This window comes from Lactuca virosa, chromosome 4 (genome assembly GCF_052849685.1).
Source record: "Lactuca virosa cultivar CGN04683 chromosome 4, Lactuca_virosa_CGN04683_v6, whole genome shotgun sequence".
NCBI lineage: Eukaryota > Viridiplantae > Streptophyta > Magnoliopsida > Asterales > Asteraceae > Lactuca > Lactuca virosa.
In genome coordinates, this window is record NC_136429.1 from 89,568,891 (window position 1) to 89,640,979 (window position 72,089).

The 72,089-nt window shown below is 40.0% G+C and overlaps 2 protein-coding genes across 2 annotated transcripts; both read left to right on the plus strand.

Annotated features, from left to right (window-relative positions):
- Positions 1-30,725: 30,725 nt before the first annotated feature.
- LOC145104756 (uncharacterized) lies at positions 30,726-31,642 on the plus strand. The gene is made up of 2 exons (XM_079041944.1): positions 30,726-31,083; positions 31,173-31,642. Exons 1-2 carry the CDS (start codon positions 30,726-30,728, stop codon positions 31,640-31,642), a joined length of 828 nt encoding a protein of 275 aa, XP_078898070.1.
- A 7,507-nt stretch (positions 31,643-39,149) lies between these two features.
- On the plus strand, positions 39,150-39,554 carry LOC145104757 (uncharacterized). Its single transcript, XM_079041945.1, has one exon. It carries the CDS (start codon positions 39,150-39,152, stop codon positions 39,552-39,554), a length of 405 nt encoding a protein of 134 aa, XP_078898071.1.
- The last annotated feature ends 32,535 nt before the right edge of the window (positions 39,555-72,089 follow it).

Genomic DNA, 72,089 nt, shown 5'->3' on the forward strand with positions numbered 1-72,089 from the left:
ATACAAAACATGAAACTTTTGACAATTATCTTTTGAATTGGATTAGAATGATCATTACCACATCAAAAACAGGTTTATAAGTTCAAAAACAGCATAGGGTAATGATTCTAGTCCAATTCCAGCCTTAAAAGTCGAAAATCTACACTCTGGACCTCCTAATCGTCGAGTGTATGAACCTACTCGATGAGTAGGATGAATTTCCTCTTGGATTCGACGAGTCCCCTAGTGGACTCGGCGAGTCCAATGTCCAGAAAGCCAGATTTTCGATTTTTTCAGCAATTGTATCAAGTATAACTGAAAACCAAGCCTAGGCTCTGATACCACATATGGGTTTTGAGCATTCTAACACTCCTATGGTGTGCATGCAACCCTATGTGCTTTGGATATATGTTTTCAATATTATACATGCAAATATACAAAATTCCAAAGCATCATCCTAACTAGCATATTATAGAGCAACTATACTACAAGAGTTTAGTTAGATGACATACCTTTTGATGGAGCTTGAAGTCTTGAACCTTTAAGATCTTAGCCCCAATAGTGTGGAAGCCTCAAATGGAATCACAAATCACCAAAACAACTTGGAAAGCTTGAGAGAATAGTATACACTTGTTCAAAATCGGCTATGCCCTCTTTCTTCACACACTAATGCCAAGGACCTCTTTATATAGTATGGTGGATTAGGGTTACATTCATGTAAACCCTAATACCCATGACCTTTCATTTACATAGGATCCATGGGTTAAAAGCTCCATGGACTATCCATGCAAGCTTAGCCCATCCTACATAATTATTGGCCCATTCTATATATATAAGAGTCCATATTTAATTAGTCTCATTTTGATCACAGAATTAATTCCAAATTAATTCTTGATCAATAATAATTAAATAATATGATTTCATATTAATATATTATAACTTATAATATATTAATAAACCATAGACATACTATTCTCAAAAGACTATCCATACAAATTGTTCCGGTGAAGTGCAACCCAAATGGACCTTGCTACTCTCGGGTCGAGTACATACCAATAATAGTTATGGGCTTAGACATCTAATCCAACAGTTACGAGGCGCTTCGTGACTGGATCAGGATTAGGAGAGGGCAGTCAGGAGGGACCGACAGAGCCCGAGGTTGTTGGTCAGATGAGGGCGGATGAGCTAGATGCCAGGATTCGAGAGATCCTGCATGGTGAGGTTGCCACTTGTTTCCGGGCACAGTTGCCAGAGATGTTTGGGTCTATTAAGACCACCATGGTTGAGTACTTTGACGAGCGCTACGCAGCCCTTGCAGAGACGGTTGCCGCAGTAGCTGCATCAGCTGTTTCAGCGGCAGGGGGAGGAGCCAGTCAGGCTTTTCAGTACAGGGACTTCGATAACACGAAGCCCCTTACGTTTGATGGGACTCAGGACCCCATCAAAGCCATGATGTGGATTTCTGACGTGGAGGGGTGCTTCTTCACGTGCTCTTGTCCTACTGACCAAAAGATTAGATGTGCCCTGAACCTGCTGAGGTCCGGGGCCAAGGACTGGTGGAGGTTGACAACTGGGTCGTACTCGGATGATCAGAGAGTTGCAGTTACTTGGGAGCAGTTCAGGGATATGACGAGCGAGAACGGTTAGCTCAGGAGTTTCTGGGGTTGATACAGGATGGTGAGTCGGTGACGGAGATCACCCGCATGTTCACGGAGAGGGCGATGTTCTGCCCGGAGTTTGCTTCCGAGTAGTCTCAGATGACACGTTATCTGAGCATGCTCAAGACTGACATTCGTCAATTTGTTTCCACCCAACGATGTGATACCTTACTGCATCTTCAGGAGACTACTAGGCGGCGTGAGTTGGAGATCGAGCTGCAGTGGAGGGAGCAGCGGCAGGCCCCGACACAGTCTTAGCCGGCGCCGAAGCGGTCTAAGACCACTGCTTCTAGGACTGGAGGTCAGCAGGGCCGCACTTGTGGAAAGTGTAGCAAGGTTCATTCTGGGGTTTTTCGTGCAGGTAGTGGATGCCACAAGTGTGGCAAGGAGGGGCATTATGTGAAAGACTATCGTCAGTTCGCCCCGGTTTCGAGTATGAGATTATGTTATCACTGTGATCAGGTTGGCCACTTGAAGGCCAACTGTCCATTGCTCGCCGCCAAGCCGACTTAGGTTCCCGCGCCAGCTACACTGAGGATTACGGATGGGAGACAGGGTGGAGCAGAGCCCCCGAAGGCTCAGGGACGTGCTTTTCAGCTTACAGCTGAGGAGGCCAGAGCAGCACCAGATGTGGTTGCTGGTATGTTTCTATCCTTTATCTTTTGATTATGTTTATCTTATGTTTATATGTTGTACCTATGATTAGGTACGTTTTTAGTGAACTCCTTACCTGCTTTGGTACTATTTGACTCGGGGGCGAGTCGGTCGTTTGTTTCTCAGACTTTTAGTAGGGAGTTTGGCTTGCCAGTAGGAGAGCTAGAGTGTCCGTTGCGAGTTTCTATCGCCAACGAACACAGGGTTTCAGCTTCATCAGTGTATCGGGGTTGCACTGGAGATCTTCGGGGTATCCTTTCCGACAGACTTGATTTTGATTCCCATGGGGGACGTGTGCGTGATAGTGGGTATGGACTGGCTTAGTCATTTCGGTTCCATGATTGACTGCGAGGGTCAGCGGGTAGTAGTTCAAACCCAAGTGGGGGAGAACTGATTGTTTATGGCGAGGGCACCAGATTGGGATCAGGATTTTGTTTTACTACCAGGGCTCGTCAGTACATTCAGCACGGGTGTGCGGGTTACCTAACGTATGTGGTAGATACGCGGGTCAGGGAAGAAATTTCAGTCTCAGTGGTTCCAGTGGTCAGGGAGTTTGCCGACGTGTTCCCGGAGGAGTTTCCGGGAGTGCCTCCGGAGAGGCAAGTCGAGTTTAGGATCGACCTGGTGCCAGGTGCGGCCCCTATCGCCAAGGCGTCGTACTGATTGGCACCACCAGAGATGCAGGAGCTGTCATCTCAGTTACAGGAGTTGCTAGGGAAGCAATTCATTTGACCGAGTAGCTCTCCATGGGGAGCGCCGATCCTCTTCATCAGGAAGAAGGATGGTTCGCACCGGATGTGCATTGATTACCTGGAGTTGAACAAGTTAACGGTGAAGAACCGTTATCCACTCCCAAGGATAGATGATTTATTTGAGCAGTTACAGGGTGTATCTTGGTTTTCCAATATAGATTTAAGGCCTGGGTATCATCAGGTCAGGGTTAGAGAGGAGGACGTGGTGAAGACCGTGTTCCGGACTCGTTACGGACATTAGAAGTTCGTGGTGATTCCATTTGGGCTCACCAACGCGCCAACAGTATTTATAGACCTGATAAATTGAGTCTGCAGACCGATCTCGGTCATCGTGTTTATAGATGATATTTTGGTGTACTCCAAGACCCGAGAGCAGCATGAGGAGCATCTACGGGAGTTGCTGGGAGTTTTGAGGCAAGAACGGATTTATGCCAAGTTCTCGAAGTGTGAGTTTTGGCTACGAGAGGTTCAGTTCCTTGGACACCTCGTGAACCAGGAGGCGATTTTGGTCGATCCAGCCAAAATCGAGGCGGTTATGCAGTGGGAGGTTCCAAAATCTCCCTCAGACATCAGGAGCTTTATGGGATTGGCAGGTTACTACCGGAGATTCATACATGATTTCTACAAGATTGCAGTTCCCCTCACTTGTCTGATGAGGAAGGGGGTAGATTTCTGGTGGGGCCCTGAGCAACAGAGGGCGTTTGAGACTGTGACAATCCGGAAATTTTATTTTATACACTTATTCAAATCAATGAAGGTTAGACTCGTTTTTGCTATTTTCTAGCACTATTTAGAGTCAATTAGAGTGTTTAAAACCTAGTATAATCAAGGTATGAGTCGTGGGATGAGTTTTGAGAGTGTAAAACCTTGAAAATGAGCCAAACATTCCAACATATGGAGTGTACGGCCACACACAAGAGTGTGCGGCCACACACCCATCCCAACCGCACACTCTCCCATATATATTCAACACTTGTCATTTTGAACACTTTTTCCACTTCTTCAAAGCTAGAACTCGTTTTCTCTCAAGTATCATCCAAAGTTTCACTTCAATCTTCAATCAAGTGAGTGATTCCTTCTTTGTTTAGCTAATACATGACCTTAACTAGCCTTTTCCCTTGATTTGATCCATGAAAACACCTATTTGGTGTTAGAACACCAAGAACACACACTACTTTTGGGGCTTTTAGCTACACTTTTAAGCCTCTAAATCGGGTATACACTTGCAATAGCTTGTTATAAGCTAAAGACCCTTGAATTTACACATGAAAAAAACCATTTCATATGATCTTCAAGTGTGTACGGCAGCACACATCATATGTACGGCCGCACACACCAAGTATAGCCGCACACACCCTTTTAAGGGTCTAAAATGGCAACAAACTTCCAATCCGGCTAGCCAATGGTCAAAACACCTTCCCTAGAACATTCCTAAGGCTTGGAAACACGTTTTGGCACATTCCATAGGGAGAGTGCGGCCGCACACACACCCTGGCCGCACACCCTGGCTGCACACACACAAATAGTGTGTAATTTGACCATACACTCCCTTGTATAGCCATATACCCCTTATATACAATCATATATGGTTGTAACACTTCAAAATAAGTGTTTACTAGTCCCTAAGGTGGTTCAAATTCAATAATTAGTTGTTATAAGCACTAATTTTATTCATATATGTATCATTATATGTTAAATAGGATCCGCATGTGAGTTCAAGTCTTCACTTGACACTTAGCATCCTATACCATCCGTTCATCCAAACCATTCACTACAGGTGAGTTCATACCCCTTAATTAACCTTTTAAATGTTTTTAAATGCTTTTATGGGGGGGGGGGGGAATACAAGTTGAACAATTTTAGTTATTATATCAATCACATGTGATTAATAACTACCAAACAAGTGGATTTCTTACTTTCAAACTGTGTTACCAAACTGTTTTACTTCAAACTGTTTTATAAACTCTTTTTCATATCAAATACTTTTATTAAACTCTTTTAACTTATATTATGTGTATCTATGTAGATATAGTTATATAAGTAGGATTGAAAGGACTTAGGACTGATAGCTCACCTTACTTCCTGTTCCTTGTTTGGTTGTGGACTTAGGGTATTCAGGTTATTTGTCCGAAGGTCGTTTGAATCCTAGTTATATATCATGTATATGTGTATAGATATAAAAGGTTACTTCATTCAGTTCAATACCTTTGGGTAGCAAAGGTACACAAACATGTTCATACATTCAAACAACATTACTAGTAAACTATAATAGGTATAGTTTAGGGAGATACTAGTACTATTACTAGAACAGGGAAACATACAATGAGTCAGTTCATACATGAGTCAAAAACAAACAATAGATACTATGATGAGAAACAAACAATAGATACTATGATGAGAAACAAACAATAGAATACTATGATGAGAAACAAACAATACATGCTAGACAGGGAGAGAACACACAATACAGCTAGCACATACATATACTAGAACATTATTACATTTATGTGAGCCACGTAACGGGGCATGACACTACCTGTCATGACCGTTTTGTATCCAGAATCTCCTTAATTGGGGAGCGTATAAGTTTGTGTATAGATCTATACTGGATTGACTATCCTACACCTTGCTGCTCGCTACAGTGGGACTTGCAAGTCTACGGGTGCCAAACGTCATTTCTTACGACGTCTTACATCGTCGTTTTTCTATGAGTCGGTAGCAGGATACATGCCGATCACATGGTACTTTAAATAACAATTGGTTTAATTTAGATAGTACAGCAGTAGTTACTTAATACAACACTACAGTACTATTTCATTTTCCCATTACATTTACTTTGTGATCTTCACACAATAAACAATAATGTAAAAACTATATTTTTGGTTAATGATAGTCGGATTTGGGAAAATACAAACTCTTACAAGAGACACACACACAGACACTAGATGCCTTGGTAGAAGGCTACTTTTAGTAGGAAACATAGGGTTTTCTAGGGGAGTTCAAACAATTACAAACTTTTACAAACTTATACAATTACAGACTTACAAACACTTTCATGTAAATACAGACATTAATATACTTATGATCTCACCGGCTTTAAAGCTGATAAACTCTTTCAAAATAACTTGTATTCTCAGGTCACCAGTAGACAGGTACCGGTGCCAGGTTTTGAGAAGATGGAGCTCGTTCAAGACTCATCTTTTATTTTGATGTATATTGTTGGTGTCTATATAACTTGACAGAACACACTTGTATGAAATTATATTATTAATGCAATGGATGATGATGTTGCTTGTTTACTACTTTGCATTGTTGTGATACTGAACATGACGTCCTCCACCCCTGAACGTTTCCGCCGTTCCGGTTTTGGGGTGTGACAGATTGGTATCAGAGCGTTGTTTATAGTGAATCGAGTGTATCAACCCATAAAAGATATACGAACTATAAACACAGCGGGATTAAAATACTCTGATAAAGAGTTTATACTTTTAAATAATAAAATATTTAACCAAGTATACATACCTGCATTCATACTAAAATCAGTGTCACTAGGACATAACAAAAGTATTACGATTGTTGGACAGCACAAGTAGAGTTAGAGACATATAGTCAAAGCTGGGAAGATATAGCCTGATCAACTATGTTATCCGAGGGTTGACTAGCATGTTCCTAAGTGTGGTTGTGAGGTTGCAACAAGTCTAAAAACTTACCAACACTACTACAAAGAGAACAGTAGAACATAACATAAACTTAAAATACTATAGGAGTATTTTGTGTTACTATAATTACTTATCTGAGAACTAAAGATCTTTATTAGTATATCAATAGTTTCTGAGTGGATACGCTAAAGTTATATGTATCTAGGATATCATAGACTTAGAATCTGTGATCTTTGCTTTACTTCCTGTTCCTTGTTTGGTTGTGGGCTTAGAGTTAGGGTCACTTATTCGAAGGTCTATCCTGTCTCGGTTACATATGACTGGTATGCACTATGCAAATGTTGAAGTAACTGATAAAGATCATCTTATAAATATCTAATTAGTTCGTCTATTTAGTTATTTCTTATATCCCTTTTCTCGTGTAGATCATGGCTGGATTCCATATCCCCGGAGACCCGTACTATCCCAACCACGGCAATGCTGGATGGCTGGGAGGAGAGCCAGAAGATGATCACCCAATTCCATTGGATGATCACGAAGCTGAAGGTTTTTCTGATGGTTCTGACTCAGAGCCGGAAGTCAACAACCTACCCCCAGCTGCTCAAGACCCAAACCTGAATCCTCGTCCAACATTTCAAGGACCCACACCTCTGTGGGCCACAAACTTGAATAGATGGAGTCAGGATCAGGGTCAACCCATTCCCTACAATGGAGATAGAAGCTTCTACAACCTCACCGAGGGAGGTTCAGCTGATAGGGTCCTACCCATCATGGTTCGTAGGATTTCTCGGAACACCGAACAGGGTCGAGCGACTATCGACCGAGTTGTGGAGATTGACGCCAACTATGGCGTTAACACAGTCCGCATTCGCCAGCTAGAGTCTGCTAATGAAAGGACTCAGGTCCGCAATGCAGCTCTGCAGAGGGAACTTGCTGAAACCCAAGCTGAAGTCAGGGAACTTCAAGCTCAGCAAGCAAGATCTGATAGGCGCGTGAGGGACATAGAACGCCTTCTGTCGGATTCAAGAACTCACTCTAGTAGTTCTCGTCGCCGCTAGAGTCTCCCCGACTTCTCTTTTGGATATAACCTAGTTTATGAAAAAACTCTAGTCTAATTTCCTATCTTTGTAAATCTTAGACCTGTTAGGTCTTGATTAGGTCGTAGTTCTGTCAAAATTTTCCCATCTTGGTTTGATGTAAGGCCTACTTCTAGGTCATTTTTCCCGAACTTGTTACATCTGTAATACCAGTATTATTGACAGATATCTAATCTCGCGGAAATTATTATCCAAATGCTATCATCTGTTAGTACTAGACCTACATTCAATCGTGCTATTCAGTTGTGCTGTTGGGCTATGGAGAGTTAGTCCATGAGTCATTCTCATCAATTTTCCTATTAAATTCTTAACAATATCCACATCTTTCTAAACTTATAGTTAAAAGATGCCTCCACGTCGATCAATAAGACACGATCCTCCATCAACTGTAACACCACCTGCTCCTCAAATCGATACGGCAACACTGAATGCTGCTGTAGCTGCGGCTGTGGCTACAGCCATGGCTCAATACCATTCTTCTGGTTCCATTGGAGGAGGAACCCCTATTCAATCTACTCATGGTGAAGCTCCTGTGCGCTTGAGAGAGTGATCCTTTAAGGACTTCACTAACTGCAAGCCCAAGTCCTTTAGAGGAACTGGCGGAGTCATTGACCTCTCGCAATGGTTCGAGAAGACCGAATCGGTTTTCGAAATCTACTCTTGTCCAGAAGGGAGCAAGGTCAAGTTCGCTGCTTTCACCTTTGAAGACAAAGCCCTGACATGGTGGAATAGCCATGTAAAGTCACTATCTCTTATGGTGGATAATGCTATGGGCTGGGAAACTTTGAGAGACCTCATGATTGAGGAGTACTGCCCGAGGGGCGAAATCCAAAAACTAGAGGAGGAACTGTGGAGCCTAACCATGAAGGGCTCCGACATAGTCTCCTACACCGCCAGGTTCTGTGAATTGGTGGCCCTCTGTCTCAACATGGTTCATACATAGGGGAAGAAGATAGAGAGATTCATATGGGGGCTGGTGCCTCCATTCCAGGGAAATGTTTTGGCTTCAAACCCCACTACATTTGATAGTGCCAAGCGATTGGCACATCGGCTTATAGACCATGGGGTTCGTACCCCGGCCGCAACAACAACTCTAGCCATCTCGGAACCTTCCAAAACCGCTGATTCCAAGCGGAAGTTCTGGGATGACAAAAAGAAGAAGAAGGCTGCTAAAAAGCAGCAGATCGTGGCAGTACATGCTGCGATAGCACCTGCCACTGCTGCTGCTTCGGTAAAGCAGTACGCCGGAAGTTTGCCCAAGTGCAACAAGTGCAACTTCCATCACTCAGGAGTCTGCCGGGAAATGCAGTGTTTGAACTGTAACAGGAAGGGGCACACTGCCCGTTTCTTCAAAGCTCCGGCGAGGCCAATCAACCAAGTCCCCGGCGCAGGAGTGGGCCAAGCTTGCTACGGTTGTGGCGAGGTGGGCCACTACAAGAGGGACTGCCCAAAGGCAGGGAATGCCGGTAGAGTTGGAAGAGTTCTGGCCATAGGCCACGAGGAAGCGGTTGCCGACCCCACAGTGGTCACTGGTACGTTTCTCCTCGATAACTCTTATGCATGCATACTATTTGATAGCGGAGCGGAGAGGAGTTTCGTGAACCAAAAATTTGCTCATTTACTTAAGCAAAAATCACGAGCACTTAAAGAACCGTTCACTATAGAAATGGCTAATGGAAAGACAGAGAGCACTAGCAGTATATTCATAGGATGTACCCTAACACTAGATAGCCATTCATTTTCGATCGACCTCATGCCGGTCTCAATTAAAAGTTTCGACGTCATTATCGGCATAGATTGGTTGAGTCTTCGTCATGCCGACATCATGTGTTATGAAAAGGCTGTTCGCCTTAATCTGTCGTCTGGCGAAACTCTAGTAGTTTATGGCGACAAACCCGGCACGAACCTTCGTATCATCTCGAGCATTCAAGCTCAGAAATTCTTGCGAAAGGAATGTCGCGCATTTCTTGCTCATGTGGTCGATGTGAGCCAAGAAACGAAAGACATTAAGAACATTCCAGTAGTACGCGACTTTCCTGATATCTTTCCAGAGGAACTCCCAGGATTACCTCCGCAACGTCAAGTCGAGTTCAGAATCGACTTAGTTCCAGGGGCTACCCCCGTAGCCAAATCGCCCTATCGTTTAGCACCTGCAGAGATGAAAGAACTATCCGATCAACTTAACGAACTGCTCAGCAAGGGCTTTATAAGACAAAGCTTCTCACCCTGGGGAGCTCCAGTCTTGTTCGTCAAGAAGAAAGACGGATCGTTTCGTATGTGCATCGACTACAGGGAGCTCAACAAACTGACCATCAAAAATCGTTACCCTCTGCCTCGCATTGACGATTTATTTGATCAACTGCAAGGGGCGAGCTTCTTTTCAAAAATCGATCTAAGATCCGGATATCACCAACTACGAGTGCTAGGGGAGGATGTCCCGAAGACATCCTTCCGAACTCGTTATGGGCACTACGAATTCGTAGTGATGCCGTTCGGATTAACCAACGCGCCCGCAGTATTCATGGATTTAATGAATAGGGTGTGTCGTCCTTACTTGGATCCGTTTGTCATCGTCTTCATCGATGACATACTTATCTACTCTCGTAGTAAGGAGGAGCATGGTCAACATCTGCGACTAGTCTTAGAAACGCTGCGTTCGGAGAAGCTCTATGCGAAGTTCTCGAAATGCGAATTTTGGATCCGAAGAGTCGAATTCTTAGGGCACGTGGTTTGCGAAGAGGGAATACACGTGGACCCTTCCAAAATCAAGGCCATTGAGAGCTGGTCAGCACCGAAGACGCCTACAGAAATTCGTCAATTTCTAGGCCTCGCTGGCTACTATCGCAGGTTCATTCAGAACTTCTCCCGCATCGCGAAACCTCTTACAACACTGACCCAGAAGGGCGTGGCCTTTGACTGGGAAGAGAAGCAGGAGAGAGCGTTCCAAACGCTTAAGCGAGCCTTGTGCACCGCACCAATACTATCCCTCCCCGAAGGGATAGAAGACTTCGTCGTCTATTGCGATGCGTCAAATCAAGGACTCGGATGTGTTCTGATGCAACGAGGTTAGGTCATCACCTACGCCTCGAGACAGCTGAAGACACACAAGGTCAACTACACTACTCACGATCTTGAGCTAGGAGCAGTTGTGTTTGCTCTGAAGATCTGGAGACACTACCTGTATGGAACAAAAAGCACTATCTTTACAGACCACAAAAGCCTACAACACATATTCGACCAGAAAGAGCTCAACATAAGACAACGACGGTGGGTCGAGCTACTCAGTGATTACGAATGCGAAATTCGTTATCATCCGGGTAAAGCCAACGTAGTAGCGGACGCCTAAGTCGAAAAGAATATTCTGGTCGTAGAGTCAAATCATTGACTATGACTATCCATTCACACTTGTCCACACAAATTAAGGAGGCTCAACTCGACGCTTTGAAACCTGAAAATGTGGCGGGTGAATCCCTGAGAGGGATGGATAAGAACTTGGAGGTCAAGGGTGGCGGAGCTTATTATCTCATGGATCGGATCTGGACCCCGAAACTCGGTGGTTTCATAGAATTGGTCATGAACGAGGCGCACAACACTCGTTATTCCGTCCACCCAGGTTCAGATAAGATGTATCTGGATCTTAAAAAGCTATACTGGTGGCCTAACATGAAAGCATAGATTGCTACCTTTGTGAGTAAATGCCTTACTTGCGCCAAGGTCAAGGTCGAATACCAGAAACCGTCAGGATTGCTCCAGCAACCGGAGATACCTGAATGGAAGTGGGAGCGGATCACTATGGACTTCATAACCAAGTTGCCCAAGACAATGGGTGGACTTGATACCATATGGGTCATCGTCGACAGATTGACCAAGTCCGCACACTTCCTGCCTATCAAGGAAACAGAGAAGATGGAGAAGCTTACAAGAACTTACATTCGGGAGATTGTACGACTGCACGGTGTTCCCATATCCATTATCTCGGACAGAGATAGTAGATTCACTTCGAGGTTCTGGCAGTCGCTACAAAGTTCCCTACAAACTAGGCTGGACATGAGTACAGCCTACCACCCACAGACCAACGGACAAAGTGAGAGGACTATCCAAACCTTGGAAGATATGTTGTGAGCCTGTGTGATCGACTTTGGGAAAGCATGGGATACTCATTTACCCCTTGTAGAATTTTCCTACAACAACAGTTATCACACGAGCATAAAGGCTGCTCCATTCGAGGCCCTCTATGGCCGAAAGTGCAGATCCCCTCTGTGCTGGGCTGAGGTGGGTGATACCCAGTTAGCTAAAGGACGAGTTCCTGAAAGCACCCTCACGGGTCCGGAGATCATTCGGGAAACGACAGAGAAGATCGTTCAGATTCGTGAACGATTGAAAGCCTCTAGAGACCGACAGAAAAGCCTCTAGCGTACATTCTACTTTCCACGTCTCGAACTTGAAAAAGTGTCTGTCCGACGAGACTCTTGGAATCTCACTCGACGAGATCGAGATCAACGAGAGCCTCAACTTTGTGGAAGAACCTGTAGAGATCATGGACCGAGAGGTCAAGCAAACAAAGCAAAGCCGTATCCCGATAGTGAAGGTTCGCTGGAACGCCAAGCGAGGACCTGAATTCACTTGGGAGCGAGAGGATCAGATGAAACTGAAATATCCTCATCTTTTTGCTTAGTTATATGTAACTACCTAATGGCTTAAACTCTAATTTCGGGACGAAATTCTCTCTAACGGGGGGATGATGTGACAATCCGAAAATTTTATTTTATACACTTATTCAAATCAATGAAGGTTAGACTCGTTTTTGCTATTTTCTAACAATACTTAGAGTCAATTAGAGTGTTTAAAACCTAGTATAATCAAGGTATGAGTCGTGGGATGAGTTTTGAGAGTGTAAAACCTTGAAAATGAGCCAAACATTCCAACATATGGAGTGTACGGCCACACACAAGAGTGTGCGGCCACACACCCATCCCAACCGCACACTCTCCCATATATATTCAACACTTGTCATTTTGAACACTTTTTCCACTTCTTCAAAGCTAGAACTCGTTTTCTCTCAAGTATCATCCAAAGTTTCACTTCAATCTTCAATCAAGTGAGTGATTCCTTCTTTGTTTAGCTAATACATGACCTTAACTAGCCTTTTCCCTTGATTTGATCCATGAAAACACCTATTTGGTGTTATAACACCAAGAACACCAAGAACACACACTACTTTTGGGGCTTTTAACTACACTTTTAAGCCTCTAAATCGGGTATACACTTGCAATAGCTTGTTATAAGCTAAAGACCCTTGAATTTACACATGAAAAATGCCATTTCATATGATCTTCAAGTGTGTACGGCCGCACACACCAAGTATAGCCGCACACACCCTTTTAAGGGTCTAAAATGGCAACAAACTTCCAATCCGTCTAGCCAATGGTCAAAACACCTTCCCTAGAACATTCCTAAGGCTTGGAAACACGTTTTGGCACATTCCATAGGGAGAGTGCGGCCGCACACACACCCTGGCCGCACACCCTGGCTGCACACACACAAATAGTGTGTAATTTGACCATACACTCCCTTGTATAGCCATATACCCCTTATATACAATCATATATGGTTGTAACACTTCAAAATAAGTGTTTACTAGTCCCTAAGGTGGTTCAAATTCAATAATTAGTTGTTATAAGCACTAATTGTATTCATATATGTATCATTATATGTTAAATAGGATCTGCATGTGAGTTCAAGTCTTCACTTGACACTTAGCATCCTATACCATCCGTTCATCCAAACCACTCACTACAGGTGAGTTCATACCCCTTAATTAACATTTTAAATGTTTTTAAATGCTTTTATTGGGGGGGGGGGGAATACAAGTTGAACAATTTTACTTATTATATCAATCACATGTGATTAATAACTACCAAACAAGTGGATTTCTTACTTTCAAACTGTGTTACCAAACTATTTTACTTCAAACTGTTTTATAAACTCTTTTTCATATCAAATACTTTTATTAAACTCTTTTAACTTATATTATGTGTATCTATGTAGATATAGTTATATAAGTAGGATTGAAAGGACTTAGGACTGATAGCTCACCTTACTTCCTGTTCCTTGTTTGGTTGTGGACTTAGGGTATTCAGGTTATTTGTCCTAAGGTCATTTGAATCCTAGTTATATATCATGTATATGTGTATAGATATAAAAGGTTACTTCATTCAGTTCAATACCTTTGGGTAGCAAAGGTACACAAACATGTTCATACATTCAAACAACATTACTAGTAAACTATAATAGGTATAGTTTAGGGAGATACTAATACTATTACTAGAACAGGGAAACATACAATGAGTCAGTTCATACATGAGTCAAAAACAAACAATAGATACTATGATGAGAAACAAACAATAGATACTATGATGAGAAACAAACAATAGAATACTATGATGAGAAACAAACAATACATGCTAGACAGGGAGAGAACACACAATACAGCTAGCACATACATATACTAGAACATTATTACATTTATGTGAGCCACGTAACGGGGCATGACACTACCTGTCATGACCGTTTTGTATCCAGAATCTCCTTAAGTGGGGAGTGTATGAGTTTGTGTATAGATCTATACTGGATTGACTATCCTACACCTTGCTGCTCGCTACAGTGGGACTTACAAGTCTACGGGTGCCAAACGTCATTTCTTACGACGTCTTACATCGTCGTTTTTATATGAGTCGGTAGCAAGATACAGGCCGATCACATGGTACTTTAAATAACAATTGGTTTAAGGTAGATAGTACAGCAGTAGTTACTTAATACAACACTACAGTACTATTTCATTTTCCCATTACATTTACTTTGTGATCTTCACACAATAAACAATAATGTAAAAACTATATTTTTGGTTAATGATAGTCGGATTTGGGAAAATACACACTCTTACAAGAGACACACACACAGACACTAGATGCCTTAGTAGAAGGCTACTTTTAGTAGGAAACATAGGGTTTTCTAGGGGAGTTCAAACAATTACAAACTTTTACAAACTTATACAATTACAGACTTACAAACACTTTCATGTAAATACAGACATTAATATACTTATGATCTCACCAGCTTTAAAGCTGATAAACTCTTTCAAAATAACTTGTATTCTCAGGTCACCAGTAGACAGGTACCGGTGCCAGGTTTTGAGAAGATGGAGCTCGTTCAAGACTCATCTTTTATTTTGATGTATATTGTTGGTGTCTATATAACTTGACAGAACACACTTGTATGAAATTATATTATTAATGCAATGTATGATGTTGTTGCTTGTTTACTACTTTGCATTGTTGTGATACTGAACATGACGTCCTCCACCCCCGAACGTTTCCGCCGTTCCGGTTTTGGGGTGTGACAGAGACCCTCCTACAACGTTTGTGCGAGGCTCCACTATTGACTCTTCCGGAGGGAGTCAAGGATTTTGTGGTGTTTTGTGATGCATCCATCACAGGACTGGGAGCGGTCCTCATGCAGAGAGGACGGGTGATAGCGTATGCATTGCGGCAGTTGAACCATCTACATGGACATGGCGTTTGCTCTCAAGATTTGGAGGCATTATCTCTATGGGGTCCGTTGTACCATCTACATGGACGACAAGAGCCTGAGACACATCATGGATCAGCCGAACCTGAACATGAGGCAGCGCAGGTGACTAGATGTAGTCAAGGACTACGATTGTGAGATCCTTTACCACCCAGGTAAAGCAAACGTGGTTGCGGACGGTCTGAGTCGCAAGTCAGCTGGGTCTTCCACTCCGACAATATATATGAGGATATCAGTGGATTCTCCACTTGTGGGCTTGATCAGGGAAGCCCAGGCAGAGGGTTTGCATCAGGAGAATTGGAAGCTGGAGAGGATTAGGGGTGAGAACACCTGGTTTGTGCAGGATAGCCGGGGATTATTGACCCGATGCGGTCGGGTGTGGGTTCCAATATATGGTGGGGTCAGACAGATGGTTATGGAGGAGGCTCATAAGTCTCATTTCTCTATTCACCCAGGAGCCACCAAGATGTACCGGGATTTGAGCTTGAGCTACTGGTGGCCGTGCATGAAGCGAGAAATCACTTGGTACATCGAGAAATGCTTGACCTGCAGGATGGTCAAGGCCGAGCATCAGAGGCCGCATGGCAAGCTGCAGCTTCTAGAGATTCCCATGTGGAAATGGAAACAAATCATGATGAATTTCATTCCCAAGTTACCGAGGACGGCGGGGGGATTTGATGCTATATGGGTCATCGTGGATCGAATGACCAAGAGTGCCCATTTCCTGACCATACGGGAGAGCTCATCGGCCGACATGTATGTCCGCGAGATCGTTGCTCGTAATTGCGAAATTGCATTCTGGATGAGCAGGTGGGGGTGTCATTGGATGACATTCAGGTTGACGAGCGCCTGGATTATGTGGAGATGCCCGTGGCCATTCTGGAGAGGAAAGTGAAGATTCTGCAGAATAAGAAGATATCTTTCGTGAAGGTACAGTGGGAGCACCGTAGAGGGTCTGAGTGGACATGGGAGCCAGAGGATAAGATGCGGGAGCACTATCCGGAGATGTTCACTGCAGCGGACTTCGAGGACAAAGTCTAGTTCAAGTGGGGGAGAATTGTAACGCCCTGACTCTCGGGTATTAATTTTCAGCTTTACTCTTTCATATTGAAAAGTCTACTCGATGAGTTGGAGGCCCTGACTCGTCGAGTAGGAACACATTTGGACCGCAAACTTAAGTGACCAACTCGCCACGACTCGACGAGTTGGAGCTAGAGGATGAAACCCTAATTTCTGGGGTTTTGCACCCTATTTAAAGGGTCATTAGACTCCCTTAGCCTCCCATATAGCCCCTTATGAGTCCAGAAACCCTAAATCACCATTTTCTCCCCATACTTGTGTGTTTTAAGCATTGGAAGGTGGATCTTGGTGAGAGCAACTTGAAGATCAAGAAGTTTGAGGCAAGGAACGTGTGTGGATCTGAAGTCTACCCCAGTTTAGCATCATTTGAAGGTATCAAGTCGTTACCTTGATCTTCTTCTAGCTAGATCCTTTTATATTTGAGTTTTGGGGCCATTTTGGCATATTGGTGCTTCATTTCGAGTGATGAACCAGGATCTGAAGTTGCAACTTCAGATCTAGGCTCATCTTGGCCCTTACAATAATAAAGTCTCAGTCTTTAGCAACATGGTGCATTCCCCTTAACTAGAACCTCTTCTTTAGCTTGATTTGGGCCATTATCACCTTGCATGTACGTAAAGTTTGCAACTTTTCGTAAGAAGTAGGCCTTAGGAGCTTAGATCTGCATTATGGAGCTTTAGAGTGGCTTAAAAATCATCTGGATAAGGAAAAAGACTGAAGGGACTCGACGAGTTGTATGGCCAACTCGGCAAGTCCGATGAAGATTGTCACGCAAGGAATTCTACATGAAATCGATGAGTCAGAGGGACGACTTGACGAGTCAGATGGGATTTCCCGACTTTTGGACATGCTTGTACTCGACGAGTTTCCTGGAAGCTCGACGAGTCGACTAGGGTTTTAAGACTCTGTGAGTTCTGAAGGAACTCGACGAGTCAGCATACTGTACTCGACGAGTTGGGTCAACATGGACTGTTGACCTTGACCGTTGACTTTGACTTTGATCGGGGGTTGACTAGTTTGACTTTCGGGGGTATTTTGATAAATTGGGAATTTATAGAATGATTACATGGTTAATATAGGTGGTGGAGCACGTAGTTATGATTCGAGAGTCTGAGCTTATCACTTCAGTACGACATTTGTGAGGTGAGTTATCCTCACTATACCAAGGGGTCTAAGGCACCAAGACCGGCCCATAGGATTTGATATCCCAACTGTTATTGACATGTTGAGTATGTGTTAGCTATGCATGCTAGTTCGTTATGCTAGAGGGTAGACCTGTAGGACTACATGTGTTACTATCTGATTATGTTATATGTGCTTTAGTTATGTTATATGTCGACATATTATGTGGGATGGGTTGAGGTTGTACTGCTCTGTGCGGTAGCCAACAAACCCTAGGAGCATTCCAGATATGAGCTGAGGGCCGGGTAGGGCATGCCAGACTCGTTCAATGGGCTCGGTGGCAATCCAGATGTGAGCTGTGGGCCCGGAAGGCAATCCAGACTCACACTGTGGGCCCATGGGTAATCCAGTATGTAAAGTTGTGGACCCGTTACATGTTGTTATCTGTATATATGTTATTTGCAGGCTGTATGTGTATCGGTATTTTGGGGGTAACTCACTAAGCCTTCGAGCTTACATTTATCGATTATTGTTTGAGGTACCTCAGATGTTCGCGGGAAGGCGAAGGCATGATCGTATTGCTCCTCACTTTTATGAATTGGTTCTGGGAGACTCTGATGTAAAACTATTTTGAAAAGAAATTTGTAATAACAGTTGTGTTTTAAATGTTTTTAAAAGTTTAAATTTGGCATGATTTTTATGGGTGTTACATAAAAACCATACATAACCCATGGAAGGTTTTGGAACCTCTTTTGTTCAAATATTGAACAATTACAACTTATGTTCATGCACTTTTAATTAATACAATTAATCCAAAATTAATTCCAATTAATTTATGATTAATTATTAATTAAATAATACTATTTGTAATTAATATATTAATCTCATACTATGTTAATAAATTATTTATTGCTATTTATTAATCATATAATAAACCAATAAATCAACCTCTCTCTCCAAAAATCATTCCAGTCAATTGCCAGTTTTGAGGGCAACCCAAAATGACTTTGCTTTTAATTCAAGTATATATCAATTTAGTTATTGGGTCGACACCTAATCCAACAATAATATCTAATCATGCGTTTATCCAATAATTTAATCCTTATTTCCAGGTACTCATGAATATTGTAGCAATCTGTATGCAATGTCCAATCCCTATGGAAAAATTACAAATAGATTCATGACACTCTTAATTCACTACTTACTTCTAAAAGTATGAACGACTGTGGAACTTTAAATAATATTAAAATTACTCAGGGAATTAAAATATGCAAAGTGAAATACAATAATAAATTAATTAACTATGGTATCATACCCATTGAAACATGATATCATATCGAATCTCCTATGTTGAAGCATTTCAACATGATATTCATATATATCTTTGATTAAGTTCAATTAAACCATACGATCTAACACTTTAGACTTGAAATAAAGTATGAGTACCCTCTCCCTTAAGTTCATTATAACGAAACAATTCCTAAACTTTGCGATTTGAAAATTGGAGACATTGTTCCCTATGAATAGTATTGTCAACATGCAATACCAACATAACACTTATGCTCCCACTAGCTTTGACATGTACCCAGAAATCAAATGGACTCCTAGAAATCAATACCCTTTGACTTTCTTACAGAAGTGTAGATTTCTGTTACACGATGCTTCGATAAGTCTCCACCTAGACTTCTTAATCTTTTACACCTTAGCTAGATAGTGTTTGTGTGTGTATGTATGTATGTGTTTAAACTCTTCAGGAGTTGATAGATATATCTCACGGAAGTTTAAACAATTGCTTGTTATTCCTCATAATTTAAAATATGAAGAAGGAGGACGTAATCATATTATGAATTTGAGAATGCAACTAACACAACTAATATCCACATAAATCTTTATCGGATCTTTAAAATCTATCAAAGAAAGTATTTCCTCATAATGATTTTCATGAGTTAGAGCGAAACCTTTTTCACTTAGATTCAAAAGTGCATACGTTCCTATCCATATGAATCTATCATTTCCAACCCATAGTCAAAAGACAAGGTTTAGAACAAACCAAATTCAAATTCAATTTTCCTTCATGGATTGAACGTCGCAATTTTTAATTTCTTGCCTTCTGGAAATTCAAGGGCCTACCAGTGCTTCCATGTTCTTAGCAGCTCACCCATATTGATCGATGTCCTTCACTGACCAATGTGCTTTACTTTTTTTATTAAATGAAAATAATAAAACTCATAAGCATAACCAACTCAACTGGTGTAACACCCCGACCAACGACAGAAACGTCGGGGTTGCGACTTAATTGTTTGGATCATAGACAACAACATATAATGAAATGATAGTAGAATTTATATGATATTACATTCTTCTGAAGTCTGAATATGACAAAATACACCGTTTAATAATCCATAAGCGTTATACGCAGATTTCGATTTCTTACAACAAAAAAGAGACAAAAGGCTACTATAGAGCCGACAATTTATTTTCAACGTCAAATCCTTCATCCTTACACTGGATGAGAGTTCTTCCGACCACCTTGAACACCTAGAGATACATACATTTTGAAAATACGTCAACAATAATGTTGGTGAGCTTAATAGGTTTTCTTTTGACTCCGAAAATTCTATAATTCAAAGTAATTTTTCCAAAAACCAGTAAATTATGACGCATATTTTATTATTCAAACACTTTTTAATGATAAGGATTAGTCATCCTCATAACAATTTTTATTATTTGGATCTTGTCCGTTTACGAAGAGTTATGTCGCAAGGAGAGGTAGATAACACCCTATACACTCGACACTCTCGACCCCAAATTGGGAGAATTGACTCAATCTAGATCTATACTTCTTCGAATAAAAGTCTTCAATATATCAATATTCCTATAACCGACACTATATGTCGCTCCTCCACAGGCACAATATAATATAAAAATGGAGGAATCGAGATCATTACTAACGTTTAAAAGCAGTCGTATAGTAACAAAGAAAGAAACACTAGACGCATGTTGCCTCGTCAGACGAAGTTGTAGCTAGCAACCACAGACGGAAAATAACGATTCACATAAATCTCTCCATAAGAAATAGATCTACACCAAAGTTCTTTATTATAAATCTATGTCGTGTACATAGACCTACAGTATATGATCTCTCCTGGATTAACAGTTATAGAGCTAGGTGTTAATTTCAGTATTTGATCCTTACGAAGGAAAAACACACCATCATAAAACTCGCTTTCACCCCTTTCGATACATTCCTCCCACAAGCACACACGGGACACACAATCCCGCACAATCCATGACGACAATTCCTTAATTCATAGAATCTGTCGCTTCCGATGATCACTAACACGAATCTTAAATTATTAAGATCTTATTTTTAGCTAGTGCATTTAGTTAAATATTAAATTTAACTTAGTGTTCGAATAATGAGACGGTAGTAACTCAAGTAGTTTCAAACTACCATCTGATACGAAGGACGTTCCGTTAGCGTAGTCGAGTACTTCATACGTGTCGATGTTACATCGATTGACCGGTTGTCGCTTTAATCGAATAGTTTTGTATTTTTAATATTTACTTAATGTTGAAAATGTATTATTTTCGTTTGTAAGTAAACTTTAGTCTTAAAAATACATACACATTATTTATCGACGAGATTTCGTATTATACCATAGTATATAACTACTTGTGGTTTCTTCTCATTCTCTTGATATTGTTTTATAATTCATTTGTATATTTTTATTTTAACACCTCGTTTAACTTTTTCATATTAATACTTGATGAAAAATAAGCTTAATGCCCTAACACAAGTCATATGGTTATACCTATCATGACAAGTGAAAAATGTTCATCTATCAAAATTTCGACGTAAGTTCTTAACGATACTTTTATTTGTTCCGACAAACGTTATAACACTAGAATACTCTTATCTAACATTTTTGTTTACACAAGTGCTTGTAAATAAGTCTAACATTTTATAAAATTCTTGTGTATATCAATTACTAATCACCACCTTTTTAACAAACTTTATTTGTAAAAATAGTATTTATAATAAACGTAGACTTTAATAGTTTTTGTATGTAGTATTAACTTTGCATGCATGTAACATATAAACTTCTTACCCATCATATTATATCAAAATACTCAAGTATTTATCTCCCCCCAAACAAGTAAAAATGTAAAAATGGGGTCATAAAGAGTCACATTTGGTGCGTGATTCTCGAGTTTAGACGGGAGGATTCGGTGAGGTTTTTGCTTCGTTCAAGACCCGGTATCTTCACCAAACAATAAACGAATCTAGTTTTAGATTATTGAACTTCACAGAGGTGTTCAAAACAGCAAGTTTTTCAGATTTTTAAGGTGAAATAAACTCACCCAAAACAGCCACGAAAGCTGTCGACAGAAATGGGGTTGTCGGGGGTGTTTCCGGCAGCTTTCTCGCCCCTTTTCTTCGTATTTTCGCAGCGGCACTTGAGGGTGATAATTTGGGCATAAAAACAAACGACTTCAGGGGTATAATTGGTACGTTTTTTGGCTGTAACATGTGGCAAAACTCGGTGGTGGCTGCTCCTTTTTGCCTCCCAAAATCACAGCAGAAAACACCTCTGATGGAGGTGTTCTTGATGAACTTCGAACACGAGAGAGGAAGTAGAGAGGAAAGAGGTTTGAGGCTGAACTTTTATGGGTTAAAGGTCTCTAATAGTTCCCTTTTTATACTCTCTTGAAAGCTATCAACTTTCCTCTAGGGTGTACCTTTGGCCATTTTTAGAAGCAACTCTATTCTCGAATAAAGGCTTGGGATTGCATGGATGAGAGAGTTGTGTGAGAGAGAGAGAGAGAGATAGCACGTGAGTTAGATGGAGAAAGAGTGTGCAACCTTCTTAAAGTACTCTCTTGTCCTTCCTTCCATAATTTATGGTACTTCTTTGTTTACTCATAAATGTTAATTAACTTCACCTTACCTACATTTGTACAATGAAGCATGATTATTGTGGGGGAAATTAATTCATGGATAGCCCATATCGAGTAAGGGGTGAGGAAGGGTACTCATAGGTTTTGACTTTAGCTTTAGTCCCTAGTTCTAGTAATATTATAAGTACTAGTCTTTAAATGGAGTGTTGTTCTAGTAGTATTATAAGTACTAGTCTTTAAATGGAGTGTTATATGTGAAAGACTAGGATTTGTGTATTCATGATGTCTAAATTTCGAGACTATACCTATTCATATACACACATGTTTCCTATACTTCATTTTAATTTGTTATACACTTTTCATATAATATGATAATGTTCATTTGTAGTTTATTATTACATATAACACTTGTAAGGACTTGGATACCTTTAAAAAAAACTTTCACTACATACACATAATTGTATGCATCTTGTTGAATTTATTCGCATATAACTAGTCGTATACGAATAATAATCTATATTAAACGATTCTTATTGTTAAATATATATTTATATTTATAAGAACATCGTACATTAAGTCCTCCGTCAAAATTAGTTACGGTCGTTGATCGATGGACATCGACCTAATTTTTACGATTGTTACATTCTCCCCCCTTAAAAGAATTTCGTCCCGAAATTCAATTGATAGGTATAACATTTTCAAACAATTGATGGTATTTCTTCTTCAATTGTTCCTCTCGTTCCCATGTGAACTCTGGTCCCCTTTTTGAGTTCCAACGCACTTTCACGATAGGAATGCGACTTTGTCTCAATTTCTTGATCTCACAGTCCATAATCTCAACTGGTTCTTCAATAAAGTGTAGATCAGTGTTTAACTCGATTTCGTCGAGAGGGATGACAAGAGTGTCATCGGCCAAACACTTTTTCAAATTTGAGACATGAAAGACATCGTGTACTTTTTCCAGTTGTTGAGGCAATTTGAGACGATAAGCAACGGGCCCAATTCTTTCAACAATGTCGAAAGGCCCTATGTATCTTGGCTTTAGCTTACCCCTTTTTCCGAATCTAATCATCCCTTTCCAAGGTGATACTTTTAACATAACTCTATCTCCTACTTGGAATTCCAAAGGTTTACGTCTCACGTCCGCATAATTTTTCTGACGACTACGTGTAGTTTTCAATCGCTCTTTGATTTGTACGATTTTCTCGGTCATCTCGTTGATTATTTAAGGTCCGGTCCGTAGGGTATTTCCGGAATGTTTTCTGGCCAGTTGTGTATCCCCAACTTCTGCCCAACATAACGGTGAACGACATTTCCTCCCGTAAAGAGCCTTAAATGGTGCGGCTTTTATGCTGGAGTGGTAGCTGTTGTTATATGAAAACTCAATTAAGGGTAAATGAATATCCCACGAGTTTTCGAAATCTAATACGCAGGATCAGAGCATATCCTCTAAGATTTGGATGGTTCGTTCACTCTGACCATCTGTTTGTGGGTGATAAGCCATACTCATGTGCAAACGTGTACCTAAGGACTTTTGCAGGGATTGCCAAAATCGTGAGGTGAATCTATTGTCTCTGTCATAAATGATAGAGATTGGCACCCGGTGAAGTTTGAGGATTTCCCTAAGGTAAGTTCGGGTCAGCTTTTCCATCTTGTATGTCTCTTTGATCGGTAGAAAATGAGCGAACTTGGTCAATCTATGAACTACTACCCAAATAGTGTCAAAACCATTTGGTGATCGGGGTAGCTTAGTGATAAAGTCCATAGTGATCATTTCCCATTTCCACTCTGGGATCTCCGGTTGTTGGAGTAATCCCGAGGGCTTTTGATGTTCGGCTTTAACTTTTGAGCAGGTCAAGCATTTGCTTACGTATGTAGCAATTTCTGCTTTCATATTCGGCCACCAATATAACCCCTTCAGGTCCTGGTACATCTTGTCAGAGCCGGGATGGACAGAATATCTCGTTTTGTGAACTTTGTCCATGACTAGACTCCTAATTTCTCCGAATTTGGGCGTCCAGATTCGGTCCATGAAATATCGTGTCCCGTCATCCCTAAGCTCGAATTGCTTTTACATTCCTCGCAGGGCTTCTTTCGCAATATTCTCTTCTTTTATAGCTTCGAGTTGGGCTTCCCGTATCTGCGTACTTAGATTAGAATGAATGGTCATGGTCAGTGCACGCACACGTCTAGGTTTTACATGCTCTTTCCGACTCAGAGCATCTGCCACTACATTAGCCTTGCCAGGGTGATAATGAATTTCACAGTCGTAATCATTTAGCAGTTCGACCCATCTTCGTTGTCTCATGTTGAGTTCTTTTGGGCGAAGATATGTTTGAGACTCTTGTGATCTGTAAAGATTGTGCATTTAGTACCATACAAGTAGTGCCTCCAAATCTTTAGGGTGAAAACTACTGCTCCCAGCTCAAGATCATGAGTAGTGTAGTTGACCTCGTGCACTTTTAGTTGTCGCGAAGCATAAGCAATCACCTTGCCTCTCTGCATTAATACACAACCCAGTCCTTGATGAGACGCATCGCAGTAAACGACAAAATCTTCTGTTCCATCAGGGAGTGATAGGATCGGTGCACTGCACAACATGTGTTTTAATTTCTGGAACACAACTTCCTGCTTATCTTCCCAGTTGAATTTCTCATCTTTCTGTGTTAGTGCAGTGAGAGGCTTGGCCGTTTTGGAGAAATTTTCGATAAACCTTCGATAGTAAATAGCAAGTCCTAAAAATTGGCGCACTTCTGTCGGCGTTCTCGGTGCCTCCCAATCTTGATTGCTTCAATTGTTGGGGATCCACGTGTATCCCTCTATTGCTAACAACATGCCCTAGGAAATGCACTTCTCTTATCCAAAATTCACATTTGGAAAATTTTGCATATAATTTTTCCTTTCTCAACAGTTCCAATATCAATCGTAGATGTTGGCCGTGATCCTCCTTTGTTTGTGAGCATATCAAGATGTCGTCAATGAATACAATCACAAACTTATCCAGGTAAGGTTTACAAACACAGTTCATTAGATCCAAGAACACTGCTGGGGCATTCGTTAGGCCGAAAGGCATGACAAGAAATTTGTAATGAACATACCGAGTTCTGAATGCGGTGTTTAGTATGTCTGCTTCCAATACCTTGAGTTGGTGATATCCAGACCTCAAGTCAATCTTGGAGTACTAGCTAGACCCTTGCAGTTGATCGAACAAATCATCGATTCTAGGGAGTGGGTATCGGTTCTTTATCGTCAACTTATTTAGTTCTCGGTAGTCGATACACATTCGAAATGATCCGTCCTTCTTCTTGACGAATAGGACCGGGGCTCCCCAAGGTAAGAAACTTGGTCTTATGAAACACTTGTCCAGAAGTTCCTGCAATTGGCTTGAAAGTTCTTGCATCTCGGAGGGAGCCAATATATAGGGTGACTTAGCTACTGGTGCAACGCCTGGGATTAGGTTGATTCTAAACTCGACTTGTCGGTTCGAGGGTAATGCAGGTAGATCCTCAGGAAAGACATCATGAAAATCACATACCTGAGGTATGTCCTTCAATTCCTTTGTTTCACTCTTCTTATCTACTATGTGAGCCAAAAAGACGTAACATTTCTTATGTAGATATTTCTGCGCCTTCGTGCAAGATATGAGTTTAAGGTTTTTTCCCGATTTATTCCCATAGATGGTTAGGATCTCTCTGTTGGTTAGGGTTAATCGTACGGCGTTCTCATAACACAAAATCTCGGCGTGGTGAGGAGCAAGCCAATCCATTCCTATGATAATGTCGAAACTTCTTATAGGAATAATCCAGAGATCTATGTGGAAAGTGTGGTTGTTTAGAGTTAACAAGCAATCTCTTAGGATTTCAGTAGTGCTTTCTATCTGGCAATTCGCTACTTCTACTTCATATGCTGCTTCTAATTTATTAGACTCGTGATTTAAAAGTTGTTGAAAAGACGGAGTTATAAAAATTTTATCGGCACCGAAGTCAAAAAGTATTGTAGCATACAAGTTATTAATAAGGAACGTACCAGTGACCACAGACGGATCCTGAATGGCGTCCCTGTTTCCTATCACAAAAGCTCTCCCACGGGCGTTCCCATCTTTATTCTTCCCTTTTGGGCAGTTTCATGAGATATGACCTTTCTCTCTACAGTTGTAACATGTTCTTTCTTCCCCATTTCCGGCCGTGGTATCGAAATTTCGATTTCCTCATGTGCTCATAACTTCCTTACAGTAATTTGCAGTATGTCCTTTCTTGTTGCACCGGGTGCAATTGTAACACTCTCCAGTATGGTTTTTATAGCAGACGTTACACTTTAGGTAATTGTTTGTGTAGTTCCCTTGCGGTGCAGGTGTTGTTGTTGCGTATGGAGTTGCCGCATAGACCTTCTTAGTTTCTTGCTTCTTTGGTGGGTTTGATTTTCCTCCAGGAAATTTCCTTTTCTTTTTTGATTCAGACTTAGGGGTTTCTACTCTAGCCTCCATGTTTCCCTGACTAACCTCATTGTTGTTCAGTCGTTTAGCCATATTCTTGGCGCTTTCAAAGGTTGTAGGTCTCGAAGACATGACCATACCCTTGATCTTGGGAGACAGACCCCAAATATAACGTTCCACCTTCACATGCTCAGGGATTACTAGAGTTGGACACAGCAAGGAGAGGTCGTTAAATCTGGTTGTATAGGCTTTAATGTCTGAACCTTTCATCTTAAGGTTCCACAGCTCGTTTTCCAGATTCTAAACTTCGTCTCTGGGACAATAATCTTCTATCAGCATGGTTTTCAGTTCACTCCAGGTCAAAGAGTTGGCAGGGATAATGCCTAGTGACTTAACTTGGTCGTCCCACCAAGTTAGTGCCGCATCCATGAAAGTATAGGCAGCAAAGTGCACCTTGCTATCTTCAGCACAGTAACTGATCTGAAATACATACTCTATCCTTTCAAACCACCAGGTGAGACCGATCACACCTTCGTTTCCATAGAAGTGCTTGGGCTAATAGTTCATAAAGTCCTTATAGGTGCAAACCCTTCGAGTCTTGGTAGGGTTAATGTTTGAACTACTTCCGCGCCTAGCCTCGAGTTCTTCAATTTCAATGATGGGGTTTCTTGCATTTGCGCTTCCCGTGTTTGTCATAACGATCGCAAGATGGTCTGCAATTATTTGTTCCAGCTCTGCTGTTGTCTGTGGGAGTCCTGTCTCAGGGGGTGGTGCAACAACAGTCGGCGTATCCACAACCGGAATTTCTGTTGGCCGTGAGTTGGGTTGACCCCTCCTGGGTCGAGATGTTGTGGGTCGAACTGCCGTTTCCAATCTTTCGGATTGGGGTCGATTTCTCAGTCGTTCACTCCTCTTTCTTGGCGGCATGATGTTGATCTATTTAGTCATTTTAATTGTAAGTGTTTAATCAACTATGTTTTTAATAATATATAATGTTTTGCAAGTATTTCTGAATGAATTCTACCAACTAACACAACAATCATCACGTAGTAACACATAATAATATATGCTTCATATATTTCACATAATCATTCCAAGGTTTTACATTCGCTTACATTACCATAAAACTATTACACGCTAGGATCGATAAATTTACATGTTTACAAAAAGAATCGACCGCATCAAAATTTGCAAGACCACAACGAGTTCCTGCATCCCTTCCCCTTACACTATAATTATATTATCTGAGGGTGACTAGCGACCCATATCCTATTACATATCTGAAATTTTATACCAAAATTGGCAATCACCTATGACTTGCCGTAAAACCTTCACCAATCAACATTCACTTGACCCCAAACTAACCTAATCCAAAGTTTCGAGATAGTGCATCCAAGATCTCTTGGATCTGTTCCTCCACACTCCCAATTCGCTCTGACACTCCTCTAGCTACAACATCTGCCTCGACGGCCCGCTGCAATGCCTCCCGGATCTGCCATTCAGTCTCTAGCCTGCGAATCTCCTCTGCATAGCCGGTGGTAAGGGGGGGCAACCAGGGCCTCTGCACAGGGCTTGGTTTTTTAAGGGGCCCATTTTTTTTTAATATATTCAATTGCAGCCCATTTTTAATATTAGCCCAAATACTTTCTTAATTCACAAATGGTAGACAGCCGGCAGCAAAGGTTTCAGCGATTATTCTTCAATTAGCAATTAATATTGATTAATTGATTATTATTAGCGGCTTAGGCTCTTATCGCATGTGACTATCAATTCACTGCGGCAGAAGAGAAGGAGAAACATTGAAGATTGATTGTTCATAACTTCATATCAGGTAATTGTCTAATTGATTATTCACTTATTTAGATAATCAGATTAATAGTTTTATTAGTTTATAATTGAATGATGATTGATGAGCAATTAAACTTGAATCATTAGAGAATAATTGAACTTGAATCATAATCAGAATTCACTAATTCAATTAAGATTGAATGTCTTTCATGTGATTATTGATCGAATTTTGAAATTAAGTTGAAATCAAAAATCTGATTATATGATTGAATGTTGAAATTATGTTGAATGTTGAAATTGTGATTATTATGATATTATCTAAAATCTTAAATTGTTTATTTGATTGAATGTTGAAATTTATCAGATGCTAAAATCAAATTATCAGATTATGTTTTTTGTATTTAGTTGAATATTGAAAGTTGAAAGTAATGAACTTGTAGTGATGAAGTCTAAACAACCATCCGGTAGTCAAAAATGTAAAAAGAGAAAACTAGAAGAAGAAAAGAGAAAGGCCGACGCCGGTGCTCTAGATAAGTTTATTCATAGACAACCTGTTGAAGAGCCTGTTGAAGAGGTTGTTGAAGAACCTGTTGAAGAGCATGTTGAACACCAAGAAAATGTAGAAGTAGAAGTAGAAGAGCAAGAGACCGTTAAAGAGCTTGTTGATATATGTGATCCAAGAAGGTGGGAAAAACTTAATTATGAAGAGCTTAAACTTTTGGTTGAGAAAGGTCCTAAAAGAGATACTAGTATTATGTATGGTCCCTACGATAAATCTGGTAGACGATTTTCTGCAGCTTTATATACAAGAACTTTACCAAATTTGGAGAAGTGTGATAGAGAATGGCTAGTATATTCGAAAGAGCTCGACAAGGTATTTTGTTTTTGTTGTAAAGTGTTTAGAAAAGGGATTTCTAAAGGTAAATTAGGTGACGAAGGTTATTCGGATTGGCACCATGTTACCAGTAGAGTTAAAGAACACGAAATTTCCTTGGATCATCTCACAAATAGGAATAAGTGGTTTGATATGCGTAAAAGATTGAACTTGAATGAAACAATTGATAAAGTTCAATACGAGCAATTCAAGAAAGAAAGAGATTACTGGAAACAAGTCCTTTTGCGAATCATTGCAGTAGTGAAGTTTCTTGCTAAACATAATTTAGCATTCCGAGGATCAAATGAAAAGTTGTATCAAAAAGGTAACTATAGATTGTATATTTTTTTTCCAATTCCAACAAATACCTTTTTGTTAATTATTATTATTGATTCCACTTCTTATTTGTTAAATATATTTAACAGGTAATGGAAATTTTTTGGGTGTCATTGAAATGTTGGAAGAGTTTGACCCAGTTATCAAAGAGCATGTGCGGCGGATCACAAATGACGAGCTTCATGTGCATTATCTTGGGCACACGATCCAAAACGAACTAATACTTTTGATTGCTCTAGAAATTAAAAAAGAACTTATCAAGACGATAAAGGAAGCAAAGTACTACTCAATCATACTTTATTGTACTGCCGATTCAAGTCACCAGGAACATATTACTATAATAGTGAGGTATTTAAAGTTATCTTATAATTCTGTTACTGTCGAGGAGTCATTTTTAGGTTTTTTGAATGTTGATGATACCTCCGGAAAAGGACTATTTGATATTACACTTGAGGAGTTAAAGTCTTTTGGTCTTGAAATTGATGATATGTGTGGTCAAGGCTATGATAATGGAGCAAACATGAAAGGAAAACACCTAGGAGTGCAAAAGAGATTTTTAGATATAAATCCTAGAGCATTTTACACTCCTTGTGGTTGCCATTCTCTTAATTTAACATTATGTGATATGGCTAACAAGTGTGTTTAAGGAAAGAACTTTTTTGGATTCATCCAACGCATTTATACTATCTTTGCAAATTCTACTAAGAGGTGGGAAATCCTAAAAGATAATGTAAAAGCTTGGAGTCTTAAGTCATTGTGTCAAACTCGTTGGGAAAGCCGAGTTGAGAGTGTAAAGGCTATTAAAATGCAACTTGTTGACGTACGAGAAGCTTTACTTCAAGTTGGAGAAAAAGATAATGATGCTGCAATTGCAAGTGAAGCAACTTCACTAGCAAAAAAAGAACTTAGTGACTTTGAATTTTTGGTATCAACTGTTATCTGGCATGAAGTGCTAAACCATGTGAATATGGTGAGTAAACAGTTACAGTCAAAGGATATGCATCTTGATAATGCTATTACAGAAATAAACAAATTGATTGGGTACTTCAAGGATTATAGAGAAACTGGTTTTTTAAAAGCGATTGATGAAGCTAAGGACATTGCTATTGAAATGGGTATTGATCCAATATTTCCACAAAAACGTTTGATTGAAAGGAAAAAAGGTTTGATGAGATTTCAAGTAGAGAAGAAGTTTCATTTACACCTGAAGAGAATTTCAGAGTCAACTATTTCTTATACATTGTTGATCAAGCCATTTCTTCTCTTGAGACAAGATTTGAACAATTCAAAGAGTATGACAAAGTATTTGGTTTTTTATTTCCACATAATTTGAAGGGAATTGAAGATAAAGATCTTAAGTCATCTTGTCATCGTCTTGAAAAAGCACTCAAGTTTGAAGAAAGATCGGATATTGATGCTGAGGGACTTTATACGGAGTTGAAATTATTTGAGACATTGGAAACCACTGAATTTAGCAACCCTATAGATGTTTTGAAGTTTTTGAAAGAACTTGATTATTTCCCAAATGCAAGCATTGCATATAGAATATTGTTGACTATTCCCGTAACGGTGGCATCTGCAGAAAGGAGTTTTTCTAAGTTGAAGTTATTGAAGTCTTACTTACGCTCCACAATGTCCCAAGAAAGACTTAGTGGTTTGGCGATGATATCTATCGAGAACGAAATCTTAGAGAGTATAGAATACGAAGAGTTGCTCAACTAATTTGCCATTAAGAATGCTAGGAGAGCTTCACGGATCGTCGGTTAACTGTTACGATATGTAATTATTCATTAAAATACTATGATTTTGCTATGTTTATTGCTATAAAGTTTATCTTCGTTTTAAAAAAATATTAGTTTATGTAATTTTAATTCGTTACACTTTGGGCCTAAGGCCCTTTTTTTCCGGCTCGTCCTGGGCATTTGAATTCTCGGGACCGGCCCTGCTCCTCTGTGACCATAAAATTATACATGAACTGAGTCATGTTCCGATCTCTCTTCATGTCCTCCTGATCCCTTCCCCTTTGGGCCCTCATCTCCTCAATCTGTCTTGCCCGCAGATCATCGTTGGCACCCAAAGTATGTACCTCACCACCTATGGCCTCAAATTTATGGCCAAGTTTCAGGGTGCGGTCAAATAAGTACGACAATCTATCCTCCTCAGTAGTGGTTGGGGGTTTCGCCTTCGAGCATTGCCTTACTTCGAACCGATGGGTTCCTCCCTGGTCTCGTACCCATTCATTCACAACATCGTTTATCCAGACAGGATCATGCATTCTCATCACCTGAATCGCACGAGGGGTTTCAGATACAGGGTTCGGTGTAGGCTCAATAGGGGCAGCATCGTACGAGTGAAGGTTCCCTGTGAGACCTGGAAATCCATGGACTCGCATCCTAGGCTTCTTCTTCTTAACACCTCCGCATGTGGGAATTGTCTTCTATGCGTGTTTCCGATTGCGAGGTATACCCGCGCCTAGGTAATAAGAGGTAGGAGGTGGCGATGCAACAGGTCGTTCCTCCTCTATAGGGGTCACTTCTCCCATGGACTCGTATGCCTCGATCTCCATTTCCTCTTCGGGTTCCTGTTCCATCTCCTCTGGATCCTCGGTAGGATCCTCCTCGGGTTCTTGTTCCATTTCTTTCGGATCCTCGGTAGGATCCTACTCGGGCTCGCTATCCTCGATCAGTATCAGCATTCCCATGGCCGATGGAGCAGGGAAATAAGGATCCCCTGGCAGGTGGTAACGCGAGTCCACCTCTTGATCGTTCTCGTCCCACTCTTGGCGATTTTTCCTATAAATCAATTTAGTTGTCGTCAGTGTTTATTTATTCACAGTTTTACACACTTTTAAATTTTATTCTCATTTTTTTTATCGTTTAAATAGATCAACTGATTCACTTATTTTCAATAGTGCGTAGAATCTTACCATAATAAAACTTAGGCGTGCAACTAGGTTTAGTTGTGGTACGACCTATGTACTAGAGAACCTAATTGATTATTTGACTTTTAAACTCATGCTTATTTAATTTATGTATAATTTATGGATGTCGCTTGTATGATTATATTCCTTAGGTTTTTATTTTATTTTATTTTATCACGCGTAGTTTATAGGAACAATTTTTGGATCATAGGATCGTCGACCTAAGGGGGAAACCTACGCGTACTAAACATTAGACTTATAGGAATAAGTCTATTAGTGGTATGATATAGGTATTAGGAATACTTGAACCTATTAGAGTAAGCCCGTAGACTATAATTGTTCTGTTTTGAGGGGAGTACTAATTCGCTATAGTCGTTAGCTCTGATACCAATCTGGCATGCCCCGACCAACGGCGGACACGCCGGGGTTGCGACTTAAATGTTTGGATCATAGACAACAACATATAATGAAATGATAGTAGAATTTATATGATATTACATTTTTACGAAGTCTGAATATGACAAAATACACCGTTTAATAATCCATAAGAGTTATACGCGAATTTCAATTTCTTACAACATAAAAGAGACAAAAGGCTACTATAGAGTCGACAGTTTATTTTCAACGTCAAATCCTTCATCCTCACACGGGATGAGAGTTCTTCTGGCCACCTTGAACACCTAGAGATACATACATTTTGAAAATACGTCAACAATAATGTTGGTGAGCTTTATAGGTTTTCTTTTGACTCCAAAAATTTTATAATTCAAAATAATTTTTCCAAAAAACGGTAAATTATGACGCATATTTTATTATTCAAACACTTTTTAATGATAAGGAATAGTCATCCTCATAACAATTTTTATTATTTGGATCTTGTCCATTTACGAAAAGTTATGTCGCAAGGAGAGGTAGTAAGACCCTATAAACTCGACACTCTCGGCCCCAAATTGGGAGAATTGACTCAATTTAGATCTATACTTCTTCGAATAAAAGTCTTCAATATATCAATATGCCAATAACCGACACTATATGTCGCTCCTCCACAAGCGACACAAGCACAATATAATATAAAAATGGAGGAATCGAGATCATTACTAACGTTTAAAAGCAGTCGTATAGTAACGAAGAAAGAAACACTTGACGCATGTTGCCTCGTCAGACGAAGTTATAGCTAGCAACCACAGACGGAAAATAACGATTCGCATAAATCTCTCAATAAGAAATAGATCTACACCAAAGTTCTTTATTATAAATCTATGACGTGTATATAGACCTACAGTATATGATCCCTCCTGGATTAACAGTTATAGAGCTAGGTGTTATTTTCAGTATTTGATCCTTACGAAGGAAAAACACACCATCATAAAACTCTCTTTCACCCCTTTCGATACATTCCTCACATTTGGTGCGTGATTCTCGAGTTTAGACGGGAGGATTCGGTGAGGTTTTTGCTTCGTTCAAGACCCGATATCTTCACCAAACAATAAACGAATCTAGTTTTAGATTATTGAACTTCACAAAGGTGTTCAAAACAGCAAGTTTTTCAGATTTTTAAGGTGAAATAAACTCACCCAAAACAGCCACGAAAGATGTCGACAAAAATGGGGTTGTCGGGGGTGTTTCCGGCAGCTTTCTCGCCCCTTTTCTTCCTCTTTTCACAGCGGAACTTGAGGGTGATAATTTGGGAATAAAAACAAACGACTTCAGGGGTATAATTGGTACGTTTTTTTGCTGTAACAGGTGGCAAGACTCGGTGGTGGCTGCTCCTTTTTGCCTCCCGAAATCACAGCAGAAAACACCTCCGATGGAGGTGTTCTTGATGAACTTCAAACATGAGAGAGGAAGTAGAGAGGAAAGAGGTTTGAGGCTGAACTTTTATGGGTTAAAGGTCTCTAATAGTTCCCTTTTTATACTCTCTTGAAAGCTATCAACTTTCCTCTAGGGTGTACCTTTGGCCATTTTTAAAAGCAACTCTATTCTCAAATAAATGCTTGGGTTTCCATGGATGAGAGAGTTGTGAGAGAAAGAGAGAGAGAGAGAGAGAGAGAGAGAGAGAGAGAGAGAGAGATTGCACGTGAGTTAGATGGAGAAAGAGTGTGCAACCTTCTTAAAGTACTATCTTGTCCTTCCTTCCATAATTTATGGTACTTCTTTGTTTACTCATAAATGTTAATTAACTTCACCTTACCTACATTTGTACTATGAAGCATGATTATTGTGGGGGAAATTAATTCATGGATAGCCCATATCGAGTAAGGGGTGAGGAAGGGTACTCATAGGTGTTGACTTTAGCTTTAGTCCCTAGTTCTAGTAGTATTATAAGTACTAGTCTTTAAATGGAGTGTTGTTCTAGTAGTATTATAAGTACTAGTCTTTGAATGGAGTGTTATATGTCAAAGAGTAGGATTTGTGTATTCATGATGTCTAAATTTCGAGACTATACCCATTCATATACACACATGTATCCTATACTTCATTTTAATTTGTTATACACTTGTCATATAATGTGATAAGGTTCATTTGTAGTTTATTATTACATATAACACTTGTAAGGACTTGGATACCTTTTAAAAAAAAACTTTCACTACATACACATAATTGTATGTATCTTATTGATTTTATTAGCATATAACTAGTCGTATACGAATAATAATCTAGATTAAACGATTCTTATTGTTAAAATATATATTTATATTTATAAGAACATGGTACATTAAGTCCTCCGTCAAAATTAGTTACGGTCGTTGATCGACGGACATCAACCTAATTTTTACGATTGTTACAACTGGAAGTGCATAAAAATTAGAATATGTCATTTAAACACAAAAAGTTATCAACATCAAGTCACGTGCTAGTAATAACTAAAAGGTTCATTTTCAGTCGACTCTTGTAACTCAAGATCAAAATGACTCCATTGACTTCTTGACATATGAGTTTTCTCTCAAGGGACATTCCTTGACTAGCTAAAACAAATATCCGTTCAGATTTTCAACAAGAAAACACTTCATAGAATAGGACTCAATTTATCTTTTGTTTCTCGATCAACGAAAACATCACAAATCCAATTCTAAATGTGATAGAGTAAGAAAACATTATTACTCCACATATTACAAGGTGTTATCATCCTTCGTAGTTTGAAATGAGTTTCCAGATACGACTATAGTTACTAGAGCATGGATCTGAAACTTGATTGAAACAAAATATGACTCATCTATGATCGAATAATTTCCAACAATGTTCCACTCCTATTCTTAGTCAAACAATTGCACTAAGATGTTCTTTGAGGATTAATTGTGACACAATCCAAAAATTACCAAGATGATCATAAAACATGATACTAAAGTATTCTCCTTTCTTTTCGGATTAGAGAATCTTTTATCTTTCTGCCTAATAGATTCTTTTTGTTCTGCTACTTTTTGAATTTTGCAAAAGTATGAGAATTATGCTTAATCTTATAAATAGAACTATATTTGCTGAAGCATTAGTAAATCATGACATATAGGATATCGTCAGATGATCATAAAACATGATACTAAAGTATTCTCCTTTCTTTTCGGATTAGAGAATATTTTATCTTTCTGCCTAATAAATTCTTTTTGTTCTGCTACTTTTTGAATTTTGCAAAAGTATGAGAATTATGCTTAATCTTATAAATAGAACTATATTCACTGAAGCATTAGTAAATCATGACATATAGGATATCGTCCCTTGTGGTAGATCTGAAGAGTCCATATCAACATGTACCAGATCCATCAATCATTGACTTGCATCACATAAACATGTGAACAATGAATTTGTCATAATTTTCCAATGAACATGATTCTCATGCATCATGAAAATCGAATTGTATGACTCCAAGTTTCTGTGTAATTGAAACCTGGTAATGAGATTTCTTTTCAGTTGGTTAAAAAATGATAATGCCACAAGCACGTTCTACAAGCAACAGTATCCACTATTAATATTTTATATTATTATAACAATAACCAACACTTTCATTAATGCCATTGCAAGGAAATATGTAACACCCGTGTTCCAGGTACCTTTCATTTTTGGCTCTAAGTTAAAAAAAATTCAAAATCAGTCCTTACACGGGGCGTACCTCCTAGTATGTCGGGCGTAGTTCATTAATGGGTGGTGGGATTTCTTTTGCGTACACTGGGCATACGCAAGAGTACGCAAGGTGTACTGAAAAAGATTCCAAACCCTAATTTTTAGGGTTTGGACCCTATTGAGATTCTTTGTATTGTAGAGGCGGTCAAATTGACAATTCCTAGGAGAGCCTAGTTAATGCCATAGTAGATTTTGTATGAGTTATAGAATTGGATTGGTATATGGATTTAGTGTGGTGACCGAGAGGATTCATCATGGTTCTTGAGGTGGGTACATATAGGTGTGGAAGGTAGTATTGGGCCCGTACTACTAGAAGCATAGGATCTATACTCATGACAATGACGAACTTGGAGATTCTAAGGAGACCTATATAGTGAGAGTTCCCTCAAGTTTTATGTTGATCGTTTAGATGTTTACATTTAAATTTGAGTATGGTGGTGATCAATCGAGGAGGAGGTTCTGGCTTAGGCACAGAAGCGATTGATGAGAGGCTATGCGAGTTTATTGCGGCCGAGGTCACTCGTGGTATCATGGATGCTACTCATGTGATGTTTGGTACCATCAAGGGGGGATTATGGACCTTATGGATGAGCGGCTTAGGGCCTTTTGAGTCGAGATTGTTGCGGGTCAGTTAGGAGCGTAAATCCTTCATTTTGGGAGTTCAAAGCTTGTGGAGCTCCAAATTTATTTGGGGCCAAGGAACCCATCGCTAGACGACGCTGGATCACTGGCATTAAGAATGCTCAACGGACGAGTTTTGCCCAGAGGGGGAAAAGGTAGGTTTTGCATCCTGCGTGCTGAGAGACCGAGCACGTGACTGGTAGGATGAGGTCAACCGAGCATTGAAATCTGTAGCATTGGCGATCATGACTTGGCAGAGTTTGTTAGGAGATTCAGGAGGAGTTTTCACTGGCGATCAAGGTGCATCAGCTGGCGAGGGAGTTTCAAGACCTTCGACAGACTACTGAGACTGTGGCGGAGATCACCGCAAACTTCCGTGAGATGGCTCTTTTGGTTACGCAGTATGCTGTAAATAAGGAGATGAAGAAGGTGAGATATCATGACATGTTGAGGGATGAAATCAAGGAGTTTGTGAGATTTTCGGGATGCAAGACCCTGAATGATATAATTGATAGGGCCCGTGAGCGGGAGATTGAGCTGGATCTTCAGACGAAGCGTAAGACAGAGTAGGTACATGTAGCTATAGACCGGGCTAAGAGGCCTAAGACTTCTGATTCGCTATCTAGGGGCCAGCAGGGTCGGAGTCGTTGCAGCAAGTGCAACAAGCCGCACAGTGGGGAATGTCGATCAACGGGTTTGGGTTGTTATAGATGTGTTTAAACCGGTCATGTGAGTAGGGCTTGCCCCCAGAGTGCATTGATCTGTTTTCACTACACCCAGACAAGCCATAAAAAGGCCGATTGTCCGAGGTTATCAGGAGGGGCAGTGGTTGCTCCTGCACCAACCACCTTGAGGATTACCGATGGGCGCCAAGGCAATGCGGAGACAACGGTGGTGAATAACAGTGCATTTCAGCTGACTACAAATGACGCTCGAGCAGTACCAGATGTGGTTACCTATATGTAACTTTATTATATCTTTCATTTCTTTCCTTATTTATGCTTATTTTGTATCTGATTATGTATAAGGACTTTCTTAGTTAATGGTATGACTGCTCATCTTCTGTTTGATTCGGGTGTTACCTGATCCTTTGTATCTCTTGCACATAGCAAGAAGTTTAGTGATGCTCCTGGGACTCTGGATTATCCGTTAGAGGTTGAGATTGCTGATGATCGTTCCGTGAGTGCCTCGAGGGTTCATCGTGGTTGTGTCCTGAATATGTTCAGCAAGAGATATTCTATTCACATGGTACCAAATTCTCTGTGAGAGTCGAAGGATATCATCGGGATGGATTGACCGGGTTCCAATGGGGACATGATTGATTGTGAGCACCAACTAGTGAGAGGTCGAACCCCTGTGGGAGGAGGTGCAGGACCCCAGTTTGTTGGGGCGAGGTCGTTTGCATCAGGTCATGGGGAGTACCGAAGTAGTGCTCAAGACCACTGAGTTGATTCAGCAAGTGTGTGACAGATTGCAAGTCGCGTAAAGCCGACAGAAGAGTTACACATACCGCCATCGTTCAGACCTTGAGTTTCAGGTGGGGGACTTTGTGCTTCTGAAGGTGTCACCTTGGAAATGAGTCATCCGGTTTCAGAAGGAGGGCAATCTGGCCCCCGTTTTATTGGTTCCTTCAGGATTTCCGCCCGGGTGGGCAAGGTTGCATACCGATTGGATTTTCCTGATGAGCTTAGTGAGATCCACAACACTTTCCATGTTTCTCAATTGAGGAAGTGTGTGGCCAATGATTCCACAGTGATCCCCTTAGATGACATGCAGGTCGATGAGCGCCTGAACTATGTGGAGAGGCCAATTGTGATTCTTGATAGGAAGACCAAGGCTCTGCGTAACAAATTGGTGAACCTGGTGAAGGTGCAATGGCAGCACTGGAAGGTCTTTGAGTGCACATGGGAGCCTGAGGATGAAATGAGGGAGCACTACCCAGATTTGTTTGCAGCAGCGAACTTCGAGGACGAAGTCTGATTCAAGTGGAGGAGAGTTGTAACACTCGTGTTCTAGGTACCTTTCATTTTTGGCTCAAAGTTTAAAACTTTATATATATATATATATATATATATATATATATATATATATATATATATATATATATAATGGTGTATTTTAAAACTTTTTAAAACACAAGGTTTAAATATTAATTATCTAAATTAATCATATAATTAATTAATCAATTTAAACCTATCATATATTTATAATTAATCTTATAATTAAATTTATTATTAAATCCATAAGGATAATTCGTTTAATTAAGATGATAATTAAATATTATCTATTCAGGATTTCTTTTAGTATTTCAACTTTTTATTTTAATTATCTAAGGCATTATAAAATTGGGATTTTGATAGATTGAAAACCAGATAATTACCAAAATTAACCACAAAATTAGATTAGGCAGAAAATCCCGAATTTCCGTTTTGAGCTGGTTTCACGTCGTGACAGGCAGTGTGTCTCGACGTGAAAACAGATTTTTCAAAAAATCGATTTTGTCAGTTCATCTCATGTACAATAAATGTTAGACGCATCTAGGCTCTGATACCACTGATGAGTTTAATAGGTTACAAAAATTATGTGCTTGCAGAATTTCACTTAAATACTTAGAGCACTTGCAACCTAAAAGATCTATGTCAGACACTTTGAATGCAACATACTATGAACAAAAAAAACGAGATGAACCCTAATATAATCAAAACACTATACAAAAATTAGGTTTACATACATTTGATTTGTTATATCAAAAAATCACAATAATCCTTCCTTTGAAGAGCTTAGAAAGATAATACCAAAAGGATGATGCATCTAATGGCTCACACCCAAACCCTAGAACTAGGAGACAAGTAAGGAGAGAGGAGGATACGTATAATTTTCGTTCATATGCCTCTAGGAAAGAGTATGCATGAAATTTGCAAGCCAAAGTGTCCTAATTATAGTTTAGGTAACTTGCAGACAAAACAAGATTTGAATAATTAAATAATAGATTTAATTCTAATTCAAATCATTTCTTTTTATGTAACCAAGAGGCTTCTAGAAACCCTAAAAGAGCTCCCAAACCCATCCATGCTTGGTTGGTTCTAGAATTGTATCTTTTGTTCAACTATTAAACAATTACAATTCGCTCGTTGCACCTTAAATTAATTCCAATTAATCCTAAATTAATTACAGATTAATTCTGATTAATAATTAATCAATTCTAATTGATTTTACATTAATTTATTAATCATATAAATTAACAAATCAATTATTTGAACAAATGATCTAATATTAATTTATTAATCAAACATAATAAATTAACAAATCAACTATCTATTTCCAATTAATATATTAATCATATAATATATTAACAAATCATTAATTACTACTTATTAATCGTATAAAAACTAATAAATTTATCCTCTCTTTATAAATTTCATTCTAATCAAGTTCTAGCTATGAGGACAACCCAGGAAGGACTTTGCTTCTAATTACAAGAGTATACCAATTTAGTTATGGGCTTACACACCATAATCCAACATTGTAATTGTTCAATAGTTGATCAAAAGAGGAAATTCTAGAAGGGTCCATGGCATGGATGATTTTATGGAGATATATAGGATTTCTAGAAGCCTCCTAGTAGAAGATAAGGAAAGGATATGAATTGGGAATTAAATTTATTATTTAATTATTCAAATTTGGCTTTGTCTGCAAGTTACCTAAACTATAAATAGGACCCATTGGCTTGTTATTTTCGTGCACAACTTTTCTAAAAGGCTTATGATCGAAAATCCCTGATCTCTCATATCTCCTCAGTAGTGGCTGGGGGTTACGCCTTCGAGCATCGCCTTACTTCAAATGGATGGGTTCCTCCCTGGTCTCGGACCCATTCATTCACAACTTCGGTTATCCAGGCAGGATCATGCATTCTCATCTCCTGAATCGCACGAGGGGCTTCAGATACAGGGTTCGATGTAGGCTCAATAGGGGCAGCATCGTACGAGTGAAGGTTCCCTGTGAGACCTGGAAATCCATGGACTCGCATCCTAGGCTTCTTCTTCTTAACACCTCCGCATGTGGGAATTGTCTTCTATGCGTGTTTCCGATTGCGAGGTATACCCGAGCCTAGGTAATAAGAGGTAGGAGGTGGCGATGCAACATGTCGTTCCTCCTCTATAGGGGTCACTTCTCCCATGGACTCGTATGCCTCGATCTCCATTTCCTCTTCGGGTTCTTGTTCCATCTCCTCTGGATCCTCGGTACGATCCTCCTCGGGTTCTTGTTCCATTTCTTTCGGATCCTCGGTAGGATCCTACTCGGGCTCGCTATCCTCGATCAGTATCAGCATTCCCATGGCCGGTGGAGCAGGGAAATAAGGATCCCCTGGCAGGTGGTAACGCGAGTCCACCTCTTGATCGTTCTCGTCCCACTCTTGGCGATTTTTCCTATAAATCAATTTAGTTGTCGTCAGTGTTTATTTATTCACAGTTTTACACACTTTTAAATTTTATTCTCATTTTTTTTATCGTTTAAATAGATCAACTGATTCACTTATTTTCAATAGTGCGTAGAATCTTACCATAATAAAACTTAGGCGTGCAACTAGGTTTAGTTGTGGTACGACCTATGTACTAGAGAACCTAATTGATTATTTGACTTTTAAACTCATGCTTATTTAATTTATGTATAATTTATGGATGTCGCTTGTATGATTATATTCCTTAGGTTTTTATTTTATTTTATTTTATCACGCGTAGTTTATAGGAACAATTTTTGGATCATAGGATCGTCGACCTAAGGGGGAAACCTACGCGTACTAAATCTTAGACTTATAGGAATAAGTCTATTAGTGGTATGATATAGGTATTAGGAATACTTGAACCTATTAGAGTAAGCCCGTAGACTATAATTGTTTTGTTTTGAGGGGAGTACTAATTCGCTATAGTCGTTAGCTCTGATACCAATCTGTCATGCCCCGACCAACGGCGGACACGCCGGGGTTGCGACTTAAACGTTTGGATCATAGACAACAACATATAATGAAATGATAGAAGAATTTATATGATATTACATTCTTCCGAAGTCTGAATATGACAAAATACACCGTTTAATAATCCATAAGCGTTATACGCGAATTTCGATTTCTTACAACATAAAAGAGACAAAAGGCTACTATAGAGCCGACAGTTTATTTTCAACGTCAAATCCTTCATCCTCACACGGGATGAGAGTTCTTCCGGCCACCTTGAACACCTAGAGATACATACATTTTGAAAATACGTCAACAATAATGTTGGTGAGCTTTATAGGTTTTCTTTTGACTCCGAAAATTCTATAATTCAAAATAATTTTTCCAAAAACCGGTAAATTATGACACATATTTTATTATTCAAACACTTTTTAATGATAAGGAACAGTCATCCTCATAACAATTTTTGTTATTTGGATCTTGTCCGTTTACGAAGAGTTATGTCGCAAGGAGAGGTAGATAAGACCCTATACACTCGACACTCTCGGCCCCAAATTGGGAGAATTGACTCAATCTAGATCTATACTTCTTCGAATAAAAGTCTTCAATATATCAATATGCTAATAACCGACACTATATGTCGCTCCTCCACAAGCCACACAGGCACAATATAATATAAAAATGGAGGAATCGAGATCATTACTAACGTTTAAAAGCAGTCGTATAGTAACGAAGAAAGAAACACTTGACGCATGTTGCCTCGTCAGACGAAGTTGTAGCTAGCAACAACAGACGGAAAATAATGATTCGCATAAATCTCTCAATAAGAAATAGATCTACACCAAAGTTCTTTATTATAAATCTATGACGTGTATATAGACCTACAGTATATGATCCCTCCTGGATTAACAGTTATAGAGCTAGGTGTTAATTTCAGTATTTGATCCTTACGAAGGAAAAACACACCATCATAAAACTCTCTTTCACCCCTTTCGATACATTCCTCACATTTGGTGCGTGATTCTCGAGTTTAGACGGGAGGATTCGGTGAGGTTTTTGCTTCGTTCAAGACCCGGTATCTTCACCAAACAATAAACGAATCTAGTTTTAGATTATTGAACTTCACAAAGGTGTTCAAAACAGCAAGTTTTTCAGATTTTTAAGGTGAAATAAACTCACCCAAAATAGCCACGAAAGATGTCGACAAAAATGGGGTTGTCGGGGGTGTTTCCGGCAGCTTTCTCGCCCCTTTTCTTCCTCTTTTCACAGCGGAACTTGAGGGTGATAATTTGGGAATAAAAACAAACGACTTCAGGGATATAATTGGTATGTTTTTTTGGCTGTAACAGGTGGCAAAACTCGGTGGTGGCTGCTCCTTTTTGCCTCCCGAAATCACAACAGAAAACACCTCCGATGGAGGTGTTCATGATGAACTTCGAACACGAGAGAGGAAGTAGAGAGGAAAGAGGTTTGAGGCTAAACTTTTATGGGTTAAAGGTCTCTAATAGTTCGTATTTTATACTCTCTTGAAAGCTATCAACTTTCCTCTAGGGTGTACCTTTGGCCATTTTTAGAAGCAACTCTATTCTCAAATAAATGCTTGGGTTTGCATGGATGAGAGAGTTGTGAGAGAGAGAGAGAGAGAGAGAGAGAGAGAGAGAGATTGCACGTGAGTTAGATGGAGAAAGAGTGTGCAACCTTCTTAAAGTACTATCTTGTCCTTCCTTCCATAATTTATGGTACTTCTTTGCTTACTCATAAAAGTTAATTAACTTCACCTTACCTACATTTGTACTATGAAGCATGATTATTGTGGGGGAAATTAATTCATGGATAGCCCATATCGAGTAAGGGGTGAGGAAGGGTACTCATAGGTGTTGACTTTAGCTTTAGTCCCTAGTTCTAGTAGTATTATAAGTACTAGTCTTTAAATGGAGTGTTGTTCTAGTAGTATTATAAGTACTAGTCTTTGAACGGAGTGTTATATGTCAAAGAGTAGGATTTGTGTATTCATGTTGTCTAAATTTCGAGACTATACCCATTCATATACACACATGTATCCTATACTTCATTTTAATTTGTTATACACTTGTCATATAATGTGATAAGGTTCATTTGTAGTTTATTATTACATATAACACTTGTAAGGACGTGGATACCTTTTAAAAAAAACTTTCACTACATACACATAATTGTATGTATCTTATTGATTTTATTAGCATATAACTAGTCGTATACGAATAATCATCTAGATTAAACGATTCTTATTGTTAAAATATATATTTATATTTATAAGAACATCGTACATTAAGTCCTCCGTCAAAATTAGTTACGGTCGTTGATCGACGGACATCAACCTAATTTTTACGATTGTTACAACTGGAAGTGCATAAAAATAAGAAAATGTCATTTAAATACAAAAAGTTATCAACATCAGGTCACGTGCTAGTAATAACTAAAAGGTTCATTTTTAGTCGACTCTTGTAACTCAAGATCAAAATGACTCCATTGACTTCTTGACATATGAGTTTTCTCTCAAGGGACATTCCTTGACTAGCTAAAACAAATATCCGTTCAGATTTTCTACAAGAAAACACTTCATAGAATAGGACTCAATTTATCTTTTGTTTCTCGATCAACGAAAACATCACAAATCCAATTCTAAATGTGATAGAGTAAGAAAACATTATTACTCCACATATTACAAGGTGTTATCATCCTTCGTAGTTTGAAATGAGTTTCCAGATACGACTATAGTTACTAGAGCATGGATCTAAAACTTGATTGAAACAAAATATGACTCATATATGATCGAATAATTTCCAACAATGTTCCACTCCTATTCTTAGTCAAACAATTGCACTAAGATGTTCTTTGAGGATTAATTGTGACACAATCCAAAAATTACCAAGATGATCATAAAACATGATACTAAAGTATTCTCCTTTCTTTTCGGATTAGAGAATCTTTTATCTTTCTGCCTAATCGATTCTTTTTGTCCTGCTACTTTTTGAATTTTGCAAAAGTATGAGAATTATGCTTAATCTTATAAATAGAACTATATTTACTGAAGCATTAGTAAATCATGACATATAGGATATCGTCAGATGATCATAAAACATGATACTAAAGTATTCTCCTTTATTTTCGGATTAGAGAATATTTTATCGTTTTGCCTAATAAATTCTTTTTGTTCTGCTACTTTTTGAACTTTGCAAAAGTATGAGAATTATGCTTAATCTTATAAATAGAACTATATTTACTGAAGCATTAGTAAATCATGACATATAGGATATCGTCCCTTGTGGTAGATCTAAAGAGTCCATATCAACATATACCAGATCCATCAGTCATTCACTTGCATCACATAAACATGTGAACAATGAATTTGTCATAATTTTCCAATGAACAAGATTCTCATGCATCATGAAAATCGAATTGTATGACTCCAAGTTTTTGTGTAATTGAAACCTGGTAATGAGATTTCTTTTCAGTTGGTTAATAAATGATAATGCCACAAGCACGTTCTACAAGCAACAGTATCCACTATTAATATTGCTATTATTAGAAACATAACCAACACTTTCATTAATGCCATTGCAAGGAAATATGTAACACCCGTGTTCCAGGTACCTTTCATTTTTGGCTCTAAGTTAAAAAAATTTCAAAATCAGTCCTTACACGGGGCGTACCTCCTAGTACGCCGGGCGTAGTTCATTAATTGTGACATCCCCTAATTTCTCGGCCAGAAAAGACCGATTTAATTTATGCTTTTTAAAATAAAATCAGAGAAATCTTTTTAAAAGATGTTGCGGAATTGGTCGCCAAAACAAAATATGATAAAAGTTTGTCAAAACCTTTCTTAAAGAAATATATAATTTCATTTCATATCAAAACCTCGGGATGTCATGTTCCGATACAGATCAAAAGCATAAACAAGACATTATAAGCCTTTCAACAGTTATTTACAACTACTGGCCTATAATCCAAAAATCTCTCATCGTCCACCGACTATGCTCGGGGTCCACTACCTGTAACATAAAAATGTGAGTGGGTCAGGCTTGGGAGCCTGGTGAGCATATAGGGTTTTCAACCCACAGTAATAATAAACTTATTAAGTTCACCAATCAACAATAACCCTGATTACCCGTTCCCGTTATCCTCACTTTACGTCCCTAAACACTTATCACAAGGGACCTAGCCTAAAGAATATCATCGGGATGGACACTACTGCTAAGGGGTTTCCTTAGCCATACTTGTCCTAAAGGCAACCATGAGGGGGATGGAGTACAGCGAATGAACACTCTAGTTCATTACACCTACAGGTTGCGGGCCTGCCATTGTTCCACTGGACTGTCTAGAAAGTCCGTGGTCGTCATCCAAACTCCGCTAGATGACTGGATCTCAAATCACATCGAGGCCTCTCATCACTTTTATTTTATCACACATCACTATCTACCCATGTTTTACCCAACATATATGTAGATAAAAATACATATACAGTTTAAAACTTGTATAAAACATCAATTCAACAGTCACCTCAGTTAAACAATTAATATAATTACACGTAGCAGATATTTCATATAAAATACTTCATATCTAGGTGTAAGATGAAGGTGACTATACACTCACTTGATTTGATGAAAATCGGGCAGCAATTCGTTTCCTAAAACGTTCGTTTCTAATAAAACCGGGAGTTTTATTCAGAAACCGGGCTCTGCGAGGGTCGGGCTTCGAAACCGAAAAGATAAATTTACCGGGCTTCTCGGGCACTTCGTGGCGTATTCCGGGGGTTATAATCGATACAGGGGCTTTGGGGAATGTTTAGATGCAGAAAATATGAAGAAAGGGGCTAAAAGTGGCAAAATTCTAAAACTAACCGAGAAGGCTCGCATACCCCTTCTATTTATAGGGTCTGAAGTCGGTTCAGGAGGTGGGGTCCGCAGGCGAGGGTGCGCAGGTAATCGCACATGGGCTGGGCGTGCGAAGGCCTCGCTGTCCTCTCCTAATTGGACCGACGTCTAGGGTCCGAAGTAGGGGCTTCATGGCTTCTTGCGAGGGCTTCGGACATGTGATAGTAGACACGCGTCGGACAGGCATTGGACCGCTTCAGCAGCTCGGATGACTCAGCCTCATTTCGGACACGTGGCACATGCGAGGCGAGGACACGTGGCCGAAGTCCACGTGTGCGAAAATTCCCGGTTTTGGCATTATTTCTCGATTTTCGCGCCAAAACTTCTAAAATCCATAACTTTCGCATACGAGCTCCGTTTTTGACGTTCTTTATATGCACGCGTAGGTAAAATTACGCTCTACAACTTTCGTTTGGACTTCGTCGGCTAATTTTGACTTTAATTTTTATATTATTATTTTTAACAGACCGGGACAGGAAATCCGTTAAAAATTCATAACTTCTTCATCCGACGTCCGTTTTCGTCTGTCTTTTTACCGTTGTGCTAAAATTGACGATACATTCGATTCTCGTTTAGGTCGTGTCGGCTAAAAATCACTCGATCAAAAATTCAAGTTTTTAGCTGTCTACTGCTAAGCTGAAACTTCGAAAAATCATAACTTCCTCATACGAAGTCAGATTTGGGTGTTCTTTTTATACCTACTCTCGGTTTAACGAACACTACGAGTTTCGTTTAGATCACTAAGGCCAAAAAGTAGTTTATCGAAAACTCACTTTTTACGACATTCGGCACCGTGCCGGTTTGTCGCGAAACTTCGACAGGTCATAACTTCTTCGTTATAACTCGGATTTTGGTATTCTTTATATATCCGTAATCCTTGTCACGCCCACTACAAGTTTCTTAATAGATATCGGCTTTATCTAATATTTAATTTTGACGCTCATTTTTATTCTTAATTAATTAAACCCTAATAATTAAGCATAAAACACATAATTCACATAATATTCACATAATTCCTTTTCATTTCTTCAAAATGAGTTACAAAGGTTAACCTAGACTATAATGTCAATATTAATGCCTTGCCTAGAAACACGGGCATTACAATTCTCTACCCCTTAGGATGATTCCGTCCCCGGAATCACACATCAGCAAACAAATGCGGGTAGCGACTCATCATGTCACTCTCCGTTTCCCAGGTGAGATTTGGCCCATTCGTATGTTTCCAACGCACCAGCACTAAATCGACCATCTTGCATCTCACCTTCTTAGTCTTACGGTCAACGATTGCCTCAGGTTCTTCAATCAACCTCTTGTTTTCATCCAACCTTAATTCAGAAATAGGAATTATGTCGGGCACATCTCCCGTGAACTTTCTCAAATAACACACATTAAATGTGTTATGAATACCCTCCAGTTCTTCCGGTAATTCTAGCTTGTAAGCTTGATTCACGATCCTCTGAAGAACTTTAAATGGTCCAATAAACCTTGGACTCAACTTTCCCTTTTTACCAAATCTTATAAGTCCCTTCCACGGCGAGACTTTAAGTAAAACCGAATCTCCAACTTCGAAGGATATCGGTTGTCTTTTCTTGTCAGCATAACTCTTTTGTCGATCTTGAGCAGCTAATATCCTTTCCCTTATCACTTTCAACTTTTCAGCAGTCTGATGGACTATTTCAGGTCCCATAAACTGCTTCTCCCCAGCTTTCAGCCAACATGACGGCGTTCGACACTTTTCTCCATACAAAGCGTGATAAGGTGCCATCTTGATGCTTGAGTGGAAACTATTATTATAGGAAAATTCTACTAGAGGTAAATGTCCATCCCAATTACCTTGGAATTCTAGGGTACATGCTCTCATCATATCCTCCAATGTTTGAATCGTTCGTTCCCTTTGGCCATCGGTTTGAGGATGGTAAGCTGTACTCAAACACAACTTGGTACCCAATTCCTCTTGTAGACTTCTCCAAAACCTTGAGGTAAAACGGCTGTCACGATCGGATACAATCGTTAACGGAACACCGTGTAGCCTCACAATTTCCTTCACGTAAGAATTCGCAAGTTTATCCATAGACCATTTCTCGTTAGCGGCTATGAAATGTGCACTCTTAGTGAAGCGATCAACGACCACCAAAATCATGTCGTGACCGTTCCTTGTTCTGGGCAGTTTAGTCACAAAATCCATGGTAATGTCCTCCCATTTATCCATGGGTACAGGTAAAGGTTCTAAACTCCCATACGGTTTCTGATGTTGTGCCTTAACCCTAGCACATGTTACACACTCGGCCATATACTTAGCAACATCGAGCTTCATCGTCGGCCACCAGTAATAGGGTTTTAGGTCCCTATACATTTTCGTACTGCCGGGATGAATTGAGTACATGGTTTTGTGAGCTTCTTCCATCAGAAGACCTCTTACTCCTCCCATCTTAGGTACCCAAATCCTATCTTTGAATACCTTCAATCCCTGACCGTTTGTATCAAACACCAACGTTTTTCCCAAATGTTCCTCCTTTCGGTCATTCTTTTCTAAAGCTTCGTCATGAGCTTTCTTTATACTTTCCACAATTGTCGAGACGACTTCAATTCTCAACGCTCTTGGCCTTCTCTTTTCAAGATTTACCTTCCGACTGAGAGCATCAGCAACAACATTTGCTTTACCAGGGTGGTAAAGTATCTCACAGTCGTAGTCCTTGAGTAGTTACAGCCAGCACCGCCGTCTCATGTTCAATTCCTTCTGATTAAAGAGATATTGAAGACTCTTATGATCAGTGAAAAGTTTACACTTAGTACCATAAAGATAATGCCTCCATATCTTTAAGGCGAATACTACCGCTGCCAACTCCAGATCATGAGTGGGGTAGTTCTTTTCATGCTCTTTCAACTGCCTCGATGCATACGCTATCACTTTATCCCTTTGGGTCAGAACACATCCTAACCCAACTCATGAGGCATCACTATAGACTGCGAAGTCATCAACTCCTTCAGGTAACGAAAGAATTGGTGCTTCACACAGTCTCTTCTTCAACTTCTCAAAGGCTTCCTTATGCTTTTCATTCCAAGCATAAGTAGCTCGTCAAATCTGTTAATGGGGTAGCGATCGAAGAAAAGCCTTGGATAAATCGGCGATAATATCCGGCTAATCCTAAAAAGCTTCGAATCTCCGTAGGACTTTTTGGTTGTTCCCACTTCATCACATCTTCGATCTTTGCCGGGTCAACCATTATTCCTTCTTGGTTAACCACATGACCTAAAAATTGGACTTCTTGAATCTAAAATTCACATTTGGAGAACTTTGCATACAGCTTCTCCTTTTTCAGAACTTCTAGCACTTCACGCAGATGCTTGTCATGCTCCTGCTTGCTTTTCGAATAGATCAAGATATCGTCTATGAATACTATCACGGATTTATCAAGGTATGGTTTACAAACCCTGTTCATCAAATCCATGAAAGCTGTTGGGGCATTGGTTAATCCGAACGACATAACCAAAAATTCATAGTGTCCATATCTTGTTCTGAACGCAGTCTTCTCGATATCCTACTCTCTCACCTTCAGTTAATGGTATCCCGACCTAAGATCGATCTTAGAGAAATAGCTCGAACCTTGCAATTGGTCGAACAGGTCATCGATCCTCGGCAACGGGTACTTGTTCTTTATCGTCGCTTTATTCAGCTCTCTATAATCGATGCACATTCTCATGATCCCGTCTTTCTTCTTTACAAACAACACAGGGGCTCCCCAGGGTGATGAACTAGGTCGAATGAAACCTTTGTCCAATAACTCCTGAAGTTGTGTCATAAGTTCTTTCATCTCTGTTGGTGCTAATTGATACGGTGCTTTTGCTATCGGCGTCGTTCCTGGTAACAACTCGATACGAAATTCTACTTGTCGATCAGGGGGTAATCCGGGAAGATCTTCGGGAAAGACTTCCGGATAATCACACACCACTGGAATATTCTGCACCTCCTTCTTCTCCTTCTTAGCATCGATCACGAATGCTAGATATGATGTACATCCCTTGGCCAAACACTTTCTGGCTTTCATTAGGGAAATGATTCCAAAGTTTACGTTGCGTTTATCTCCATACACCATAAACGACTCTCTCCCTGGCGGGTTTATTTTTACTATCTTCTTCCTACATAATATCTCGGCATCATTGGCGCTAAGCCAATCCATTCCTAAAACTATGTCGAATCAATTTAACTCGATAGGCAATAATTCCTCGTGGAACTTATTCCCATCCAAGTCAATGAGGATGTTTTTCATACGATGGCTAACAGGTACAAACTTGCCACTAGCAATCTCGATTAATAAGGCATTAACTAGTCTATCTACAGGCAAAGCTAGTTTTCTACCAAATTCATGCGATATAAAGGAGTAATTGGCTCCAGAATCAATAAAAATTTGGGCAGGCAATTCGTTTACGAGAAAGGTACCTGAAGCAACATCGGTTTCTTCTTTCGCAACTTCAAGTGTCATCTGAAAGGCTCTCGCCTTAGGCATTGGTGGAAGATTGGGCTTTGCTGCATCCTTCCTCTTCGGACAGTCTTTAAAAACATGCCCTTCTTCATGGCACTCAAAACATACCCTATTGTCGGACGGACACACGTTGGCATAATGCCCAGTCTTTCCACATTTGAAGCAAGTCACCCCCTCACTACATTTCCCAGAGTGCTTTTTCTTGCACTTCTCACACCACTTCACTTCACCTCCTCCTCCAAACTTCTTGGACTTTGAAAATTTGCTTTTCTTGTTGGAACCTGAAGTTCCTTCAAATTTTCTCTTTTTGCCAACTTCTGCCCTCTCCAGACCCTTCTCTCTGATCTGAATCTCCACATTCTTAGCAGCCCAGATGGCGGCTTGAAAGTGGTTGCTTGTTTAACCATCGGACCAAAGTCCGCTGGTAATCCGAGGGCAAACTTGTTGACCTTAGAGAGTTCAGTTGGAACTAGATGAGGAACGAGCTTCATCTTTTCCGTAAAACTAGCAGCGTATTCAGTAACGCTCATCTTTCCCTTCTTTAAATTCTGGAACTCATTATTAATTTCCAGAAGATCCTGCTCTGAGCAGTATTGCAATTTCAGCTGTACCACAAAATCTTCCCAAGATATCTTGCTAGCTTCTCCCTTGGGCATCGAATCAGCTAGTAACTTCCACCAGCTCAGTACACCAGACTTTAACATAGGAATTGCAAGTGCGGTCTTTTGTTTGTTGTTGCACTCACAGCTTTCAAACATCGTCTCCATCTCGGAGATCCAGTTCATGACTTCCACCGGTGTCGGACTTCCAGATATACATGGTGGTTTAGATGCCATGAAATCTTTATATTTGCATCCGCGTCCATCAACTCCTCCATCCTGGTTGTTTTATCTAACTATCGGTGGGTTGGCTTGACCAAGAGTCCCACTATAGTTCCCTCCTACTGATTGCCCTTCATTCAATACGGGCTGTTCAACAGGTATCGTAGTCTCTTCCCTATGCTGTTGTAGTAATCGCCTTGTCTCCTCCATCTGGCGATCTAACATCATCTGCATCATTGCTTGTACCGCAGCCATCGTCATTGGATCAGGTGCAGCTCCTACAACAGGTACTTGCTCAACTACTTGAGGTTGAGGCTGTTGATCCCTGTTTCCGTTTGCATTTGCAACTCCACTACGAGTTCTTGCCATTACAATATATATATCGAATAAGGCGAATTCAGGTGTTTATCCTTGATAGGTATTTAAATTCCCTTCTCACTCCGAAACGTTTACATGTTAGTTCTAATGTCGTAATCGTACGCTTAGAATCCTACACACATAAGGTTTCCAGATCCGGTCGGCAACAGACCATAGATCCGAACAATTAATGGCATATATGGCAAACATATAGCATTTAGCACATAAGGACATTTTAGGCATCTTTCCTAAAATAAACTAGTGCCTGTGTCTAAAATATGGAAGACACTCATTTCACAATCATCACTTAGCATTCTAAGTTTAAGTCTAGAAATTTTACAATTTCTTAGTTCGCTTAAACTAATGCTCTGATACCAACTGTGACATCCCCTAATTTCTCGGCCAGAAAAGACCGATTTAATTTATGCTTTTTAAAATAAAATTAGAGAAATATTTTTAAAAGATGTTGCGGAATTGGTCCCCAAAACAAAATATGATAAAAGTTTGTCAAAACCTTTCTTAAAGAAATATATAATTTCATTTCATAAGAAAACCTCGGGATGTCATGTTCCGATACAGATCAAAAGCATAAACAAGACATTATAAGCCTTTCAACAGTTATTTACAACTACTAGCCTATAATCCAAAAATCTCTCATCGTCCACCGACTATGCTCGGGGTCCACTACCTGTAACATAAAAAGCTGAGTGGGTCAGGCTTCGGAGCCTGGTGAGCATATAGGGTTTTCAACCCGCAGTAATAATAAACTTATTAAGTTCACCAATCAACAATAACCCTGATTACCCGTTCCCGTTATCCTCACTTTACATCCCTAAACACTTATCACAAGGGACCTAGCCAAAAGAATATCATCGGGATGGACACTACTGCTAAGGGGTTTCCTCAGCCATACATGTCCTAAAGGCAACCATGAGGAGGATGGAGTACAGCGAATGAACACTCTAGTTCATTACACCTACAGGTTGCGGGCCTGCCAGTATTCCACTGGACTGTCTAGAAAGTTTGTGGTCGTCATCCAAAGTCCGCTAGATGACTGGATCTCAAATCACATCGAGGCCTCTCATCAATTTTATTTTATCACACATCACTATCTACCCATGTTTTACCCAACATATTTGTAGATAAAAATACATATACAGTTTAAAACTTGTATAAAACATCAATTCAACAGTCACCTCGGTTAAACAATTAATATAATTAAACGTAGCACGTATTTCATATAAAATACTTCATATCTAGGTGTAAGATGAAGGTGACTATATGTCACACCCCGATCCTTGTCGGAATCGATCAAGGCGTGATATATTGTTCAAAGTCTCATGACAACTATGTTATAATATGATTAGATTCAATTAAGTACTAAGTATGCAAACAAGATCCACAACATACAAATACAAATCCAAATACGAACAACACTTATTACATCAAATTTAAATAGTCTTGTGGATTTCTAAGGCACAACCTATTTTTCATCAACTTCATTCTTCAAATCTGCATCGTGGGTAAAAACAGGTCAACTACGAGAGTTGGTGAGTAATCTAATTTTAGTAGAGAAAATTGTGAATTTGAAACATTTATAATTTGAAATTTGTTTTCTTTTGAAGTCGGCAAACAATTGTATTTGAGATAACGGTTTATAAATCAAAAATTGATTAACAAATGATAACAACAACAATAAGTCCTCGCCCTATATATATACATATGTATATATATATATATATATATATATATATATATATATATATATATATATATATATAGGATGGAGCATCTAATCATCAAACACACTCAACCACGTGCGATCAATCACCTTAGCGTCCCAAGGCGGGGTGGTCAACCCAATAGCGCTATTATTGTCCATAACGTACCTCAAGAATACGGGCATAGTCATGGAGATTAGACTAAAAATGGTAATGCACTACAAGTACATGTAGCGTAAACAAACAATAGTTATACAATTAATGACTCACGTATAAATGTCCCAACAATGTCTCAATTGTGATAAAACAATAAAATGAAGTTGGAACATATTAGAACCACATGATACACCCCAAAAGTATTGAAAATTATAAAATATGGGGTAGAGTACTCACATTAGTCCCAAAACGAAATGCGTGTGTCGTACGATAGACGGTTCGGGTCAAAATGGCGTAGAACCTAATATAATTAATAGTTTTGGTTTAGGAACTGCTAAACGAGAATAGAGTACTAATACAAATGATTAGACACATATTCTTATATTAGATGAATTAACAATAATTCATTTTGATTAGAATATTAAGGTATTCATTTGTTAAATGAATTTTAAATTGAATTAATTACTTTGCATAATTAGTTTATATTTTCAATTTAGGCCAGATTTTAATAATTTCTTATTAAAATAATAACTTGCCCAATTATAATCATTAAAATGCATTTTTTCATGCTTAAATACTTAGGAAAATGGTTTTAAATAGTAAACAGTATTGAAAAATTATGAAATTATTAGGAAATCATTATTTCATACAATATTAATTACTGTAAAATTTTTATATTTTTCTGAACTGTTTTAGTATTTATTTAATACTTTAATGATTAAACAACAACAAAATTCGGGAAAAATAATAAATGATTCGCAAAAATTCTGTAAAATTAACCATAGTTTTATAACATGATATAGAGCCCAGTGTATAAGTTTCAGATATTTGTGACTATGGGAAGTATTTTTTATATATTTCATTATTAATTAATCAATAAAACCATAAATAATAGTAAACAGTAATATAAATGCATGAAACTTCATAAATTATGTTTAATCAATATATGGGTCATCCCAGAATTTTCTCAGAATTTATTGAATGCAAAAAGTATTTTATGTGAATTATTGCCCTACTTTATTGCAATAATTATAGTAATTCAATAAAAATAAGTTATTTTCTGAAAATTTCCAGAACTTCTTATTTTATTGATGGGATTCTGAGAAAAATCAGGTTTATGCATAAAATGAGTTTTAGATAGTTTGGTGGATTTCATTTGTTTCTTGTATGAATTTGAAACTTTTAACAACATACCTTGTTGAATGCTTCAAAAGGGATGAAGATTGGAGTATAATAGATTGTTCTTGGCTGGAATATGAGTATTTCTTGGATGAATTTCGAGATTGAGAGCGAGAGAAAGAATAGAGAAGGTTTAAGTGGTGAAGAGAATAATGTGTTGGGAGAAAAAGGAAAGTGGATGGGAGGTGTGAGTGGAAGACCATGGGAATAATCTTTTTGCTTTTGGTGGTCTTCATAATTTCCCACTAACACAAGCATCTTTTACATAATTAATATAAGAGTTTTATAAAATTTAATGTAAAGTTTATAAATAGAGTTTTATAAAAGATAGGTTATTATTTGATTATAACAATCTACTTTGATTTGAAGTTTAATTATAGCATTCAAGTTTGATTCTTTTAATTTAATTAGAGCATTATACTTTGATTTGATTTTAATATGGTATCATAATTTAATTGGATTATAGTTATAACGTTGTACTATACTATGTTGCTATTAACGTCAATTTATATCGTAGTGTATGGGTTTTGATCCTATTAGCGTCAAGTAATCTTGAGTAGGGTTTGTTAAATTTCCAATGTTGTTTAGCACTGTAAAGGCTAAGGAAAATCAAACACACGAATTTTCCAAATGATGTTTTCTCATTAAAGTAGCGAATTGTACAGTTTTTTACATAACGTAAACCCTAACATACAAGGGTTAAGGGAGTTGACCGGTTTGACTTGTTGACTTAGTTTGACTTTGCCTTGACCGAAATTTGACGGTTGTCACATCATCCCCCCGTTAGAAGGAATTTCGTCCCGAAATTTTCATTTTGACTGGGATTTCGAGAGTTTGGGAAGAGATGTGGATACTTTTGTTTCATCTGATCCTCGCGTTCCCAGGTGAATTCGGGTCCTCGTTTAGCGTTCCAGCGGACCTTCACAATGGGAATACGACTTTGCTTTGTTCTTTTGATCTCTCGATCCATGATTTCTACCGGTTCTTCCACGAAGTGGAGACTCTCGTTGATTTCAATTTCGTCTCGAGGTATCACGAGGGTCTCGTCGGATAGATTTTGTCAATCATATCTTCGGGGTTAAAATATAGTTTTATTAGTTACCTATAGCGACGACTCGTTGTCACCACAGGTTTAATCTATTACGATGACTTGTTGTCGCTATAGGTTTTTAACAAGGGCCAACGATATACCTATAGCGACACACAAGTCATAATTTGCATGTGTGAAGACTTGGAGTACTTTCTAATGAAAAGTGTGCTACTGGGGAAATTGGAAACTGGTACGTAGCTTCAAAGTCAAGAATATGCAGTAGGCATGTGATGCATTAAATGCATGAGGCATACAAGTCATAATTTTCAACAACATATACGTATATGTGTGTGAATTGAAGAAGAAGGTTACGGCTCAAAGAATATATATATTCATTTTCTTCTTCATTTGTTAGATACACAATAACCATAACATCATAGACTATATATATTCAATTTCGTTTGTAATTTTCACTAGTTTATATTCCGCGAGTGTTACCGAAATCATTTATCAATTTTTCAGAAGTGCTTAACTTGTTTTGTTGCATTCCCACAACTTGCTATTAATTACTTCTCCCACTTCACTTATATAAATCATCACATTCTTATCGCGACTTTTAACTTCTCCCTCACAAATGGATCCACCTGCAGATCACCAAAACCCCATAGATGACCTTGATTGGTTTCAATACTTTGATCATCAAGATCTTTTCAGGTATATATAAACGTCACTCATTACACCATCTTTCGCACAGAAAAGTGATTTTGTCGACATTGATCAAAACATGGTTTGGATTTGTAGTGATCAAAAAGAGTCTTTCATCGTGTTGGATTTGATTATCTTGAGTTTTTTTTTTTTTTTTTGGATTTTTGCAGTGGTGACATGCTCGACCACCGTGATTACGAGTTGTCGGAAAAAATACATGAAGTGCTCGATCAGAACGTTTCCACAGTACTTAACAAAGATCAAAACATCATTTCTAGAAATGAGTTTCACGATTTTGATCCCCTTAAAGACATAAGCTTATGGGATTGTTGGGAGGATGGTAATTTACCATTGGTTAGTTTCAGTGAAGACTGTAAATCCGGTGGTGAGGCTACATGTAGTTCTAGTGCTGCCACCACTGATCACGGTGGCCGGAAGGTGGCAAAGAGATTGAGACCATTGGAGTTTGAAGAGATAGAGAAGTACTTTGAGATGCCGATAATCATGGCAGCAAAGGAACTAGGGATAGGGTTAACATTGTTGAAGAAAAGATGCAGAGAGCTAAACATAAACAGATGGCCTCGTAGAAAACTTACGAGCCTACAATCCCTCATTCAAAATGCCAAGGTAAATTACGATAATAACCTTCTATACATTACTCATGCATGCATGCCTGCACTTGGTAACCAAAGTAGTTTTGGTATTTTCTAAAATTTTAATTATTAGTTTCTTTATAACATAAACAATGGCCCTAGGCATATTCCACATCAAATCAATTGATTTAATATGATTTCCTGATTTATATTTATATAAACTTAACTCATTGTAAATTTTGTGAACTCACACGAAAAATATATTGCATCTACCTTTTTAAAAAAAAACTAGGAGTTGGGATTAAAGGAGGAGATAGAGACGTTAGAAGGGCACAAGAAGATGATGGAGAAATTGCCAGGTATGGAATTGACAGAAAGAACAAAGAAGCTTAGGCAAGCTTGCTTCAAAGCTATTTATAAGAAGAGAGGACTTAACAATCCTTAGTCCTTACCTTTTCTTTTAGCCATTTTGTTATAATTAGTGGATTTTAATCTACATTGTATGTGTTTTTCTCTTGATAGTTTGATACCCTTTTTAGTTTCATTGTGTTTGTCTATTGATTTTTAATGCATAAAATTTTGTATAATTTGGGTATTATAGTTTGTATTATGTATTTAGCTATGTTCTAGATTGCCGACACGACTACGCTGACGACTCTATACCAGAGGTCTATATAAATAGACTTATGAATTTAGTAGGAATAACTTGATTATAATCTTGTGATTTGTTCCATGTCTGATCCACTCCTAAGATTCACTCGACATGCCCCCAGTTATGTGTAATTAAAATTTTATTAGACTGTTGATCCTAATGAGTCTACCCTGAATATCTTCGATCTTCTTTTCTTTGACCTTTGTTTCCACCACATGGGCTAAGAAAGCCATATATTCTTTTCGTAGATATGATCGAGCTTGAGTACATGACATAAGACTAAGCTTTTTCGAATGAGTCTCACCATAAATACGAAGACTTTGACCGTCGGCGAGAGGAATACGAATGAACTTATCGTAACATACTATTTCAGCATGGTTTTGGGATAGCCAGTCCATTCCTACTATGATGTCGAAGCTACCAAGTTCCATAGGAACTAAATTGACAGAAAATTTATGACCGCAAAAATCGAAAGTGCAATCTTGGATGACTGCATTGAGTGAAACGTATTTTCCATCGGCGACTTCTACGGTAAAGTACTCATCAAGAATCGTGCGAGATGTGTGAAGTATGGGCTCAAATTCCAAAGACACAAAACTTTTATCGGCACCTGAATCAAAAAGTACTGACGCGTAGCAGTCATTTATGAGAAACGTACCATTTACGACCTTGTTATCGGTCTTTGCTTGGGTTGCGGTAATGACAAAGGCTCGGCCTTTGGGAGCTGGAACCTGCATTGTTGGATTTGCCTGGGCTTGGGTGTTGATGATATTGACTAGCCTAGGACACGCGTTTCTGAAATGGGTGGGGTCACCACAGTTGAAGCATGTTCCAGTTGGATATCGGGTTTGTGTTTGCTGATTTGAGGGTAGATAGAGTGGTCACTGAGTTTTTGGTGCACGACATGTGTCCGCCCAGTGGCCATAGCAACCACAAGTCGTACAGAGGCGACACGGGCTGGTGGTCATATGGTGATAGTTACAGTGGTTACAGAGGGGGTGAGGTCCGGTATACGGCTTTTTATTCGGTTGGGCTTGTGGGGTGACTTGGGTGATAAGAGTACCAGGGGTAATAACAGCATGGTTGTGGTGATGACTTTTCCGCTTCTTTTTGTCATGTCGGTGGGAGGACTCGGACTTGACAATTAGGGGGGTCTCAGGGGTCGGCTTTTCAGTTGACATCTTTGAACCCTTGCGTGGGAGGACACCATCGTTCATATTGTCCTCGTTGAGTTGACCTGCTATTTTAATGGCGGATTCTAGGGTAGATGGCCTGCTGCTGGTCACTGAATCACGGATCTGGCGTGGTAACCCTTTGATGTAGCGACGTATTGCAGTTTTCATAGGTTGAACCATGTGAGGTAGGAGTCTCGAGAGATCATGGAATCTATTGGTGTAGGTCGCGTTGTCGCCTCCCACCTGTTTCAGATTCCAGAATTCATCCTCGAGAGTTTGCAATTCGCTGTCAGGGCAGAACTTCTCCATCATGCGTTCCTTTAGTTTTGACCAGGTCATTCCCAAGGCAACAACCTCTCCCTTTGCCCGTTTTTCTAGGTTCCACCATGTGAGAGCATGACCTTGGAGGCACCCTGTAGCATGACGGACCATCAGGTCCTCAGGACACTCGCTATGGATGAAAGTACTCTCCATTTCTTCAATCCATGTGAGGAGTGCGGTGGCACCATCGATGCCTTTGAAGTAAGGCGGATTGCAGTTACGAAAGTGCTTGAACGAGCAACGAGGAGTGGTTGCTGGAGCTTGTGGCTGAAGAGAATGAAGTTGGGTTGCAATTGTTGGGATGACGTTTGCTACCTCCTTGGCGATAAGGGCAGCTAGCCTTCGGTTGTTGCGAGCAGCGTATGGGGGTCGTAATGCCATCTACGAGAAACACGCATATGGACTTGTGAGTTATTTGTAAATTGATTATGGAAATAAAGTTTTTAGACATTGTTGGGTAAAATAATTGTAAAACACTTGTTGGGCCATGGTTAGGAGTGTTGGGCACCTTTTGGGCTTTCCATGGTTACTAAATGTGAAACATGTAGCACTTGCGTGGGCCCCCACAAAACTAAGTTTTCACATGTCTTTCCCACTTCTAGGACCATTAGGGAACTTAATAGTCCAATGACTTGGCCATTTTGGAGTGTATCCTTTCGGATACGTTTGATAAGGTCGGGTATTTTGATGGCTCAAAAGTAATGTGAATGACGCGCTTTGGCCTATAGGTTTGGGAACTCTCGCCTTTGGTCCCTAGGTAAGCAAACTGGTCCCTCGGTTGATTGGGATGTATACGAATGCTTGCCTAGTCAGGACTTTCGGGCTACCGGCACCTCCCCCTTCCAGTTACTACGCGTCCATTACTATGATCCTACCCAACTAGAGTGGATGACTTTGAATTTCCTATGAGCTTTAAGGAATATATATGTATATACATTTTTTTTACCACTTGAATATGTGTGTGATTTTTCAGAGAAAGAGGAGAATATTCACCAGTGTATGCACACATATAAGTGTCAGGAGTAATACGTATGCACTTAAGGGAGCAATTAACACACAAAGGTATTCCTAGGATTTTCTAAGTGTGAATTGCATGCAGTTGTGTGTGTATTTTATAAACTAGCATACGAGAGGACCCTAGAGGCTATAGACTAGGTCAAGGCAATTAACCTAATTCCTTATAGTCAAGGGCTCTGATACCAATCTGTCACACCCTGATCCTTGTCGGAATCGATCAAGGCGTGATATATTATTCAAAGTCTCATGACAACTATGTTATAATATGATTAGATTCAATTAAGTACTAAGTATGCAAACAAGATCCACAACATACAAATACAAATCCAAATACGAACAACACTTATTACATCAAATTTAAATAGTCTTGTGGATTTCTAAGGCACAACCTATTTTTCATCAACTTCATTCTTCAAATCTGCATCATGGGTAAAAACAGGTCAACTACGAGAGTTGGTGAGTAATCTAATTTTAGTAGAGAAAATTGTGAATTTGAAACATTTATAATTTGAAATTTGTTTTCTTTTGAAGTCGGCAAACAATTGTATTTGAGATAACAGTTTATAAATCAAAAATTGATTAACAAATGATAACAACAACAATAAGTCCTCACCCTATATATATACATATGTATATATATATATATATATATATATATATATATATATATATATATATATATATATATATATATATATATATATATATATATATAGGATGGAGCATCTAATCATCAAACACACTCAACCACGTGCGATCAATCACCTTAGCGTCCCAAGGCGGGGTGGTCAACCCAATAGCGCTATTATTGTCCATAACGTACCTCAAGAATACGGGCATAGTCATGGAGATTAGACTAAAAATGGTAATGCACTACAAGTACATGTAGCGTAAACAAACAATAGTTATACAATTAATGACTCACGTATAAATGTCCCAACAATGTCTCAATTGTGATAAAACAATAAAATGAAGTTGGAACATATTAGAACCACATGATACACCCCAAAAGTATTGAAAATTATAAAATATGGGGTAGATTACTCACATTAGTCCCAAAACGAAATGCGTGTGTCGTACGATAGACGGTTCGGGTCAAAATGGCGTAGAACCTAATATAATTAATAGTTTTGGTTTAGGAACTGCTAAACGAGAATAGAGTACTAATACAAATAATTAGACACATATTCTTATATTAGATGAATTAACAATAATTCATTTTGATTAGAATATTAAGGTATTCATTTGTTAAATGAATTTTAAATTGAATTAATTACTTTGCATAATTAATTTATATTTTCAATTTAGGCCAGATTTTAATAATTTCTTATTAAAATAATAACTTGCCCAATTATAATTATTTACAGATTTTAACAATTATTTATATGAAATAATCATTAAAATGCATTTTTACATGCTTAAATACTTAGGAAAATGGTTTTAAATAGTAAACAGTATTGAAAAATTATGAAATTATTAGGAAATCATTATTTCATACAATATTAATTACTGTAAAATTTTTATATTTTTCTGAACTGTTTTAGAATTTATTTAATACTTTAATGATTAAACAACAACAAAATTCGGGAAAAATAATAAATGATTCGCAAAAATTCTGTAAAATTAACCATAGTTTTATAACATGATATAGAGCCCAGTGTATAAGTTTCAGATATTTGTGACTATGGGAAGTATTTTTTATATATTTCATTATTAATTAATCAATAAAACCATAAATAATAGTAAACAGTAATATAAATGCATGAAACTTCATAAATTATGTTTAATCAATATATGGGTCATCCCAGAATTTTCTCAGAATTTATTGAATGCAAAAAGTATTTTATGTGAATTATTGCCCTACTTTATTGCAATAATTATAGTAATTCAATAAAAATAAGTTATTTTCTGAAAATTTCCAGAACTTCTTATTTTATTGATGGGATTCTGAGAAAAATCAGGTTTATGCATAAAATGAGTTTTAGATAGTTTGGTGGATTTCATTTGTTTCTTGTATGAATTTGAAACTTTTAACAACATACCTTGTTGAATGCTTCAAAAGGGATGAAGATTGGAGTATAATAGATTGTTCTTGGCTGGAATATAAGTATTTCTTGGATGAATTTCGAGATTGAGAGCGAGAGAAAGAATAGAGAAGGTTTAAGTGGTGAAGAGAATAATGTGTTGGGAGAAAAAGGAAAGTGGATGGGCTTTGTGGCTTCTTAAGAGGGCTTCGGACATGTGATAGTAGACACGCGTCGAACAGGCATTGGACCGCTTCAGCAGCTCGAATGACTCAGCCTCATTTCGGACACGTGGCACATGCCAGGCGAGGACACGTGGCCGAAGTCCACGTGTGCGAAAATTCCTGGTTTTGGGATTATTTCTCGATTTTCGCGCCAAAACTTCTAAAATCCATAACTTTCGCATACGAGCTCCGTTTTTTACGTTCTTTATATGCACGCGTAGGTAAAATTACGCTCTACAACTTTCGTTTAGACTTTGTCGGCTAATTTTGACTTTAATTTTTATATTATTATTTTTAACAGACCGGGACAGGAAATCCGTTAAAAATTCATAACTTCTTCATCCGACGTCCGTTTTCGTCTGTCTTTTTACCGTTGTGCTACAATTGACGAGACGTTCGATTCTCGTTTAGGTCGTGTTGCCTAAAACTCACTCGATCTAAAATTCGAGTTTTTAGCTGTCTACTGCTAAGCTGAAACTTCGAAAAATCATAACTTTCTCATACGAAGTCAGATTTGGGTGTTCTTTTTATACCTACTCTCGGTTTAACGAACACTACGAGTTTCGTTTAGATCACTAAGGCCAAAATATAGTTTATCGAAAACTCACTTTTTACGACATTCGGCACCGTGCCGGTTTGTCGCGAAACTTCGACAGGTCATAACTTCTTCGTTATAACTCGGATTTTGGTATTCTTTATATATCTGTAATCCTTGTCAAGCCCACTGCAAGTTTCTTTATAGATATCGGCTTTATCTAATATTTAATTTTGACGCTCATTTTTATTCTTAATTAATTAAACCCTAATAATTAAGCATAAAACACATAATTCACATAATATTCACATAATTCCTTTTCATTTCTTCAAAATGAATTACAAAGGTTAACCTAGACTATAATGTCAATATTAATGCCTAGCCTAGAAACACGTGCATTACATTAATGGGTGGTGGGATTTCTTTTGCGTACACTGGGCATACGCAAGAGTACGCAAGGCGTACTGAAAAAGATTCCAAACCCTAATTTTTAGGGTTTGGACCCTATTGAGATTCTTTGTATTGTAGAGGGGGTCAAATTGACAATTCCTAGGAGAGCCTAGTTAATGTCATAGTAGATTTTGTATGAGGTATAGAATTGGATTGGTATATGGATTTAGTGTGGTGACCGAGAGGATTCATCATGGTTCTTGAGGTGGGTACAGATAGGTGTGGAAGGTAGTATTGGGCCCGTACTACTAGAAGCATAGTATCTATACTCATGACAATGACGAACTTGGAGATTCTAAGGAGACCTATATAGTGAGTGTTCCCTCAAGGTTTATGTTGATCGTTTAGATGTTTACATTTAAATTTGAGTATGGTGGTGATCAATCGAGGAGGAGGTTCTACCTCAGGCACAGAAGCGATTGATGAGAGGCTACGCGAGTTTATTGCGGCCGAGGTCACTCGTGGTATCATGGATGCTACGCATGTGATGTCTGGTACCATCAAGGGGGGATTATGGACCTTATGGATGAGCGGCTTAGGGCCTTTTGAGTCGAGATTGTTGCGGGTCAGTTAGGAGCGCAAATCCTTCATTTTGGGAGTTCAAAGCTTGTGGAGCGCCAAATTTATTTGGGGCTAAGGAACCCATCGCTAGACGACGCTGGATCACTGGCATTAAGAATGCTCAACCGACGAGTTTTGCCCAGAGGGGGAAAAGGTAGGTTTTGCATCCTGCGTGCTGAGAGACCGAGCACGTGACTGGTGGGATGAGGTCAACCGAGCATTGAAATCTGTAGCATTGGCGATCATGAATTGGCAGAGTTTGTTAGGAGATTCCAGGAGGAGTTTTCACTGGCGATCAAGGTGCATCAGCTGGCGAGGGAGTTTCAAGACCTTCGACAGACTACTGAGACTGTGGCGGAGATCACCGCCAACTTCCGTGAGATGGCTCTTTTGGTTACACAGTATGCTGTAAATAAGGAGATGAAGAAGGCGAGATATCATGACATGTTGAGGGATGAAATCAAGGAGTTTGTGAGATTTTCGGGATGCAAGACCCTGAATGATATAATTGATAGGGCCCGTGAGCGGGAGATTGAGCTGGATCTTCAGACGAAGCGTAAGCCGGAGCAGGTACATGTAGCTATAGACCGGGCTAAGAGGCCTAAGACTTCTGATTCGCTATCTAGGGGCCAGCAGGGTCGGAGTCATTGCGGCAAGTGCAACAAGCCGCACAGTGGGGAATGTCGATCAACGGGTTTGGGTTGTTATAGATGTGTTTAAACCGGTCATGTGAGTAGGTGTAACACCTGGTTCTTGGTACGTATTCTTTTATCAAATCTTTAAATGTTTAGCATTTTGGGTCTTGGACTCGGCGAGTTGAAGGACCAACTCGCCGAGTAGAAGCGGGATGGGACGCGGGGTTTAAGTGATGTACTCGGCGAGTCGGGTCCCCGGACTCGGCGAGTAGACCCTGTTTGAACAAAAACCCTAATCCAGGGGTGTGCACCCTATTTAAACAACTTAACTCGGCCTCCTTCGTCCCATATATTCCCAGAAGACCCCCATAGCAAACCCTAGCCGTTATTGAGGAATTTTAAGGCATTTGGAGTGATCTTGGTGATTTTGTGGTTCAAGGAAGAAGGAAAAGCTTGAAGGATCAAGAGGAGGCTTGAGGGATTCAGTTGTGACCATCATTTGCAGTCTTCAGAAGGTATAAAGTCTATACCTTGCTCTTTCATTTGTTAGATCCCTCTTTGGGAAGATTTAGGGCTTTTTGAGCCATTTTGGTAGCCAACCATGTTTGTAAACGTGGTTGGGGGTTTAAGCTTCTGAATCACATCATGAAAGGAGTCACTAGGCAGATTTGGGTTGCTTTTGCACCCATGAAAGGTTCCATATGCCATATGAGCTTGTTTTATGTCCTTTTGAGCTCAAAGTCCCATGCAAGCACGTAAAGGTTGTAACTTTACGTGCTAGATCGATTGTAGAAGCTTGGATCTATCTTTTGATCAAAGGATGTACATCAGAAAGCAAAGATTTAGGGTATGGACGTGACCAACTCGGCGAGTCCATTATTGGACTCGGCGAGTCTAAGGGTTTTGCCCTTTCTGTTGAGGGTCAAAAGAACCCAGTTGAGTGTGGAAAGGTTTTTAGGGGGTCCCAGGGAGTGACCCAACGTTCTGGACTAAGCCATTGTGCTGGAAGTTCATGGGACTCGGCGAGTGCATGAACGGACTCGGCGAGTCCAAGGCAATCTCCTTAGAACTCGGCGAGTTGTTCATCAACTCGGCGAGTTGAGGACAGATCTGGTTCATCAGATAAAGGACAACTTGACGAGTTGTTCATCAACTCGGCGAGTCGGATGAGTTATCATGGGGCGTTCGAATGAGAGAAGAACTCGTCGAGTTGACGGCCCAACTCGCCGAGTAGGGTCACGGATGAGGACGAGTAGAGAGTGAGGGACTCGGCGAGTTGACGGCCCAACTCGGCGAGTCGGGTCAACTGGAAGTTGATTTTGACTTTGACTTTGACTTGACTTGGCTGGGGGGTAAACGGTCATTTTACCCTAAGTATAGATATCAGTTTCTAACTGAGTGTTTATGGGGTTTGTAGCCGGAGGATTTCCGGAGCAGCAACGGACGGAGGTTTCCCGCACAGATTATCAGCAGCCACTTGTGCGAGGTGAGTTACCTTCCAGTAGCGGTGGGTCTACGGCCACAATGCCGGCCCACCAGTAGGGATCGTATGATAGATGTTTGTCTTTGTGATATTCATCTGTGTTACTACTACCTGTTATGTTATATGCTAGCGTGATATGATATGTGATAGTAATAGAGTTCGGTTGTTAGGACCGAAGGGTAGGTTAGGCACCCCAGATATGCCTAACAGTATGTTATGATATGTTTAGCTGCTAGCATGATATGTTGTATAAGATAGAGGTAGTAGGAGGGAGAATAGTCCCCAAGATTCGGTTGTTAGGACCGAAGGGTAGGTCAGACGCCCCAGATATGTCTGACAGTAGATTATGCTATGATATATGTGACAGTAGTAGTAGGGGGTTAGTCCCCGAGGTTCGGTTGCTAGGACCGAAGGGTAGTCAGCACCCCAGAATGGCTCGACATGGGTAGGTCAGCACCCCAGAATGGCTCGACATGGGTAGGTCAGCACCCCAGAATGGCTTGACACGGGTAGGTCGGCACCCCAGAATGGCCGTACCGGGTAGGTCGGGCACCCCAGAAATGCCTGGCAGTACGTATGTTATATGATTGTATGGTATGTGGACGATGGGGGAACTCACTAAGCTTTGTGCTTACGGTTTACAGTTTTGTTTTCAGGTACCTCTTCAGCGAAGGGGAAAGAGCTGGCGCGGTAGCGGCACATCATACACACACGCATTGGTTTTCCGCATTATGAGATGTTCTGGGATTGTACTCTGACGTTACTATTATTTTTATGATTTGGTTTTCAGACACGAGAAATGTTTTTATGAAATGATATGATCGGATGGTGTTTATTCACAAATGTTTTCCAAAGTATTGATTTAAAAATGAAATTTTTGGCCTGTATTTTTGGGATGTTACAAGTTGGTATCAGAGCCCTGGTTTGAGGGATTCGGGCACACCTTCGGGGGTGTTTGGACTCAAATCGAGGGATTAAAAGATTTTTATAAAGAAATGATTTTCTAAAGGCGAAGTAAAAGAGTTTTGAGAAAGAACAAGGTGTGTGATGTGCGCGACCGGCCGAGCTCAAGTAAGTTTTTCCCAGAGTACCCATACAAATTCATGTTATGATTTACCAGTTTCAGTAGAACTGCATGCTAGAATAGGACTAAGGATCTAGGAATGATGCCTTAGGTGCCTGCTTTATGTGTTTCAGCTTTATGAGCATTGCATGCTAGTATTGAGTAGACAACAGTAGGATAGCCTGTTTAGGTTATGCCTGATAGTATGAGCTTAGCATTATATGCTAGTACAGTTTCTCGTTATGAGGATAGATTTGCTTGAGTAGTTTCCTGTGTCCGAATGTTGCTTGCTTCGTGCTTTGTAGGACTCGGAGTGATGGGAGTTAGCCATTAGGTGAATACGTCACGTCACATGTGATCAGGGTTGAATAATCTCAGAGTGCTGGATTTGGCCCTATTGTGCATCTCTCGTTTGAGTCTAACCGTTGTAGGGACGAGTCTTTTACTCAAAGGATTATCTGAGCCTCGCCACATGTGATGGTATTCAGGTAATGGATAATTGGCATTACAAGGAGGCCTTCAGCAACTGAGGACCGGTTTGGGTGGAGTCAGAGATTTTTCCCTAGGGCAAGCCTAGAATGGGAATAGCAGAGAACCAGCTATAGTGAAAGGGACTTGGTGGAGTCGAGGCAGTTCTTGAGGAAAGTACGGATAGATGTGGAAGGTAGTATGGGCCCGTACTACTGAAAGCAGAGGATCCGTACTTGAATTAAGGAAGGCTGAGGCGAGACCACGAACCTTGCAGTAGCCGTGATCCCTTTAGACGTATCAGTACCACTGACAGTTGTCGTTATATATTGCAGAATGGTGGTACTACGCTCGAGGCCAGCAGTTGGCAGTTCAGGAGAGGGATCGGGTTCGGGATCAGGTTCCGAACCAGTGGATGAGAGGCTACGCGAGTTCATCACGTCATAGATCACCAGAGGCATCCATGAGTCGACCCCCATCATTTTCGGGTCGATCAAGGAAGGGATAGTTGAGTTAATGGAGGATCGCCTCAGGGCGTTCAGGAGTGACATGGCATCTGGCCAGTCAGGATCTCGCACACTATCCTTTAAGGACTTCAGGGGCAGTGGTGCGCCAGATTTCCATGGGGCGAAGGACCCCATAGCTGCCAGGCGATGGATTGCAGACATTGAGCCTGTACAGTTGACTAGCTTCTGCCTCGAGGGGTCGAAGGTGAGATTTGCAGCAGGATGTTTGAGAGATCGAGCTAGGGATTGGTGGGAATCCGTTGGTGACTCGTTGGGAGCCTCGGCTGTTGAGGCTATGACATGGCCGGACTTTGTGACCCGGTTCAGAGCAGAGTTTGCGCCAGCTGTGGAGCTTCAACAGCTGGCCAGGGAGTTTTTGGACATGAGACAGACGACGGAGACTATGGCGGAGATCACCGCCAAGTTCCGGGAGAGGGCATTACTGGTGCCACAGTATGCGGGTGATGAGGATATGAGGAGGACCCGCTACCATGACATCTTGCGAGCCGACATTCGGGAGCATGTCAGTTTTTCAGCTTTCCCTACCCTGGATTCTATGATTGCCAGGGCAAGGGAGAGGGAGATAGATCTGGAGCACATCCGGAAGAGGAAGACAGAGGAGGGACAGACGATAGGGGCTTCGGGGAAGAAGCCCAACGGATCAGATGGTAGGCCGAAAGGCCAGTCAGGACCGGGCCGCTGCAGGAAATGCGGCAGGCCACATGAGGGGGCATGTAGATTGGGATCGTCGGGCTGCTATAAGTGCGGCAAGACGGGTCACTTCAGCAGGGATTGTACTGCCCCTGCACCTGTTATTCAGACGTCGGAGTTGCTGTGTTTCCACTGCAACCAGAGGGGCCACAAGAAGGCCAATTGCCCCCAGTTGACAGCAGCAGCGCCAGTAAAGGCGCCAGCTCCAACGACCCTGCGGATTACCGATGGCCGGCAGGGCAAGGCAGAGGCTCCAGTGGTGAGGAGTCGGGCATTTCAGCTGACTACCGAGGAGGCACGCGCTGCACCCGATGTGGTGACAGGTATGATTCTTTCCCTCTGGTTTATCTTTATGACGTTATTGTTATTGATATGTGCTCTGTTTAGGATCATTCCATGTGAACGGTATCCCAGTACAGGTACTGTTTGATTCGGGCGCTACCCGATCATTCGTTTCTCTTGCGCTTAGCAAGAAGTTTTCTGAGTCTTCGGGTATGTTGGATTGCCCTCTAGAGGTCGAGATTGCGGACGACCGATCAGTGCGAGCATCTGAGGTCTTCCGAGATTGTGTGCTGAGGTTATTTGAGGAGCGCTACTTGGTAGACTTGGTTCCCATTCCATTGCGTGGGAACAAGGTGATTATAGGCATGGATTGGCTCAGCCCTAATGGGGCAGTGATCGACTGCACGCAGCAGTTGGTGCGGATCAGGACCCCAAGTGGGGGAGAGCTGGTGATTCAGGGCGAGAGGCCACAGCGAGGACCGGCCTTATGTTCAACAGTGAGAGCTAGGCATTACCTTCAGCAGGGTTGCGCAGGTTATGTCGCGTATGTTATGGATACCCGGGAGGCGGGTAGGGCGACGGTGGGCAATGTGCCCGTAGTACGAGAATTCGCGGATGTATTCCCCGAGGAGTTGCCAGGGATACCTCCGGAGCGACAGGTGGAGTTCAGGATCGACCTAGTCCCTGGTGCGGCTCCGATAGCCAAGGCACCGTATCGGTTGGCTCCTCCTGAGATGCAGGAGTTGTCTACACAGCTTCAGGAGTTGTTAGACAAGGGTTTCATTCGACCGAGCAGTTCACCCTGGGGAGCCCCGATTCTGTTTGTGAAGAAGAAGGATGGGTCGCATCGTATGTGTATAGACTATAGGGAGCTGAACAAGGTAACGGTGAAGAACCGTTACCCACTCCTGAGGATTGACGACCTCTTTGACCAGCTTCAGGGAGCATCTTGGTTCTCCAAGATAGATTTGCGTTCAGGGTATCATCAGATGAGGGTTAGGGAGGAGGATGTGCAGAAGACGGCGTTTCGGACGCGTTATGGCCACTATAAGTTTGTGGTGATGCCTTTCGGGCTCACCAATGCTCCTGCCGCGTTCATGGACCTCATGAACCGCGTGTGCAGATCGATGTTAGACCGGTCTGTGATAGTGTTTATTGATGATATCTTGGTTTACTCCAAGATGCAGGAGGAGCATGAGGAGCATCTGCGAGAGGTTCTAAAGACCTTGAGGAGGGAGAACTTGTACGCCAAGTTCTCCAAGTGTGATTTCTGGTTGTGCGAGGTGCAGTTTCTTGGGCACCTTGTCAACCAGAACGGGATTTCGGTAGATCCGGCCAAGGTAGAGGTCGTGATGAGATGGGAGGTTCCGAAGTCTCCATCTGAGATTCGGAGTCTCCTGGGATTAGCTGGCTACTATCGGAGATTCATCCAGGATTTCTCCGAGATAGCATTACCTCTGACCAGGCTAACGAGGAAGGCTGTGGTCTTTCGTTGGGGGCC

Coding starts and splice junctions, on each gene's coding strand:
- LOC145104756 (XM_079041944.1), top strand. CDS start 30,726: ATGCAACTTGTTGACGTACGAGAAGCTTTACTTCAAGTTGGAGAAAAA. Junction 31,084..31,172: donor TTTGATTGAAAGGAAAAAAG/GTTTGATGAGAT, acceptor TTGTTGATCAAG/CCATTTCTTCTCTTGAGACA.
- LOC145104757 (XM_079041945.1), top strand. CDS start 39,150: ATGAGTCATCCGGTTTCAGAAGGAGGGCAATCTGGCCCCCGTTTTATT.